At 37.3% G+C, this 72,089-nt stretch overlaps 1 protein-coding gene across 1 annotated transcript; it reads right to left on the bottom strand.

The window, feature by feature from the left end:
• Window positions 1-17,098: 17,098 nt before the first annotated feature.
• Window positions 17,099-51,499, bottom strand: LOC129657107 (alpha-S2-casein). The gene is made up of 18 exons (XM_055587415.1): window positions 51,449-51,499; window positions 49,626-49,652; window positions 48,814-48,834; window positions 48,684-48,725; window positions 48,273-48,299; window positions 47,451-47,477; window positions 46,984-47,010; window positions 45,918-45,941; window positions 45,777-45,821; window positions 45,394-45,516; window positions 44,841-44,867; window positions 43,418-43,444; window positions 41,687-41,710; window positions 41,551-41,595; window positions 40,342-40,461; window positions 23,289-23,397; window positions 22,827-22,969; window positions 17,099-17,104 (listed from the first exon to the last, which is right to left on the bottom strand). The coding sequence occupies exons 1-18, from the start codon at window positions 51,497-51,499 to the stop codon at window positions 17,099-17,101; spliced, it is 915 nt and encodes a 304-aa protein (XP_055443390.1).
• Window positions 51,500-72,089: the final 20,590 nt, after the last annotated feature.

Below are 72,089 nucleotides of genomic sequence, written 5' to 3'. Positions count from 1 at the left end.
AGCTGAGATTACAAAACGGGAAGGTCACATAATAACAGTGCTTATTGTTGTGGTCACATTTCAGTAAAGGAAGTTTGATTTTCTCTATTCCTTTTCCAAGAATATCTTCCACCTACAAAAACAATTATTTAAGGCAGCATAAGCCAAGAACAAATAAACCAGTGCCATGGACAACTTTCCTCATTGGAACTGCTTTCAGAAACATAGAAACTCTGTGCAAACACTAATATTCTGTTTTCATAAATATCTGCTTAACTGGATGTTTTAGTAATATTATTTACAAAGAACTCAATCTTCTTTTTGGAATTAAACTCATGACTGTGTTGGATACCTCATCAAATTTCTGAATGTATGTGTTATAATCTCCCAGAGCATATGCTTCATCTTATATCTCCTCTTTTTCCATATATAAAAGTGTATATCATGCAGGCAAACGTTTATTTGCAAACTTCTGTAAAGCATCACAGTCAGCCCCTATTTCTGAATGATGATGTTAATTAGAACAAAAATACTACTACTAACAGGTAAATTGTGCGGTGTTTGACTCGATGGACGTGAGTCTCAGTGAACTCTGGGAGTTGGTGATGGACAGGGAGGCCTGACGTGCTGTGATTCACGGGGTTGCAAAGAGTCAGACATGATTGAGCGACTGATCTGATCTGATCTGATCTGATACATAGTGCATATGCATATACATTATTTACATACATCAACTCAATTGGATTAATCATCCTACAATCTTGAGCTGTAGATATTGATAGTCTCATTTTAAAGTTGGATAAAATATTGATCATTGAGATTCTGAAATCTTCCCAAGGGTATGTGATTGATGAGTTCCAGGGCCAAATCTGAACTGAGATCTATACAATTCCCAAATACTCTTCTTAACAACTGTATCACACTAAAGCACATAGTTTATTAAAGACTTATTCCAGAATCTTAATGTTTACAGTTTCATATACCTACACATTTTAAAAAATCTCACTTAGTGAATTGAATAGTGTTTTGTCGTGGGTCTGATGGTTATGAATCTACATTTCCACAAATGCATTTTTCTTCTTTTGTATCCATGCATGAGTAGGAGTTGAAGAAATTTAACCTTCATTGATGGGGTCACAAAGAGTTGGACATGACTGAGCGCACGCACACACACACACACACACATAACCTTCATTGATTATTTATTTATATGTTCCTTTCTGTTGTGGAGACTTCCCTGGTGGCTCAGACGGTAATGAGTCTGCTTGCAATGCAGGAGACCTGGGTTCAATCCCACAGTTGGGAAGAGCCCCTGGAGAAGGAAATGGCAACCCATTCCAGTAATCTTGCCTGGAAAATCCCATGGGCAGAGGAGCCTGGTAGCTACAGTCCATGGGTCACAAAGAGTCAGACACAACTGAGCGACTTCACTTTCTGTGGTGATGCCTATTTTACATTATGGTGAAAAATATCAGTTTCTTAGACTGTCACTTACTAGGCAAAGATGAAAAAATAGTGTCTTTAAGACATTTTCATTAAAAATGGTTGGCATGGAGTGGGAGGTGAGGGGTAGGCTCAAGAGGGAGGGGCCATATGCACACCTATGGCTGATTCATGTTGATGTATGGCAGAAACCAACACAATATTGTAAAGCAATTATCTTCCAATTAAAAATAAATAAACTTTAAAAATGCTACAAAATAAATTTTAAACCTGAAGGTATGAAAGGGTGAAAAGGTGTTACCAAGAAACATTTATAAAAGTGTCAACTAATCTCTATAAGAAGACTAAAGCAGTCCATGAATAAACATTATGTAATAATGTGCAAAATGTCTGAGGATGGGTTACCTGTCTAAGCCTGGACTTTGAATAAGTGTTAGTCTGGGTTGAAATGACTCTCCTAAAAACCAATGTGAATGAAATGACTTGTGGAAAATAATTTTGAGGCAGCATAGCTTCTGCTTGCAAGGACAGCAAGACTAATTACCTGGACACTCCTTCTTCAGTAATTACTCATCCTGATTTCTCTGGGAGTTAATATTCACTGAGCAGTCATGTTAAGTATTTGCCCAGTGAAGTGAAGCAGGCTTATTGAAACAAGCAACTTGCATTTGTTCAGGGCCTTCACACAAAGTCTAGATCTAGGAAATCACTGAAAGCTAGAATAAACATGTGATATCTCTATTCTAAGTAGAATTTTGAAAAAAAAAATTGTCTGTCAGGAAATATAGAATTTCTTTATGTTGGATGGTAGAAAAAATTCCTAGTTCTATATATTTCATAGTTACTTCAGAGAACTGATTTAGATTTAAAGATTAGATGTGCTTTCAGATGAAAATACTTTTGGCACAGATGAATACAATTTGAGCCCAGAAATGAATGACTGGAAATCTGGAAATCTGGCCTGGAGCTAATTGTAATATTAAGAAATTCTTGCTAGGAGAAGTTCTTAGAAAACATGTGCATTGCCTTTTTCCTTTAAATGTCAGAAGCACCACAGAATTGAAGGACATAGTTTCCTCAGCAACATGTGAGGGGTGAGATAGGTAGGATGGTCACAAGATTTCCAGATGTGTAACCACCGAGCAGTGCCAAGTCCAATATAGGCCCTAGAATTTGGCAAAACCCACAGCTGTTTATGAAGTACAATTACAAAAAATTTGTGAGTCCTAAACTATCACTTATACAGTGATAAAAACTGAAGTTTATAACAATGCTGTTTGGCTAAAACATTGTGAAAGGAAGACTCTCTGATAAGGCAAAGCATAGGGTGATTTATTAGAACATCATAAATGCATGAATGAGTATGATAAATTTATTCACTTCATCTCCTCATTTATTGCACAAATGGCATGATTAATAACATGATTTCATCATCAAAAAGTCTTGTTTGAATCCCATTTCAGGCAATTACCAGCCATATAATTTTGAGCAAGTTAACTAGCTTCTTTGAACTTGTACCCTTGTCTGTAAAATGGGACACATTAACAACATATCTACAGAGAGTAAATGCTACTAGATGAGAAAATTCATTGCTCATCATAGTAATAATTCTCAACAAATTATTTTAAGGGAAACTTGAAACATCTGATTTTCTAGGAAGAAGTCTCTAAGAGATAACAAAAATGAAAAGCTTTTTTCACTTGAAAAAAAGCTTCACAAACTATTCATATATATGTGACCTTCCACTCCAATCTGAAGCCACCAGGTTGTATTAAAAAAAATTATTATTTAGAAAAATGTTAGTTTTAAAAATAAAAGATAAAAAATTACTGCCAATATGCCTATATCCTGTTGTCCTATATTTTTTCAAACCTTCCCTGATTAATTAATGATAGTTTAATTATGATATGTTCTTTATACTAAATCTTGGTATCCCCTATTAAAATGCAGATGACTTTATTTCTTCATCCAGATATCATTTATTGAGTACTAACAATGACTCCACGTCCGAGGTCAGGGGCGGCGGCCGAGAGTGCCAGGCTGCAACAGTGCAGGAGCGGCCGAGAGGAGCTACCCAATGTCTGAGGTCAGGGGTGGTGGCCGGGAGGAGCTACCCCACATCCAAGGAGCGGTGGCTGCATCGGTGCAGGAGGGCCGAGAGGAGCTACTCCATGTTCACGGTAAGGAGGGATGGCTGTGAGGAGAGACCTATCCTCATCCAAGGTAAGGAGCAGCGGCTGTGCTTTGCTGGAGCAGCCCTGAAGAGATACCCCACGTCCAAGGTAAGAGAAACCCAAGTAACACGGTAGGTGTTCCGAGAGGCATCAGAGGGCAGACACACAAACCATAATCACAGAAAACTAGTCAATCTAATCACACGGACCACAGCCTTGTCTAACTCAATGAAACTAAGCCATGCCGTGTGGGACCACCCAAGACAGGAGGGTCATGGTGGAGAGGTCTGACAGAATGTGGTCCACTGGAGAAAGGAATGGCAAACCACTTCAGTATTTTTGCCTTGAGAACCCCATGAACAGTATGAAAAGGCAAAAAGATAGTACACTGAAAGATGAACTCCCCAGGTTGGTAGGTGCCCATACTGCTAGCATATTGCTGTTCCATGAATCAAGGCAAATTGGAAGTGGTCAAATAGGAAATGGCAAGAGTGAACATCGACATTCTAGGAATCAGTGAACAAAGATGGACTGGAATAGGTGAATATAACTCAGATGACCATTATATCTACTACTGTGGGCAGGAATCCCTTAGAAGAAATGGAGTAGCCATCATAGTCAACAAAAGAGTCCAAAATGCAGTACTTGGATGCAATCTCAAAACTGACAGAAAGATCTCTGTTTGTTTCCAAGGCAAGCCATTCAATATCATGGTAGTCCAAGTCTATGCCCCAATGAGTAACGCTGAAGAAACTGAAGTTGAACAGTTCTATGAAGACCTACAAGACCTTTAGAACTAACACCCAAAAAAGATGTCCTTTTCATTATAGGGGACTAGAATGCAAAAGTAGGAAGTCAAGAAACACCTGGAGTAACAGGCAAATTTGGCCTTGGAGTACAGAATGAAGCAGGGCAAAGGCTAATAGAGTTCTGCCAAGGGAACACACTGGTCATAGCAAACACCCTCTTCCAAGAACACAAAGGAAGACTCTACACATGGACATCACCAGATGGTCAACACCGAAATCAGATTGATTATATTTTTGCAGCCAAAGATGGAGAAGCTCTATACAGTCAGCAAAAACAAGACTGGGAGCTAACTGTGGCTCAGATCATAAACTCCTTATTACCAAATTCAGACTTAAATTGAAGAAAGTAGGGAAAACCACTAGACCATTTAGGTATGACCTAAATCAAATCCCTTATGATTATACAGTGGAAGTGAGAAATAGATTTAAGGGACTAGATCTGTTAGAGTGCCTGATGAACTATAGACAGAGGTTCATGACATTGTACAGCAGACAGGAAGCAAGGCCATCCCCAAGAAAAAGAAATGCACAAAAGCAAAATGGCCTTACATATAGCTGTGAAAAGAAGAGAAGCAAAAAGCAAAGGAGAAAAGGAAAGATATACCCATTGAATGCAGAGTTCCAAAGAATAGCAAGGAGAAATAAGAAAGCCTTCCTCAGTGATCAGTGCCAAGAAATAGAGGAAAACAATAGAATGGGAAAGACTAGAGATCTCTTCAAGAAGATGAGAGATAGATACCAAGGGAACATTTCATGCAAAGATGGGCTTGATAAAGGACAGAAATGGTAGAGACCTAAAAGAAGCAGAAGATATTAAGAAGAGGTGATACAAATACACAGAAGAACTGTGCAAAAAAGATTTTCACGACCCAGATAATCACGATGTGGTGATCACTCACCTAGAGCCAGACATCCTGGAATGTGGAGTCAAGTGGGCCTTAGGAAGCATCACTACGAGCAAAGCTAGTGGAGGTGATGGAATTCCAGTGGAGCTATTTCAAATCCTAGAAGATGATGCTGTGAAAGTGCTACACTCAATATGCCAGCAAATTTGGAAAACTCAGCAGTGGCCACAGGACTGGAAAAGGTCAGTTTTCATTCCAATCCCAAAGAAAGGCAATGCCAAAGAATGCTCAAACTACTTCACGATTGCACTCATCTCACACGCTAGTAAAGTAATGCTCAAAATTCTCCAAGCCAGGCTTCAGCAATATGGGAACCTGAACTTCTAGATGTTTAAGCTGGTTTTAGAAAAGGCAGAGGAACCAGAGATCAAATTGCCAGCATCCACTGGATCATGGAAAAAGCCAGAGAGTTCCAGAAAAGCATCTATTTCTGCTTTATTGAATATGCCAAAGCCTTTGACTGTGTGGATCACAATAAACTGTGGAAAATTCTTCAAGGGATGGGAATACCAGACCACCTGACCTGCATCCTGAGAAACCTGTATGCAGGTCAGGAAGCAACAGTTAGAACTGGACATGGACCAACAGACTGGTTCCAAATAGGAAAAGGAGTATGTCAAGTCTGTATATTGTCACCCTGCTTATTTAACTTATATGCAGAGTACATCATGAGAAAGGCTGGGCTGGAGGATGCACAAGCTGGAATCAAAATTGCTGGGAGAAATATCAGTAACCTCAGATAGGCAGATGACACCACCCTTATGGCAGAAAGTGAAGAGGAACTAAAGAGCCTCTTGATGAAAGTGAAAGTGGAGAGTGAAAAAGTTGGGTTAAAGCTCAACATTCAGGAAACTAAGATCATGGCATCTGGTCCCATCACTTCATGGAAAATAGATGGGGAAACAGTGGAAACAGTGTCAGACTTTATTTTGGGGGCTCCAAAATCACTGCAGATGGTGAATGCAGCAATGAAATTAAAAGACGCTTACTCCTTGGAAGGAAAGTTATGACCAATCTAGACAGCATATTAAAAAGCAGAGCCATTACTTTGTCAACAGAGTTCCATCTAGTAAAGGCTATGGTTTTTCCAGTGGTCATGTATGGATGTGAGAGTTGGAATATAAAGAAAGCTAAACATCGAAGAGTTGATGCTTTCGAACTGTGGTGTTGGAGAAGACTCTTGAGAGTCCCTTGGACTTCAAGGATATCCAACCAGTCCATCCTAAAGGAGATCAGTCCTGGATGTTCATTGATAGGACTGATTTTGAAGCTGAAAGTACAGTACTTTGGCCACCTGATGCAAAGAGCTGACTCATTGGAAAAGATAGTGATGTTGGGAAGGGGCAGGAGGAGAAGGAGATGACAGAGGATGACATGATTGGATGGCATCACCGACTCCACGGGCGTGGGTTTGGATAGACTCTGGGAGTTGGTGATGGACATGGAGGCCTGGACTGCTGCAGTTCATGGGGTTGCAAAGAGTTGGACATGACTGTGTGACTGAACTGATAGTGTAATTCTGTTTTTCCAAATGTGTGTGTGTGTGTGTCTGCTACGTCTCTTCAGTCGTGTCTGACACTGTGCGATTCTGTGGTCTGTAGCCTGCCAGGCTCCTCTGTCCATGGAATTCTCCAGGCAAGAATACTAGAATGGGTTGCCTGTTCTCTCTTCCAGGTGATCTTCCTGACCCAGGGATCCAACGTGCTTCCCTTACATCTCCTGCATTGGTAGCCAGATTCTTTACTACTAACCACCTGGGAAACCCTCTTTTTCCTAATATAAAGTAATTAATGAAGCTACACTCTAACTTTCCCAGACATACAAGATCCATACAGTATGAAATGCACTCCAGATAACTGTAGATAATTTAAATTTAATTTTAACCAGCCTGATATGTTGATGAATCTGAAAGGCTACAGAAGCTGAGGATAAAGGCCAAACTACGCTGGATGGGTTTGTGGTTATGGAGCTCACTGGTAATCATAAACGTAGATGTATATCTGGTATTTTTCTGAGGGTAAGTATGGAGGTGTAAGTATCAGAAAAATATTCAGACTACTTCTGCCAGAAGGGCTCTGTATCTGGTGAAATTGAATATGTGAGGGAGAGGGACCATCTGCCTGACCTTCACTGTTTATTAAGTCACACCAATATAAAAGACCATTTGAAAGATAAGGCAATCTAGTGGTATACCTTGCAGTGAGAATCTGTTAAAATCTAGACATATATATATATTTTTAAAATGGGACATACTTTAGAATGTTAAATGCTAGAGGAACTTTAGATGCCAACTCAGAAGCTTACAAAATAATCCCTCCATCCCTGTGATAGCATTATGAAGTATATCTAACTTCCGTAAAAATTCTACTAAGAAGGGCATGGACTAAAGTCATTTGTGGCAACAAAGGTTGATTTTCTCAAGGCATATACCAGGGAGATTAAAGTTTAGTACAAGGAAAATAAATCTGACTACAGAACCAATAACGACATTCACAAACAGGAACAGAGACACGTTGTTTGTCAATCAGTGCAAAACCAAGGGAAACAAAGGCATGAGGACGAGTCAGGAGGGAGTCAAGAGTTCACCTTAGAAAAACTCAGCGGCTTATTCAAAGTGTCCTGTGAACAGAGCTGACATTTGGTTCACTAAAGCTTAAAAGTGCAGGCCAGGGGCCAGGCACCTGTGTACATATGAAAAGGCATAACTATAAGTTGTCTTTTTGTCACTTGTTTATGCGCTTGGGTAATTTCAAGAGCCAGAATTTTTTTTCACCTATGAGTTCTCCTTATCAGCTGCTCCCTGATGCCAGAATTTTCTCCAAGAGTGTGATTTCATTTTTATTAGAACTTGTGAACGCTGTTCAAATGCAGCCAAAGTTTTGAGCTTTTAAATGCTGCTCTTTGACAAAGAATGCTTAAACATTTACCTAAATGAGTACATGCTAAGGATTTAGATTTTCAGAAGGTTAGAGATGGAAGTGCAGGTTGCTTTCAGAGAGAAGTGGTTGGGAAAGGTCACTCATATTGTTAAGGTGTTTTTGAAAGACCAGGTTTAGATAGGAATAGAATAGGATGAGAGTGAACATATGCTAGGTTAGAAGGGAATAGGTTTATGAGCCTACAGACAGTAAAGGCATTTGACTATTTTATAATTATTCTGGAAAATGGCGCCATTAAAAATTGTCCTTTGTGTATTGTCATTTTCTTAACCCTTCAGTTCAGTTCAGTTCAGTCACTCAGTCGTGACCAACTCTTTGCGACCCCATGAACCGCAGCATGCCAGGCCTCCCTGTCCATCACAAACTTCTGGAGATTACTCAAACTCATGTCTATTGAGTCAGTGATGCCATCCAACCATCTCATCCTCTGTCGTCCCCTTCTCCTCCTGCCCTTAATCTTTCCCAGCATCATGGTCTTTCCCAATGAGTCAGTTCTTCGCATCAGGTGGCCAAAGAATTAGCGTTTCAGCTTCAACATCAGTCCTTCCAATGAGCACCCAGGACTGATCTCCTTTAGGATTGGACTGGTTGGACCTCCTTGAAGTCCAAGGGACGCTCAAGAGTCTTCTCCAACACCACAGTTCAAAAGCATCAATTCTTCGGGGGCTCAGTTTTCTTTATAGTCCAGCTCTCATATCCATACATGACTACTGGAAAAACCATAGTGTTGACTAGATAGAGCTTTGTTGGCAAAGTAATGTCTCTGCTCTTTAATATGCTATTTAGGTTGGTCATAACTTTCCTTCCAAGGAGTAAGCGTCTTTTAATTTCATGGCTGCAATCACCATCTGCAGTGATTTTGGAGCCCAAAAAAATAGTCAGCTACTATTTCCACTGTTTCCCCATCTATTTGCCATGAAGTGATGGGACTGGATGCCATGATCTTAGTTTTCTGAATGTTGAGCTCTTAACACTTAGGATTGCTAAAAAGCACCTATCCTGAGATAAGCATCATTTCATTCTAAATTAGGCAAATAAATGCCAACTATTTATATTACCGTGTCTAGATGTGTAATTTAGGTGTATGGAGGATTTAAAGGGCATCTTAGAGAAACAACTGAGACAATTGAGTGTCTGGGAAATTGATTTTTTACATAGGGCAAAGGACTTAAATCTTTTGGTTTGTGTAAAATAGGACCACATAGGATCACGGATTAACGTAAATATTAGAAATTATATTGCACAAAATTAAAGTAGTGGCATGTACCTCTTCTCCATATATATCATCCTACTTGAAGTATGAAGCTTGCTTTTGATATTTTTCTAGAGCCATCATTGTAGGCTTTATTTCCTTTCTTCAGTAAGAATTTGTAATACAACAGAGCTTATAATGAGGTGGCAGGGATTGAAATTAGACAATACAAAATACATTTCATATCTTTTAATGTGAAAATTAATTTGCATCTATGAACATTTAATAACACTATTGGATCGAAATGAAAGGATATGCAGATCATACTTGAATCCCCTTATCCTGTGCATTGTCCTGATTTTCCTTTGTATTTGTTCGAGTGAATCTACTCTTTTCCGTAATTATTTGATGACTTTAGCCACATTTACAACCAACTATTCATAACGCTGCTTCTTTACTATCAGGCATACCTCATTTCCTTGCAGAAAGACTTACTTAATTTCACTGAAGTTTTTTCCCTAGCTCTATTGAAACCATCCTAAAAATTCAAAATTTCAAATCCTAAAAGATGATGCTGTGAAAGAGCTGCACTCAATATGCCAGCAAATTTGGAAAACTCAGCAGTGGCCACAGGACTGGAAAAGGTCAGTTTTCATTCCAATCCCAAAGAAAGGCAATGCCAAAGAATGCTCAAACTACTGCACAATTGCACTCATCTCACATGCTAGTAAAGCGATGCTCAAAATTCTCCAAGCCATACTTCAGCAATACGTGAACCGTGAACTTCCAGATGTTCAAGCTGGTTTTTAAAAAGCAGAGACATTACTTTGTCAACAAAGGTCCGTCTAGTCAAAACTATGGTTTTTCCAGTAGTCATGTATGGATGTGAGAGTTGGACTATAAAGAAAGATGAGTGCTGAGGAATCGATGCTTTTGAACTGCGGTGTTGGAGAAGACTCTTGAGAGTCCCTTGGGCTTCAACCAGTCCATCCTAAAGGAGATCAGTCCTGGGTGTTCATTGAAAGGACTGATGTTGAAGCTGTAACTCCAATACTTTGGCTATCTGATGCAAAGAGTTGACTCATTTGAAAAGACCCTGATGCTGGGAAGGATTAAGGGCAGGAGGAGAAGGGGATGACAGAGGATGAGATTGTTGGATGGCATGATTGACTGATGGACATGGGTTTGGGTGGACTCCAGGAGTTAGTAATGGACAGGGAGGCCTGGCATGCTGCAATTCATGGGGTTGCAAAGAGTTGGACATGACCCAGTGACTGAACTGAACTGAACCCCTGTGTTCAGGCTTTGTTACTGGATAATTTAGAGGTCTGGCATCTGGGCTACAATAACTTAACTATATCAATTCTTTTAGATATTGTGATTTTTAGAGACAACAAATTTTTAAAGGGTTGAGATTATTATGCGGCTATTTTTTCAACAGCTGAAAGTTTGCCCTAAAGTGATTAAGTAGGTAATGTCCTAAAGCTAACAGTTGTTACAGCTGGGACCCTGACTTAGGATGCAGTGTTTCTGTCACTAGAATCTAATCTGTTAACTAGTACTCTCTAAATCATCCTTAACTATTTCCTGAAGTCAAAATTTTACTGATGTCAATGTTTGTGTTTATTTGGGCCCCAACGAATCATAATTTCAAAACTTTTTCTTAGCTTTTGAATTTTCCAGGCTATTGGTAACCTGTGTCATCACACTAGCATCCAGTCTAGTACTTCCTGCCATCACCTTTCCACAAGCCAAGGAACATGGCTCCAGGGTCCTCGGTCTTCAGTTTTCCTTCCTCTCTTTGTAAGTAGTCCCAGGTGAGTTTTTAAATATGTTAACCTATTCCTCAATTTTTTAAAAAGTGAAAGTCTTGTCTTTAGTATTTTTTGCTATGTCTCTTTTTTTTAAATTTTATTTTATTTTTTAACTTTACAATATTGTATTGGTTTTGCCATATATCAACATGAATCCGCCACAGGTATACACGTGTTCCCCATCCTGAACCCTCCTCCCTCCTCCCTCCCTGTACCATCCCTCTGGGTTGTCCCAGTGCACCAGCCCCAAGCATCCAGTATCGTGCATTGAACCTGGACTGGTGACTCGTTTCATATATGATATTATACATGTTTCAATGCCATTCTCCCAAATCATCCCACCCTCCCCCTCTCCCACAGAGTCCAAAAGACTGTTTTATACATCAGTGTCTCTTTTGCTGTCTCGTACACAGGATTATTGTTACCATATTTCTAAATTCCATATATATGCATTAGTATACTGTATAGGTGTTTTTCTTTCTGGCTTACTTCACTCTGTATAATAGGCTCCAGTTTCATCCACCTCATTAGAATCCACCTGATTCAAGTGTATTCTTTTTAATGGCTGAGTAATACTCCATTATGTATATGTACCACAGCTTTCTTATCCATTTGTCTGCTGATGGACATCTAGGTTGCTTCCATGTCCTGGCTATTATAAACAGTGCTGCGATGAACATTGGGGTACACGTGTCTCTTTCCCTTCTGGTTTCCTCAGTGTGTATGCCCAGCAGTGGGATTGCTGGGTCATAAGGCAGTTCTATTTCCAGTTTTTTAAGGAATCTCCACACTGTTCTCCATAGTGGCTGTACTAGTTTGCATTCCCACCAACAGTGTAAGAGGGTTCCCTTTTCTCCACACCCTCTCCAGCATTTATTGCTTGTAGACTTTTGGATTGCAGCCATTCTGACTGGCGTGAAATGGTACCTCATAGTGGTTTTGATTTGCATTTCTCTGATAATGAGTGATGTTGAGCATCTTTTCATGTGTTTGTTAGCCATCTGTATGCCTTCTTTGGAGAAATGTCTATTTACTTCTTTGGCCCATTTTTTGATTGGGGTGTTTATTTTTCTGGAATTGAGCTGTAGGAGTTTCTTGTATATTTTTGAGATTAGTTGTTTGTCAGTTGTTTCATTTGCTATTATTTTCTCCCACTCTGAAGGCTGCCTTTTCACCTTGCTTATAGTTTCCTTTGTTGTGCAGAAGCTTTTAATTTTAATTAGGTCCCATTTGTTTATTTTTGTTTTTATTTCCAATATTCTGGGAGGTGGGTTATAGAGGATCCTGCTGTGATGTAAGTCGGAGAGTGTTGGAAGAATCAATATAGTGAAAATGAGTATACTGCTGCTGCTAAGTCACTTCAGTCGTGTCCGACTCTGTGCGACCCCATAGACGGCAGCCCACCAGGCTCCCCCGTCCCTGGGATTCTCCAGGCAAGAACACTGGAGTGGGTTGCCATTTCCTTCTCCAATGCATGCAAGTGAAAAGTGAAAGTGAAGTCACTCAGTCATGTCCGGCTCTTAGCGATCCCATGGACTCCAGCCTACCAGGCTCCTCCATCCATGGGATTTTCCAGGCAAGAGTACTGGAGTGGGTTGCCATTGCCTTCTCCAATGAGTATACTACCCAAAACAATTTGTAGATTCAATGCAATCCCTATCAAGCTACTAACGGTATTCTTCACAGAGCTAGAACAAATAATTTCACAATTTTTATGGAAATACAAAAAACCTCGAATAGCCAAAGCAATCTTGAGAAAGAAGAATGGAACTGGAGGAATCAACCTGCCTGATTTCAGGCTCTACTGCAAAGCCACAGTCATCAAGACAGTATGGTACTGGCACAAAGACAGAAATATAGATCAATGGAACAAAATAGAAAGCGCAGAGATAAATCCACGCACCTATGGACACCTTATCTTTGACAAAGGAGGCAAGAATATACAATGGATAAAAGACAATCTCTTTAACAAGTAGTGCTGGGAAAACTGGTCAACCACTTTTAAAAGAATGAAACTGGAACACTTTCTAACACCATACACAAAAATAAACTCAAAATGGATTAAAGATCTAAACGTAAGACCAGAAACTATAAAACTCTTAGAGGAGAACATAGGCTATGTTTCTTTTAATTGAAGTATAACGGATATAAATATTATAGAAGTTACAGATGTATAGAACAGTCTTTTGGACTCTGTGGGAGAGGGAGAGGGTGGGATGATTTGGGAGAATGGCATTGAAACTTGTATAATATCATATATGAAATGAATTGCCAGTCCAGGTTCGATTCATGATACTGGATGCTTGGGGCTGGTGCACTGAGACACCCCAAGGGAGGTGGGAGGGGAGTTCAGGATGGGGAACACGTGTACACCCGTGGCGATTCATGTTGATGTATGGCAAAACAAATACAATATTGTAAAGTAATTAACCTCCAACTAAAATAAATAAATGTATATTAAAAAAAAAGAAGTTACAGGTGTATTGTGATTTACACTTTAAAAAAAATATTATATTAACTGTATTCCCTGTATTGCAAGATATAACCTTTTAGGTTATTTTATACATAAAAGTTTGTACCCCTTAATCTACTCCTTAAGTTCCTTTCTTTCTGCTTCATGTAGGGCCAATTCTGTTTGTAGGATCTCAGCCTTTATCATTTTCTTTCTCTTGATTTTCAGATTCAAACCAACTTCACTAGAATCTGACTTATAAGGATTTATATGTTTAAACATACAGTTATGAGTTTGCCAAAGGTTTCATTCATTGCTCAAATACCATCCATCTTCCTTCCCATGTCTGAGTAGGGTGATTTAACAAGGAGTTATTCTCTCATCAACTTGACATCTAACTCCAATCTGAATTCTGTCTATTGCCTCTGGGGCCTCCCCAAAAGGTTTCTTTGTTCTAATATTTGGAACCTTCAAATGTCAACTTATTTGGCAAAAAAGCATCTTTGAGAGATGTGGTTTAGAGTTCAAAAATGGAGAGATTATACTGTATTACCTGGGTTGACCCTGAATGCAATCTTTAGTTGTGTCTGACTCTTTGTGATCCCATGGACTGTTGCCTGCGAAGTGCCTCTGTCCATTGACTTTTCCAGGCAAGAATACTGGAGTGAGTTGACATTTCCTCCTCCAGGGGGACTTCCTGACCCAGGGACTGAACTTGGGTTTCCTGTGTCTCCTGCATTGGCAGGCAGATTCTTTGCCACTGAGCCACCTGGGAAGCCCCAACTGCAATCACATATACCTTTTAAAGGTAAGATTTGAAAACATACATGGCAGAAAATACTGTAAAAAATAATCAGACAGAGGCTTGATGCTTTATTCCCTGAAGGTTAGAATGATGCAGCCACAAGTTAAGAGATGCTAATAGCTACAGAAAGAAACTGGGAGGGTCACAGTTCCCCAAAAGCGTATCAAGGGACCATTGACCCTGTGACATATTAATTTCAGCCCAGTCAACTTGATTTTGGACCTCCTGAAATGTGAGGGAATGAATTATTTATTTAAGCCACCAACTTTGTAATTTGTTGCAATAACCAAAAGAAATTAGCACACTTATGCTTAACTTCATGTTAGTTTGTATTATTTTCTAATTTCCAGTAAAGCTCTAACTCCACGTTTCCTTGGTATGTTTTCTCATTCTGCCTCTGATACATTTCAGCTGTGTAATCTTGGCAAATAATTTATCTTCTCTGTTATTCAGTTGCCTAACATTTAAATGGGAATAATAATTGTATATACTTGCAGGGTTTTTATAAGGGCTTAATAAACTTATATTGTTGGGAGCTTAGAACAGTGTCTAGAACTGCAAAGTAGTATGTAAATTGATGTTAGATAAATGTTTAAAAAGTAGGTGAAACATTTTAGCAGAAGGGAAACGGGGAGATAGCCATGGAATGATGCTTGTCTCCTTTTTATGTTTTGCTGAAAGTTTTACTTTTGTTTTAAGTTCAAAGGATTTGTTAACTAAAGAAACCACTCATCACACATAATAAGCAATTTTAATATTTAATAGAGGATTATTGGACTTAATTTAAATACACAGTCATTACAAGTAAAGAAACAGATGCAATAGAGAAAAGTAACAGCACATACATCACCAAATGGAGCTGAATGACATACAGAGTTATAGCACTGGGAAGTCCCTTGCTCACAGCAATCTGGAGCCCCAATTGGGAAAGTGCCGAAGTCCAACTCCAGCAACAAGGGATTCAACCTGAAGAGATGACGGTGTCGGCCAATGAGACAGCCTCTCAGTTTTCTATGGACTACCTGTTTATTTCAAGTTTAAGATTCTCTTTTATACTTTTACAAAAACATTAGGCCAGAAGTTTGACATTTTCAGTTTCTCCTCTCCCAGATTCATTATCTCCATAAATCATTGTTGCTCTTCAAACAGAGTTCCTGCTTCAGTGATTCTCTCCGGAATCAGCCTTATCATCTATTATCTACCTCCTCTAATGTGTCCTATAGTTAACTTGTGATTACATTGTAACTCATGCTACATTCCTCAGTTTACTACTTATCTTCCTAAATCCTGTTTGCCTGTAATATCCTGAGCTCGCTATCTCTTAAAAAAGCTTCTAGCTATAGCGTCTCTAAAAATTCCTAACTTCTATAAGCTATAGTAAAATATGCTAACTTTACAACATTCCTTAAATCTTTAACTTCTAACTATTTTAATTATTTCTAAGCCCTAAGTTCAGTAAACTCGTTTGCCATAAACATTCTCCTCACAAATAGGCTTCAGATATCAATCCCTCCCATGGCCTCAAGCTATGGCCTATGTGCTCATCCTGGAACACTCTTTTGTAAAAGTCCTTGAACAAATGTCAATGCTTAACTTTATGAATAATTTTCTGAGCAATGCTGCAGAGGGCTTTGTGTCTTCTCATGCTCCTCTCAAGACCAATAAGCACCTTAATATTCCTTTTCAGTCAACTCAGCTGAGGAGAGGAAAAGACAAGTCAGAATTACAAGGCCTAACTCCTTCATCCCGGGATCCGTGCCTGTGGAATGAGGAGAGGAGGCTGGGGACCATGCCTCCATTTTGTCAGTAATGCCTAACGCAGCTCCCGACAGGAAAGGGTCCCAGGCAGTGCATCCATCCCATGGGTGAGACTTCGGATTGCAATTTCAAGAGCTCCCACTTCTTACCCCAGGCCACAAAGTGATGTCTTTACCAGATTGTGCACAAAATGCAGCTCTGGTTTTACTTTAATCTTTTTAAAATACTGTGTTTCACTCTGTAAGTCAAAGGATTTCATTAGACCTCCGGGGGATTGGCCAGACCCTCAGGGACTCAAATTTCAAGACCCATTCCCTTTCTTATCTAAAGTACCACTTGACTTGCTGTGCTTACAGACTGGTATGGAATCCAGACAGTGTCCAGACAGGTCAGAAGCAAGTCAGCTCTCCTACTTCTGAAGCCTGAACAAGACTTCCTCCATTTTAATTTCCTTAACAAAATACTTTCTGTTTACTTTCAGAAGAAACAAATTGGAAACAAAAAATAAAAAAATTCTTTTTGTGTTGTATTTTTTATATAGGGTTTATTCAAAAGAAAAGCACATATTGCCATCAGATGTTTAAATCTCTGACAATTATTATTTACATAGTTAAGAAGTAACCTTTTAAAATTGTGAATTGGAAAAAAAATAAGCCATAAATATCATTTCTATATAAATTAAATCCAATGAAAAAAAATCACAAACAAACCTGTATGGTGAGACTGATTATTTAAATGTTTTTTATTGAAATATATTTTTAATGTAACAGAATGGTAGTCTTTGAAAAGAAAATAAATTTTTTTAGCTTTCAGTGATTCTTGTTCCAATTATTCCTAAAAAAGAAAGATAACATATTAGTTTTGTATAAAAAGTATCAAATGGCTATAGAAAATTCCTCTTGGTGCATTATGATTTTAACATTAAGGGACTATATTGAATGGTTATCTATAAATCCATGCTACTATTAGAAGTCACATTTAAGAGAATCAAGTTTGTTTTCCTCTATCTTCTTATAGCTATTATGCATTCTCATAACAATTTTAAAATGCAATGTTAATTCAATGTTATGATTTATTTGCATGCATGCATATATTATATAGAGTATTTTGTGTGGGAGTGTTGGGATCAGATCACCAGTCTCCTGATACTGAATGACTTGAAGTAGAATTCCTTCTCTGTCTTAAAAAACTTTTGTAGAAAAGTAGTACTCTTTCTTTTACCTGTTATGAATTCTCATTAATATAGTAAGAAAAGAAATATAAATGTTTATTGAAAATATGAAAGTATTAAATTTGTATTAAACCAATACAATATTGTAAAGTAATTAACCTCCACTTAAAATAAATAAATTTATATTTAAAAAATAAATAAAATAAAAAAATTTGGAATATCTTGAACTAATTCACTAATAAATACTCTTTTATCTTATAGTAAAATAAAAACCTCAAAGAATATGACAGTAGAAAAGGTTTAACTCAACATTTAAGTCTTAAATTTGTTTTGTAATAGCTTCTGTTAAGAGGCATCACCAACAATAGTAAAAGCTATCAAATTAGGTCTTCAATTCTACTGTAGGCACTGATGTCATCTTAGCAGAAATCCTGATGTGGTTAACAGTCAAATAAAGCCTTGCCATTTTCCTGTCTAGCGAATATTTATAACAGTCAAATTGGAAAAGATTTATGAAAGGATAAAAGAATGAGGTCACAATAAAGGATAGAAATGGTATGGACATAACAGGAGCAGAAAATATTAAGAAGCAGTGGCAAGAATACTCAGAAGAACTATACAAAAAAGACCATAATGACCCAGATAACCATGATGGTGTACTAACTCACCAAGAGCCAGACAACGTGGAGTGTGAAGTCAAGTGGGCCTTAGGAAGCATCACTACAAACAAAGCTAGTGGAGGTGATGGGATTCCAGCTGAGCTATTTCAAGTCCTAAAAGATGATGCTGTGAAAGTGCTGCACTCAATATGCCAGCAAATTTGGACAACTCAGCAGTGGCCACAGGACTGGAAAAGGTCAGTTTTCATTCCAATCCTAAAGAAAGGCAATGCCAAAGAATGTTCAAATTACCATGTAATTGCACTCATCTGATACTCTAGCAAAGTAATACTGAAACTTCTCCAAGTTAGGCTTCAACAGTACATGAACTGGGAAGTTTCAGATGTTCAATCTGGATTTAGAAAAGGCAGAGGAATCAGAGGTCAAATTGAAAACATGTGCTGGATCATCGAAAAAGCAAGAGAGTTCCAGAAAAACATCTATTTCTGCTTTATTGAATATGCCAAAGCCTTTGACTGTGTGGATCACCACCAACTGTGGAAATTCTGAAAGAGATGGGTATACCAGACCACCTTACCTGCCTCCTGAGAAATCTGTATGCAGGTCAAGAAGCAACAGTTAGAACTGGACATGGAACAGCAGACTGGTTCCAAATTGGGAAAGGAGTATGTCAAGGCTTTATATCGTCACTCTGCTTATTTAACTTATATGCAGAGTACATCATGCAAAATGCTGGGCTGGATGAAGCACAAGCTGGAATCAAGATTTCCAGGAGAAATATCAATAACCTCAGATATGCAGATGACACCACCCGTATGGCAGAAAGTGAAGAACTAAGGAGCCTCGTGATGAAAGTGAAAAAGGAGAGTGAAAAAGCTGGCTTAAAACTCAGAATTCAAAAAACTAAGATCATGACATCCAGTCCTATCACTTGATGGCAAATAGATGGGGAAACAATGGACACAATGACAGACTTTATTTTCTTGGGCTCCAAAGTCACTGCAAATGTTGATTTCAGCCATGAAGTTAAAAGATGCTTGCTCCTTGGAAGAAAATTTATGACAAACCTAGACAGCATATTAAAAGGCAGAGACATTACTTTGCTGACAAAGGTCCATCTAGTCAAAGTTATGATTTTTCCAATAGTCATGTATGGATGTGAGAGTAAGACCATAAAAAAGCTGAGTTGCTGAAGAATTGATGCTTTTAAACTGTGGTGTTGGAGCACCTTGAGTGGAGCACACTTGAGAGTCCTTTGGACTGCAAGGAGATCCAACCAGTCCATCCTAAAGGAGATCAGTCCTGAGTGCTCATTGAAAGGACTGATGTTGAAGCTGATACTCCAATACTTTGGACTCCTGATGCGAAGAGCTGACTCATTTGAAAAGACTCTAATGCTGGGAAAGACTGAAGGTGGGAGGAGAAGGGGACGACAGAGGATGAGATGGTTGGATGGCATCACCGACTCAATGGACATGAGTTTGAGTAAACTCTGAGAGTTGGTGATGGACAGGGAGGCCTGGGGTGCTGCGGTTCATGGTATCGCAAAGAGACAGACATGACTCAACGATTGAACTGAACTGAACTGAACTAAACTGATACTGCTATCAGACTTAGCTTTTGGAAACAAAGAACTGGTCAAATTATGTAATAAAGGTAAATAAATTCCTTTGGATATAGGAAACAGTCTAAGACATTTAGCAGTGTTTTCAAGACCCACTTTTCTGAAGTCTTATTTCTTTTTACCCATACTTTCTAAAATAGCTCTTTATCTCCATGTGAGTCATGAACTGTAAGTATGTATATAGACTGATGGAAGGAGAGTGCTTTGTGTCAAAGAAACATACTAAAGGAACATGTTAATATGTAGAGCATTGGAGCATAAGGATGGCTCTTCAAACTTCTGGGGAGCAGTTCCATGCAAGCATTTAACTTGATCCTGATCTCTATCAGGAATAAGGGTACAAGAAGCAAAGCTTTACTTCCTTCTAGGAAACAACTACTAGGAGTATTCAATTAGTGGCAATACACTTTAGAAATTATTCACTGTTGAATTTAAGCACTCATTTGTCTGTAGCCTGTGCCCAGGTTTCAGAGTATCTTCCATGTACTTTGGAATTCTTCTTTTCCTTTTTTAAAATAGCCACAGCTCTAAAACTTAGGGACAAAGGGCTTCTATTTTTTTTTTTTAAATCATTGTTTTTAAGAAAATTTAGAGGACTATAATTTTGGTCAAAATAAGTAACAGAAACTGAGTATACCATCTTGTCTGAAATGAACTTAAAAAATACCAAAATATGAGAAGCAACTATTTCTCAAGATCTGAATATCAGTTATGAAGAACAGCAATCCCTAAGAGACAAGAAGCAGAGGAAATGAACCCTATGATTGTCTTAGCTTACTGCTTGCATTGTTTCGAGGCCTTAGTGAAGGGAGATGGAGCTGGGAGCCTAGGAAGACCAAGATAGCTAAAATTCACAGGGTAGAGAAACTGAAGGAAAGAGGAGGACAAAGACATAGATACAAAGATCTAAAAAGGTTATCCTATGCTTATAACAGCGTTATTTACAATAGCCAAGATATGGAAGCAAGGTACATGTCCATCAATAGATGAATAAATAAGGAAGGTGTGATAACCTGTATGTATATACACAATGGAATATTAGTCAGCCATGGACTGTAGCCCACCAGGCTCCTCTGTCCATGGGATTCTCCAGGTAAGAATACTGGAGTGGATAACCATTCCCTTCTCTAGGGGATCCTCCCATTCCAGGGAGTGAACATGGATCTCCTACATCACAGGCAGATTCTTTACCATCTGAGCCACCAGAGAAACCCCATATATATTGGTAGCTTGGTCATGTCCGACTCTTTGCGACCCCACAGACTGTAGCCTGTTGGGTTTTCTGTCTATGGGATTCTCCAGGCAAAAATACTGGAGTGGATTGCCATTCCCTCCATATATATACAAATATATACAAATATTAGTCAGCTATAACAAAGAATGAACTTTTGCCATTTGCAACAATGTGAATGGACCTAGGAGTATTATGCTTAGTGAAATAAGTCAGACAGAGAAAGACAAAGTCTCTGTGTTATCAACTTATGTGGAATCTAAAAATTAAAACAAAATACTGTATATAACAAAACAAAAAAAGACAATTATGGAGCACAAACTAGTGGTTATTGGTGGGGAGAAGGAAGGTGGGAGGGAGAAGATAGGGGTATGGGATTAGAAGATACAAACTGCTATGTATAAAATAGATAAGCAACAAGAATATACTGTACCACACAGGGCAATATAGTCAATGTTTTGTAATAACTTTACATGGAATATAATCTTTAAAAATATCAAATCACAATGATGTATACCTAAAACTAATATAATATTGTAAATCAACTATAAGTCAATATAAATAAATAAATATTTTATCCTAAGATATGATGATACCACCTCAGGTCAGGTCAAGAGCCATCTGAAAAGATGAAATGAAAAAATGTCTAGTGCTCAAAATGGCACAATATCTGGCAGGAAAAAACATTTTTATCACACATGGGTGCTAAGTCACTTCAGTTGTGTCTGACTCTTTGCAACCCTATGGATTGTAGCCTGTCAGGCTCCCCGTCCATGAGATTCTCCAGGCAAGAATACTGGAGTGGGTTGCCATGCCCTCCTCCAGGGGATCTTCCTGACCCAGGGATCGAACCTGCATCTCTTATGTCTCCTGCATTGGCAGCCAGGTTCTTTACCACTGGAACCACCTGGGAAGCCATTGATTACACAGCCAGAGTAAAAAAGCTTAGTTTTCACAGGTCATATGGCTGAGCACTCAGAATGATTTGATCTCTGCAATGGGAAAAATTATCCTTAGATCAAACTGGTTCTCCATTCCTGTTTACTAAAGGTGAAAATCATACCAACCTAACGATATCCTAGAATAAATTCTTTCCCTCAATATCAGAAGCAAGGCAAGGCTGTCCATCTAATCAGTTTTATTGAATATTGAACTAAGCAATTTAAGCCAGTACTGTATGCAATATGTAACTGGATATAAATAAATGGTATAAATGGTATTCAGCTTGGAAGTTAAAATGTTCATCAACAAATGAATGGGTAAAAATTATGATATATCCATATAATGTAACATAACTTTGCAAAAAAAGAGACTGAACTATTGATATGCATAACTACATGGATAAATCTCAGAATAATTATGCTGAGTGAAAGAAACCAGGCACAAAAGAGTATATACAGTATGATTCTGCTTATATAGCATCCCGGAAATTGCAAACCAATCTGTACCAACAGAAAATACATCAAGAACAAGAAAAAGGAGAGTGTGGGAATATTTAAAACAAACAAACAACAACAACAAAAAAATCAGTAGGACACTTCTGGCTATTGTGAATATAGTCTTATCTTGGTATTTTTTTTCATTGCTGTTCTTCACTCACTAAGTCGTATCGGACTCTTTGCAACCGCATGAACTGCAGCAAGCTAGTCTTTCCCTGTCCTTTACTATCTCTCTGAGTTTGTTCAAGCTCATGTCCATTGAGTCAGCAATGCCAACAAACCATGGGTGTGTATATACATGCCCAACCTTATCGAAGTATACGTTTTTAGTATTGGTAGTTTTTTTTATATCCTATCTCAAAAAAGCTGTTCAAAATATCTCAGTGGATATATATTTGTTTATAGAGAGACTGTTTCTTTCCTGCTACTATAAATCTCATGCATCACAGGACTAAGACTGAGGCCACTTACCTGGTCAAAAGAAATAGAGGACTGAGGTTCTGGGGCAGCGAGGGCATCTGCTGCAGGCTCGGCTTCATCAGGCTCTGTGATAGTAAGTGGTTGGACATCTGGGACAGTAGGTGGGGGTGTAGTAGGTGGGACAAGAATCTCAACTATAATGTATTTGCAGAAGGTGCAGCTTCATTAGGTGGGTATAAAGGTCCTATAGGTCTACTTGAGACAGGAACAAGGCGGAAAACCCCAGTAGGAGGAAGTTGACCGGAAAAAGGAGATATGGGAAGACCAGCAATACTGTAGAGGGGAGCGCCAAGAGCAGTGAAAACCAGGGGATTTGAGGGTACTGCTGTATCAGGATCAGGATTCCCAGGGTCGTTGGGGAGGTTAGTCTCTGTAAGATAGACAGGAGGAGTGAAATCTCTGTCTGGCATGGGATAAGGAATACTTGCGATGGGTTAACTGGGTAAGAAATACTTGCAGATGGGTTAACTGGGTAAGGAATACTTGCAGATGGGGTAACTGGGTAAGAAATACTTGCAGATGGGTTAACTGGGTAAGGACTGCCTATGTTGTCACTGTAATCCTAAAGGAGAGCAAAGTAGTCAATTAAAGATGATTACCTCCATCCTATCTCTATATTACTTATGACGGTGATGACATTTAATAAGTAAAGATTCTATTATATCATCTTTTGGGCTTATCACAAAATCCCCAGGGACTAAAGACTTTGCAATATAACTTCTCAATGAATGTAGATTGTTCCTCAATGGTTTGGGATACTTTGTCTTTCTTAATGGATTTTCAAAAACTTTTTAAAAGAATCAAATGAGTGGCTACTTTGTGCTGTCCATGTGCCACGTGTCCACGTGGATAGAACAGACAAGGTTTCTTTGCTTGTGCCAGGGTTGTTGTCTGACAGGTAGGAAGCTTCTTCATTAAAATTTAATATTGTGTATAATATTATTTCCAATTTTAGGGTCCTTTCCTAAATTACTGAGTTAATATACTTGCTCCTGGATCATGAAGGTAAGATGCATAAAACACAAGCAATAGACATCTAGAGTGTTCACAGAGACAGACACATAACAGTGATTCATATTGTGATCAGGGAGTTCTAATTCTTATGATTAAAATCTTAATTCTTGTAAGAAATTACAAGTAGTATCCCATATTGTTTTCATTTTTAAAATTATTTTCTATTCCTTTGCCATATGTCTAATGGTATTTGGTTAAAACTGTACACATCTGGATCATATGTCTTGGCTTTTCCTTGATAGATTGTTGTGTTGATCTACTGCATACTTGTGGGTAGATATTATTGTTATTTTCTTAGCACTCTCCTGTCATCAGAATTAAGGCAAAAATGACAAAGAACTAAACAAAAATTCTAATGGCAGTAAACTGATGAATGTCTTGGTGTGCTACATAGGGATACTTTGAGTATTTGCTGCACAGAAGTCACCTAACAATTTGGGACATACTCCTCCTGCTAGTAATTCCTAGATCATGCTTTCTTCCGCTATGCTTTCATATAGGCAAAAATCTTCTCAGATTCATCACTTATTTTGTTGAAGTAAACTCAGTACAATATTGTTATAAAATCTTGTCAAAGCGTGAGGAGGAAACCTGGGCCTAGCAAAACTTATATCCACTATAAAGGGCATAAACTTGCTTAATGCTTCTGTTCATTGAAAAGAAATAAAATTCTTACAGTAAATATGTCGAGCACAAATATATTTATACTTCATAAACATTTTTCTATCAAATATGAGTTTAATAGGATTGATATTTTAACAGCAATAGTAGTCACAAAATTGCATACAAAAAATCAGAGAGTTTTAAAATGTAAAATATACTTCAAGGTAGAAACAAATACATTTCTGTGCTTGTTAGTCACTCAGTCATGTACAACTCTTTGCAATTCCATGGACTGTAGCCCGCCAGGCTCCTCTGTCCATGGATTTCTCTAGGCAAGAATACTGGAGTGGGTTTCCATTTCCTACGAAATACATTTATACATAGATGAAAAAAAGAAGTTTTACCTCATCAATAAAGTGGAAGCATTTCTAAAACAAAGGAAAAAGTTAATTCACTATGGTTATTCATTATGGAGTTCCAGAGAGATAAGAAAGGAGAGATAATAAGACTTTTTAAGTGAAAAATTCAAATAAATACAGGAAAACAGCAGAATGGGAAAGACTAGAGATCTCTTCAAGAAAGTTGGAGATATCAAGGGAACATTTCATGCAAATACGGGCACAATAAAGGACAGAAGCAGCAAGGACCTAAGAGAAGCTGAATAGATTAAGAAGAGGTGGCAAGAATACACAGAAAACTATACAAAAAAGGTCTTCATGACCTTGATAACCATGATGGTGTGATCAGTTACCTAAAGCCAGACATGCCAAAGTGTGAAGTCAAGGGGGCCTTAGGAAGAATTAGTAAGAACAAAGTTAGAGGAGGTGATGGAATTCCAGCTGAGCTATTTCAAGTCCAAAAGATGATGCTGTGAAAGTGCTGCACTCAATATGCCAGCAAATTTGAAAGGCTCAGCAGTGGCCACAGGATTGGAAAAGGTGTTTTAATTCCAATACCAAAGAAAGGCAGAATGTTCAAACTACTATACAATTGTGCTTATTTCACATGCTAGCAAGATAATGCTCAAAATCCTTCAAGCTAAGCTTCAACAGTATGTGAACTAAGAACTTTTAGATGTACAAGCTGGATTTAGAAAAAGCACAAGAACTGGAGATCAAATTGCCAGCATCTTCTAGATCATAGAAAAAGCAAGGCAATTCCAAAATAATGTCTGCTTTTGCTTCATTGACTATGCTAAAGCTTTTGACTGTGTGGAGCAGAGCAAACTGTGGAAAATTCCTAAAGAGAGGGCAATACCAGACCACCTTACCTGTCTCCTGAGAAACTTTTATGCAGCTCAAGAAGCAACAGTTAGAACTAGGCATGGAACAGTGGACTGATTCAAAATTGGAAAAGGAGTATATCAAGGCTGTATATTGTCACCCTGCTTATTTACCTTTATGCAGATTGGAGTTGCTCTGTCGTGTCCGACTCTGCGACCCCATGGACTGTAGCCTACCAGGCTCCTCTCTCCATGGGATTTTCCAGGCAATAGTACTGGAGTGGGTTTCCTTCTCCAGGGGATCTTCCGGACCCAGGGATTGAATCCGGGTCTCCCGCATTGTAGACAGATGCTTTACCGTCTGAGCCACCAGGGAAGACATATGAAATGCCAGGATGGATGAAGCACAAGCTGGAATCAAGATTGCTGGGAGAAATATCAACAACTTCAGATGTGCATATGATGCCACTATGACAGCAGAAAGCAAAGAGGAACTAAAGAGCCTCTTGATTAATATAAAAGAGGAGAGAGAAAAAGTTGGCTTAAAGCGCAACATTGAAAAAACTAAGATCATGGCATCTGGTGATGTCTGTTCATGGCAGATAGGCAGGGAAACAATAGAGACCATGACAGACTTTATTTTCTTGGGCTACAAAATCACTGGACGGTGACTGTAGTCACAAAATTAATAGATGCTTGCTTCTTGGAAGAAAAGCTATGACCAACCTAGATAGCATTTTGGAAAGCAGAGACATCACTTTGCTGACAAAGATCCATATAGTTAAAAACTATGGTTTTTCCAGTATTCATGTATGGATGGGAGAGTTGGACCATAAAGAAGGGTGAGAGTTGAAGAACTGATACTTTTGAATTGTGGTGTTGGAGAAGACTCTTGAGAGTCTCTTGGACTGCAAGTCGATCCAACCAGTTAATCCTGAAGAAATTAACCCTGAATATTTACTGGAAGAACTGATGCTGAAACTGAAGCTCCAACTCTTTGGCCGCCTAATGCAAAGAACCAACTCATTGAAAAAGACCCTGATGCTGGAAAAGATTGAAGGCAGGAGGAGAAGGGGCTAACATAGGATGAGATGGTTGGATGCCATCACCAACTCAATGGACATGAGTTTGAGCAAACTCTGGGAGATAGTGAAAGAGAAGCCTGGAGTGCTGCAGTCCATGGGGTCATAGAGTCAGACATAGTGACTGAAAAATAACAACTACATCAGACCTCCAGCAATGGGACTTCACTTCCAGAGGAAGCCTAATCCAGTTTTGTATAATTTGAAGATGTAAACTATTAAGATCATCTGCCTGGAATTCTGGTTCCCTATAATTTTATTCTCCTCCAACCCACTGCCTTTCTGAATTTACTTCTTTTCCTTACTGCTTATTCATTTTCAGATTACACAACTTTTATTATTTTGGCATTTGAAAATATTTTTTGAAAAGTTTGGCACAATAAACTGCATACTCATTAACATGTCTCTGCATCATTATCAACGCTATAACTACAATATACAATTGTAGAATCGCTGTCTACAATTATTTGATGATTATACTATTGCTGCAATTTTAAAAGTCCATTTACTTACCCATGCAAAAGAAACATACATGAGGCAGGCCCAAAGGAGAAACTTCATGTTGGTTGACCCTACTAACATTAATGTTATAAACTGATTGTTTCAGAAAACATACAATATATTTCATATTTTTCTTCTTTAGAATAATAAAAGTATCTATGGCTTTATTAGTCTGACAGAATGGGAAAGACTAGAGATCTCTTCAAGAAAATTAGAGATACCAAGGGAACACTTCATGCAAAGATGGGCTCGATAAAGGACAGAAATGTTATGGACCTAACAGAAGCAGAAGATATTAAGAAGAGGTGGCAAGAATACACAGGAGAACTGTATAAAAAATCTCTTCATGACCCAGATAATCACGATGGTGTGATCACTCATCTAGAGCCAGACATCGTGGAATGTGAAGTCAGGTGGGTGTTAGAAAGCATCACTACGAACAAAACTAGTGGAGGTGATGGAATTACAGTTGAGCTCTTTCAAATCCTGAAAGATGATGTTGTGAAAGTGCTGCACTCAATATGCCAGCAAATTTGGAAAACTCAGCAGTGTCCATAGGACTGGAAAAGGTCAGTTTTCATTCCAATCCCAAAGAAAGGCAATGCCAAAGAATGCTCAAACTACCGCACAATCGCACTCATCTCACATGCTAGTAAAGTAATGCTCAAAATTCGCCAAGCCAGGCTTCAGCAATATGTGAAGCATGAACTTCCAGATGTTCAAGCTGGTTTTAGAAAAGGCAGAGGAACCAGAGATAAAATTGCCAACATCTGCTGGATCATGGAAAAAGCCAGAGAGTTCCAGAAAAACATCTATTTCTGCTTTATTGACTATGGCAAAGCCTTTGACTGTGTGGATCACAATAAACTGTGGAAAATTCTGAAAGAGGTGGGAATAACAGACCACCTGACCTGCCTCTTGAGAAACCTATATGCAAGTCAGGAAGCAACAGTTAGAACTGGACATGGAACAACAGAATGATTCCAAATAGAAAAGGAGTACATCGAGGCTGTATATTGTCACCCTGCTTATTTAACTTCTATGCAGAGTACATCATGAGAAACACGGGGTTGGAAGAAGCACAAGCTGGAATCAAGATTGCTGGAGAAATATCAATAACCTCAGATATGCAGATGGTGATTGCAGCCATGAAATTAAAAGACGCTTACTCCTTGGAAGGAAAATTATGACCAACCTAGATGGCATATTCAAAAGCAGAGACATTTCTTTGCCAACAAAGGTCCGTCTAGTCAAGGCTGTGGTTTTTCCAGTGGTTATGTATGGATGTGAGAGTTGGACTGTGAAGAAAGCTGAGCGCTGAAGAATTGATGCTTTTGAACTGTGGTGTTGGAGAAGACTCCCGAGAGTCCATTGGAGTGCAAGGAGATCCAACCAGTCCATCTTAAAGGAGATCAGTCCTGGGTGTTCTTTGGAAGGACTGATGCTAAAGCTGAGACTCCAATACTTTGGCCACCTCATGCGAAGAGTTGAGTCATTGGAAAAGACTCTGATGCTGGGAAAGATTGGAGGCAGGAGGAGAAGTGGATGGCAGAGAATGAGATGGCTGGATGGCACCACTGACTCCAAGGGCATGGCTTTTGGTGAAATCCGGGAGTTCGTGATGGACAGGGAGGCCTGGCGTGCTGCAATTCCTGGGGTCACAAAGAGTTGGACACGACTGAGCGACTGAACTGAACTTAAAACTAAAAAAAAAAAACCTATCAATTCTCTGATTTGATTTTAAGTTACTTGCTTATTTCGGAACCATAAAAATAGCGAAGTTTAAATGTAATTCCAAAATGCACTTTGCAAATATGCATTAGGTGTGTGTGTATTAAATCACAGCAGTCAAGTCTGACTCTGTTAGACCCTATGGACCTTAGCCAGTCAGGATCCTCTGTCCATGGGATTCTCTAGGCAAGAATACTGGAGTGGGTTGTCATGCCCTCCTCCAGGGGATCTTCCCAACCCAGGACCCAGGGATCGAATCTGCATTGGCAGTTGGGTTTTTTACCAGTGCAGCCACCTGGGAAGACCAAATATACACTACTTATCTGATTTTTTTGCATCAATTGGTAATTGCAGTGAAGGAATCTTATGCTTTATTTCATTTTAAGTATAGAATACAATTGAAAAGCAAATCATTTAAAAATTAACAGTATAGTCTCTCTTCTTATGTTCAGTTCAGTTGCTCAGTTGTGTCCGACTCTGCCACCCCATGAACCGCTGCAAGCCAGGCCTCCCTGTGCATTACCAACTCCTGGAGTCCACCCAAACCCATGTCCATTGAGTTGGTGATGCCATCCAACCATTTCATCCTCTGTTGTCCCCTTCTCTTCCTGTCCTCAATTTTTCCCAGCATCAGGGTCTTTTCAAATGAGTCAGCTCTTCTCATCAGGTGGCCAAAGTGCTGGAGTTTCAGCTTCAGCATCAGTCCTTCCAATGAACACCCAGGACTGGTCTCCTTTAGGATGGACTGGTTGGATCTCCTTGCAGTCCAAGGGACTCTCAAGAGTCTTCTCCAACACCACAGTTCAAAAGCATCAATTCTTCTGCACTCAGCTTTCTTTATAGTCCAACTTTCAATCCATAATGACTACTGGAAAAACCATAGCCTTGACTAGACGGACCTTTATTGGCAAAGTAATGTCTCTGCTTTTTAATATGCTGTGTAGGTTGGTCATAACTTTCCTTCCAAGGAGTAAGCGTCTTTTAATTTCATGGCCGCAATCACCATCTGCAGTGATTTTGAAGCCCTAAAAAATAAAGTCAGCCACTGTTTCCACTTTTCCCCCATATATTTGCCATGAAGGGATGGGACTGGATGCCATGATCTTAATTTTGTGAATGTTGAGCTTTAAGCCAACTTTTTCACTCTCCTCTTTCACTTTCATCAAGAGGCTCCTTAGTTCTTCTTCACTTTCTGCCAGAAGGGTGGTGTCATCTGCATATCTGAGGTTATTGATATTTCTCCCAGCAATGTTGATTCCAGCTTGTGCTTCCTCCAGCCTGGCGTTTCTCATGATGTACTCTGCATATAAGTTAATTAAGCAGGGTGACAATATACAGCCTTGACGAACTCCTTTCCCAATTTGGAACCAGTCTGTTGTTCCATGTCCTGTTCTAACTGTTGCTTCCTGATCTGCATACAGGTTTCTCAAGAGGCAGGTCAGGTGGTCTGGTATTCCCATTTCTTTCAGAATTTTCCACAGTTTATTGTGAGTGTTACAAATATTAATTACCTACCAAAATAATTATAATCATTAAAACTTAGAAGAGCCCCTCCATCCTGTGAATTTATTATTGACCACAGTATCTCCAGTTATACATAGTACTGAATAAGAAACGGCAATATGATATTGTTAGGTAGATAGAATAGGGAAAAGGAGTCCAAAATGGTGGTGACTAAAAGACAAGAAAGGTCAAAGGAAGGCCTGAGGACCAGAGTGAAAACTTCAGGCAGAACAAACAGCACTCCTGGCTAAGCCCAATTTGCATAGGGCAGGACCAGGTGGAGAAAAAAATCATATAAAAGGAGGAGCCAAAGCGCTTTCTCACGGACTCTCTCCCGCGTGCGTGCCCTCTCTCTCTCTCTCTCTCCCTCCCTCTCCACGCACTCCTCCACCCTCTTCTTTTCGAGTCTTGGATTCTCCTGCTATCTTCTAAATAAAATGGAGCCGTAACACTGATTTGCCTAAGAGCTGTAGCATGGTTTGTCCAAGACCCGAGAGCTGTGACGCGCTGAGGGCTTTAATGTCCGTTGCTCCAAATCTTTGTTGTGACGAGACAAAGAACCGAGGAACATACACTCGCGTGACAATATCATACTGGTTGGCAGTGCTCAAGTAATCATCGGAGAAACATGAAATTATTTAGCTTGATACACTCTTGAATCATAATATTGGCTGCAGTGTTTATTCAGAGCAAGAGAATCCTTTCTTCAAGTGCATAATATTCTCTCTGTGGAGTCAATTAATACAAATCCCACTACTAAAGTCCTCAAAGAAGGAACAAAAAGTGCTCATATACAAGCATAAAATATTTTCCTCATCTTATTCTGAGCGATAACATATGTCTGACATTCAGTAAAGAGAGTTACAAGATACACTGAAAGTCAAGAAAAAATTATGAAGATAAAAAGAAGCCATCAGACCACAGTGAGTTATATAGATGTTGGAATTCTCCTTCAGGGGATTTTCCCAACCCAGGGATCAAACCCAGGTCTCCCACATTGCATGTGGATTCTTTACCATCTGAGCCACCAGGGAAGCCCACATGTAAACTTCATTGACCCTCTATTTCTGACTGTTACACTGAAAATTAGTATTATTAAGTCCATTAATTTGTGAGTCAACAAGTTAGGAAATCTGCAGATTATGTTTGACAGGTGGAAAGAATAGACATGAATAAACATGAGAGTACTCTTCTGTTATGTACAAGCTAATATCCACAAATGCTAGGTGACTTCAGAATACAGATAGAGCAGAACATATCTTGCTATTTTGTAATAATGGAAATAGGATACTTTATTCGTTGTTATTGACTGCTATGCTCTTGGAAATGTCAAGATGTTTAATTTACAAGAGAAATACTTCACAAAGATATGCCACTAACTATTGTTACCTTAAGTATGCAATCCATCTCCAAAGTTTTGTAATGTGTTTTCCTGCTTTCATATGTTTTAAGTCTTTTTCAATTATAGGAGACTCTTTAGGTATCTATCTGTACCCATAATATAAACTTGCATCTAGATAGTGTTTGACAAATCCTTGAAGATTATTTGTTGATTGAAAAAAGCAGCTACAATGAATACTGTGTTCCAGTTTAATCTGTGGTAATAAAATATTACCATCAGTCTTCCTTAATGACTCAGTGGTAAAGAATCCGCCTGCCCATGCAGGGGACTCCGGTTGGGTTCCTGATCCCGGAAGATGCCTTGGAGAAGGAAATGGGAACCCTCTCCAGTATTCTTGCCTGGGAAATCCCATGATTAGAGAAGTCTGGCAGGCTACAGTCCATGAGGTCAGAAAGAGTCAGACACGACTTAGCGACTAAAACAACAAAACAAATAAAGTATTAGGTGTGGAGTATATGGAATATATGGAATTCATTCGTGTCAGATAATGTTTTGATTACTGAGGACTTGATGTCTGCTTACACAGTGCCACTGATATTGCTTATATTTTAATTTGGAAAGCCAACAAATATAGACAGGGTTTTAGAAGTCAACTGCGTATATGTCTAAATTTGGGGAACAGTAATTTAGAGCTGAATTTATCTAAATAATTAGGAGCTGATTTTAATCAGCCAATTGTATGTGGCAATTAAAATGTTTAAAGTGGACAATATGATTTAGGAAAAAATATGTTGAAATTGAAAAGAAGTGGCTGAGGCCAGAGGCCTAGAGAGCATTTATATTTGTGTAGGAGAAAGAAATGGAGTATTTCCAGTAAGAAATAGCTAAATAAAGACAATTGTAAGAATCACCAGGACATAAATATCAATAGATCCAAATAGAATGTTGCCCCTGAAGACAAACATATTTTTTGTTTGCTAAAATTTCCTCATCCATAAGGTATAATAATATTAAGAGTTATTAGTAATATAAGAGTATTGTTAATAGTTATAAAGATAATTGAAAATGAAAGTGAAAGTGAAGTCGCTCAGTTGTGTCCGACTCTTCGCGACCCCATGGACTGTAGCCTATCAGGCTCCTCTGTCCATGGGATTTTCCAGGCAATAGTACTGGAGTGGATTGCCATTTCCTTCTCTAGGGGATCTTCCCAACCCAGGGATTGAACCCAGGTCTCCCACATTGTAGACAGACGCTTTACCGTCTGAGCCACCAGGGAAGTCTGCACATAAGCTGTTCAGATGTTATAATAAGTTTCAGATGTTATAATCATTTTTATTACTTTGCCCAGTGAATAACACTGAACAGAATAGAGTACAGGGAAAATTTAAAAAAACACCAGAGGAGCTATTAGTTTTGAATGAGAGAAAGATCACCACAGCCCTTGAGATTTGAAGGAGACAGTTAAAGTTATGTTCAGATTGAGATCAAGTTAGTGAAGTGTAATGCTAGTGAGGTGGATAGTGTTTAGGATTGATAAACTCAATATTTGTCAATACATTAGAAAGGTAATTTTTTTTCAGTAAGATAAGTAGGAGTTTAGAGAGAGTTGAAGAAGGCAGCTAACTCTAATGCCAAGACAACAAAGATTGATAAGCAGTCTTTCATGACTAACATGTTTGCTGCTGCTGCTAAGTTGCTTCAATCGTGTCTGACTCTGTGTGACTAACATGTTTAGAAATGTTTAAAAAACAAACTTACTTTAGTATTCAGCTGCTTTGCATGAAGTAGCAGTAGAAATTTAGTTCATGGTTGCATGCTTTCCAATAGCACTAAGTGCAGAGGGACAGAAGAGTTACATGAGTTATCAAAATGATACTTAAAATCAAGGGTGAAGTCTGGGCTGTGTAAGAAAGGAAGTGAGGCGAATAAGAAATAGAATGGAATATATTCAGAGTGTTAAGGGATGGAGTGTTCTATGAAGACAAAGTAAAATTCTCTTAGCTTCTACCCCTTCCACTCTTTCAAAATATATGGCATGTGTACCCTTCTTCTGAGAAACCCTTCAGTGTTCAGCCTGAATAGGAAAAAAAAGTGAGGTTAAGAGGGCTTGGAAAGAATGGAGTACAATGAGAAGGTTAAAGGACTGGAGTAGTCTACTGAATCAAAGAAGAAGTCTCCAATTTTCAAATCTTTTCATCAAAGATACATATCATATAATGTCACTTGCCTATGAAAACTCCTCCAATGTCTTCCCATCACAGGCAAATATTTCACAGAAATTTCTAAGCTCAAATAGCTTTCATCTTTATTCTTTCCTCTTTAATTCACTTTCCTTTAAGTTTCCTATCTCTCTGTCTTCTTTGGATATGTCACCCTTCTAGAGTTTTCTTATGTTCCATGCATGAACTCATTTGTTTTTGCTATTTCTCCAGTTGTTAATACCATTAATAGGGGGCTTTGGAAGATTTATGTTTCCAATGCCTGACTCCCTTCTTTAGTGTGATAAGGTGACCAGAGACAGGAGGACTGAAGCCGCTGGTGAACATTTGGGGTTAATGCTATGGCAGATAATGAGCACAAAGTAAAAAAAAAAAAAAAAGGTAGACTGATGATTTAATAATACTGTAAACCTAGCTGTGGTTGGAGAATATAATATTTATGAGAAATAAGATTGAATTACTCAGAAAGTGTATGGTTCTTTTGATGGTAGTCAAGCTGGTTCAGAGTTACTGCTAGGACTCTTTTATATTATAAGACTCTTTATATTATAATCCATGAAGCCTTCCCCGGTGGCTCAGCAGAAAAGAATTTACCTGCAATTCAGGAGACCAGGGTTTAATCCCTGGGTCAGAAAGATCCCCTGGAGAAGGAAATGGTTACCCACTCCGGTATTCTTGCCTGGGAAATCCCATGGACAGAGGAGCCTGGTGGGTCATGGGGTTGCAAAGAGTTGAACATGACTTAGCAACTAAACAACAAACAATATTATAATCCACAGCCTCATGGGCCAGTATGACGATGGAAATGATGATTACACACCAAAGAATGCACTTGAAATTTTATTTTCAGAGGGAAAGAAAAATATTTCTATAACTCAGAAAGAGTAGGGAAAGGATTTTAAATAATCATCAGCTAAGTTTGTATGAAACCACCATATAAACCCAGTATATTCAATATAAACTAACAGGGAGAGTATAAATAATTCAGGAAATACTCTGCGATTTGTCTTATTGATGTGCCACTCCAAACATTCTGGTTGTATGAGGAAAAGTGGTAGATGTGAAACTGTAGAAGATCGATTTTCCAGTCCAACCTGAAAAGGAAAACAGAATACTACATTACCTATCAATCTATATTCAAGAAATAATGTATGTCTGTATACAGAACCCACACATACTCATCCATACTAGTTTAGCAGAATGTTATTATTTTTTTTTCAAACTTTAAAATTTATTTTGTATTGGGATATATTTGATTAACATTGTTGTGGTAGTTTTAAGTGAACAACAAAGGGATTCAGCCATGCATATACATGTATCCAAAATGCTATTATTTGTAACTATTATTAATATTTTCTAGTGTTCAACATGATAACCTAGCACATGGTAGGATTTTAATAACTATTTGTGAAATAATTTAATGTATGAGTGAAAACTGATAGCCAGTTTCTTTAATCCAAAAAATAAAAGTAGTATTAATATTTATATTTATTTATAAAGTGGAAATATTTACACTTCAGCAACTTTGAAGGAACATTTAATTATTCTTATTTTCTAAATAATTTATTAAACATAAAATGTTATTGCTTCCTGCACCTAAAACCTTTTAACCTAATTGAAATCTAGATTTTAATAAAACAAAATCATTATGCAAAATGACAATGGGCTGATACGTTAAGAAATTGCTAAAATCATTAAATTCTTTAAAACTGACTTGCAATTTTGGTTTCTGTTTCTTTTGTCATTTTTCTATCAGTTTGATACCTTTTTTTTTTCCTTTGCCATTGCTTTGCTTAGCCTATTTCTAATTATCTGAAAGGACTTACTTTAGGACTTACGTTTGGTGCATCACTGGATCTTTTTGTACTACCACATATTTCTGATGTCTCTAACTTACATCTGGCACCTTGCATTGCATTTCTGTGACTTTGTCTAGAATAGAGCTTAATGAGGATAAGTTTGGTACCTTATTTTTATCTCCTTCATGTCTCTCACATTATGGAACACATGATCATTTTTTTTAAATGCAGAATAAGTATATAAATAATGATAGCAAAGTGAAAAAGGCTATTTATTAAACACAACTGAATATTCAGCTCATATTCATAATAGTTATTCTTTTTCTTCACAGAAAATTATTTTGCGAAGTAGTCTGATCCTTTTCATCATATGGAGGGAAAAAATGATATGACAAAGCAAATCAAGTTTGTGACAACATAACCTAAAGCCAAAAAAGTGTTCTAAAAAAATCCCCTAGTTGGACTTGGGTTGTAGCTTGACATCAATAGTGGAGTGTTTGAATACTAGAATTGGAAATCTGTGTTGGATTCTTGGCTTTTCCACTTTTACATGGTGATCATGAACAAGTTATTTAATTTCCATGGGGCTCAGTTTCCTTTGGAGAAGGCAATGGCACCCCACTCCAGTACTCTAACCTGGAAAATCCCATGGACGGAGGAGCCTGGTAGGCTGCAGTCCATGGGGTTGCGAAGAGTCGGACATGACTGAGCGACTTCACTTTCACTTTTCCTTTCATTCATTGGAGAAGGAAATGGCAACCCACTCCAGTGTTCTTGCCTGGAGAATCCCAGGGATGGGGGAGCCTGGTGGGCTGCCGTTTATGGGGTCGCACAGAGTCGGACACGACTGAAGCAACTTGGCAGCAGCAGCAGCAGTTTCCTTATCTCAACGTGGCTAATAATATTGGCTATGTAGGTTTTTGTGAACATGAAATTTAATATTTCTTCAGTGATCAATGCAAAGAAATAGAGGAAAACAACAGAATGGGAAAGACTAGGGATCTCTTCAAGAAAATCAGAGATACCAAAGGAACATTTCATGCAAAGATGAGCTCAATAAAGGACAGAAATGGTATGGACCTAATAGAAGCAGAAGATATTAAGAAGAGATGGCAAGATACACAGAACAACTGAACAAAAAAGATCTTCATGACCCAGATAATCATGATGGTGTGATCACTGACCTAGAGCCAGACATCCTGGAATGTGAAGTCAAGTGGGCCTTAGGAAGCATCACTAAGAACAAAGCTAGGGGAGGTGATGCAATTCCAGTTGAGCTATTCCAAATCCTGAAAGATGATGCTGTGAAAGTGCTGCACTCAATATGCCAGCAAATTTGGAAAACTCAGCAGTGGCCACAGGACCGGAAAAGGTCAGTTTTCATTCCAATCCCAAAGAAAGGCAATGCCAAAGAATGCTCAAACTACCACATAATCGCACTCATCTCACACGCTAGTAAAGTAATGCTCAAAATTCTCCAAGCCAGGCTTCAGCAATATGTGAACCGTGAACTTCCTGATGTTCAAGCTGGTTTTAGAAAAGGCAGAGGAACCAGAGATCAAATTGCCAACATCTGCTGGATCATGGAAAAACCAAGAGAGTTCCAGAAAAACATCTGTTTCTGCTTTATTGACTATGGCAAAGCCTTTGACTGTGTGGATCACAATAAACTGTGGAAAATTCTGAAAGAGATGGGACTACCAGACCACCTGGTCTGCCTCTTGAGAAATTTGTATGCAGGTCAGGAAGCAACATTTAGAACTGGACATGGAACAACAGCCTGGTTCCAAATAGGAAAAGGAGTTCGTCAAGGCTGTATATTGTCACCCTGTTTATTTAACTTCTATGCAGAGTACATCATGAGAAACGCTGGACTGGAAGAGACACAAACTGGAATCAAGATTGCCGGGAGAAATATCAATAACCTCAGATATGCAGATGACACCACCCTGATGGCAGAAAGTGAAGAGGAACTCAAAAGCCTCTTGATGAAAGTGAAAGTGGAGAATGAAAAAGTTGGCTTAAAGCTCAACATTCAGAAAACAAAGATCATGGCATCCGGTCCTATCACTTCATGGGAAATAGATGGGGAAACAGTGGAAACAGTGTCAGACTTTATTTTTCTGGGTTCCAAAATCACTACAGATGGTGACTGCCGCCATGAAATTAAAAGACGCTTACTCCTTGGAAGGAAAGTTATGACCAACCTAGATAGCATATTCAAAAGTAGAGACATTACTTTTCCACCAAAGGTTCATCTAGTCAAGGCAATGGTTTTTCCTGTGGTCATGTATGGATGTGAGAGCTGGACTGTGAAGAAGGCTGAGCGCCGAAGAATTGATACTTTTGAACTGTGGTGTTGGAGAAGACTCTTGAGAGTCCCTTGGACTGCAAGGAGATCCAACCAGTCCATTCTGAAGGAGATCAGCCCTGGGATTTCTTTGGAGGGAATGATGCTCAAGCTGAAACTCCAGTACTTTGGCCACCTCATGGGAAGAGTTGACTCATTGGAAAAGACTCTGATGCTGGGAGGGATTGGGGGCAGGAGGAGAAGGGGACGCCAGAGGATGAGATGGCTGGATGGCATCACTGACTCGATGGACGTGAGTCTGGGTGAACTCCGGGAGTTGGTGATGGACAGGGAGGCCTGGTGTGATGCAATTCATGGGGTCACAAAGAGTCGGACATGACTGAGCGACTGATCTGATCTGATGTAGGTTTTTGTGAACATGAAATTTAATATAGGCAAAGGGCTTAGGATTGTGACAAGCATTGCAAGGCCAATAAGTTACTACCACTGTTACTACTGATTTCTCTGAAACCTACTTTGTCCTATTGCAGAACATATACAAAGAACAAGAAATCTTGAGTGAGACAGAATGCTGAGATTGGAGATGACTTATATACTGCAAGGACAATATCAAAGAGAAAGTTACTACACAAAAAAGCAACATTGATGTATACTTGTTTCCTTGACTGTTCATCATGGTTTTCAGGCAATGTTTAAAATGTCAAAGAGAATCACTAGGAGAAGTAGGTTTTATGTGTTTAAAAAAATAATGATTTTTTCCAGAGAAAATAATGCTTGTTTTAAACTAACTTGTGTACGAAAACTGTATTGCATATCTTTCACCAAACTGAAATTCTGGGTCTGAGCTCTAAGGTGACAGGTTAACATCCCTGTGACCATTATGCTTGTGACAATTTCCACCCAGAGCTCTTGCTTCTGACTGAATTTATCATCAGCTATAGAGAACCTTCTCTATAATTTATTTTCAAAATATTTATAAAATGCATGCAAATATACAGATCACTTACATTTGTGAATCCAGAAGGTATAAGCAAAATTTAAAATATTTCATAAACCAAGTATGACTTAAAGTTGAAGCTATATACTTCCCATGCGGCGTTAGTGGTAAGAACCTGCCTGCCAATGCAGGAGATGTAAGAGACATGGGTTCGATCCCTAGATCAGGAAGATCCCTTGGAAGAGGGCATGGCAACCCACTCTAGTATTCTTGCCTGGAGAATACCATGGAAGAGGAGCCTGGTGGGCTATAGTCGATAGGATCACACAGAGTCAGGCATGACTGAAGCAATTTAACACGTATGTATATTACTTAATATTAGTCATCCTTCACACAAAAATCCCAGTTATTGTTTAAATTATAAGGCTAAAGCTACTTACCATAACCAGGTAGAAGCAGTTAATTCAAGAATCTTAAAGGTACCTCTTTAAAAGAGAAAGAAATAACATGTTTTAGCTAATTGCTTATAATAACAAACAAAATGAATATTTACAACTCTGTGGAAATATTTAGAAAAAATTTTGGCACATTATATTCAAACTACAGATACTAAATTCTTATTTTCTCTAATCATGGGGAAGATATCTTTAAATGCTATATGTATATCCAATGAAGTAAATCATATTAAAAAAATCCATATAAATGAAGTGACTTGCCCCAAATCAAAAGTTCATTTATGTCAGGTCTTCTGGATTCCAATCTTATATTTTTATATTAAATTTTTGGTTCTCTAGGTTCAATTTCCTGCTCTCTCCCTTATTCCTTATGTTAAAATACATTTCCTCAGTCACATTTTTTAAAAAATGAAACAAAGGAGAAATGTTAATTAGAGTTTGGTCGGGCTACTTTTTGGAATTTCAGATACTTTTGTGAAATGGAAGTAATATTTTCTATGCTGACCCACCTTCAGGAAATGCTATAGAATCAACTGAAATAAGCAAATACTTATGAAATTTAAATCCAATGCAAGCACAATGTATCATGCTAATTATTTCTGCTTATTGTAGCTCTATTCATCCTATATGATTTATAATTCAATTTCCAGCCTAGAACATTCATTTAATTTTGTTTTAGCTTTTACTTTAGAACTTAGAATTTTATTTCCATATTTCATTTCCCTGTCTTATTTTTATTACAAAAGACAACTCAGTTTTAAAATTAAAAATAAAAGGGAGAACTCACCACATAGGGAATAACGTTTGTCTTAGGTTGAGTCCATGGCTTCATAGCTTTCTGATACTGATAAACAGTCTTGAGATACTGGGGCCAGGCGAATTTCTGGTAATGCTGGCTGATTTTTTTCTAGGAAAATTATAATTATTCCATTTTCCCATGTGTCAGAACACCTGGACCTAACCAAATAAAGTTTTACTTGGATAAATTCTAAATGATACCAAACAGACTTAAGCAAAGTAAAGTTTATTCATATAAAATTATGTTTACTTTTATAAAATAAATGGTAGGTTTAAAAATATTCTTTGGTTATTTCAATCTCTAGTGCCAAAATGCTTAAGTGGGAAAAAAAGAAAAAAATATTTGTGTAAGAAGGAAAGGGGATAATTTCTTAACAGTGTCTTAGATTGCAGCTTCTTTTCCATACCTCGTGGAAATACCTTAGTCCTTAGAGTCATATAGAATGTGTGATTTAACTCAGTAGAATCTGCGACACTGAGCCAATTGTTAATCTCTGAGTGTCATTTATTTTATAGAAGTAAATGATAATATATTGCCTGTCACCTATTCTGTAATTCGGAGAAGGCAATGGCACCCCACTCCAGTACTTTTGCCTAGAAAATCCCATGGACGGAGGAGCCTGGTAGGCTGCAGTCCATGGGATCGCTAGAGTAGGACACGACTGAGCGACTTCACTTTCACTTTTCACTTTCATGCATTGGAGAAGGAAATGGCAACCCACTCCAGTGTTCTTGCCTGGAGAATCCCAGGGACGGGGGAGCCTGGTGGGCTGCTGTCTATGGGGTCACATAGAGTTGGACTTGACTGAAGCGACTTAGCAGCAGCAGCAGCATTCTGTAATTAAATATCCCTCTCCTCTGTGTTCTATTTTGAACCATTTATGTGGGTATAACTATAGATTATTATAGAGATTAAACACAGTGGTATCTGTCTTTAGGATAATTTCCTATTTTTACAAAATGAAAAGTCAGTGAGTTTTTAGAATGACTGGTGGATACGTGGCAATAGTACAGCTGGTACAATGGGAGAATGTTTTTGCAATAGTTTTCATAAAGTATAAGGAAGACTTATAGAAATTAGAATTTGTTTAAAAAAATGTGAGTTTTTTTGTTTTGCTTTGTTGTTGTTGAGAGGATTGTGGTTCAGTGGTGTCCAAGCTGAATCTTAGTGTGCTCAAATGTTTGTGTAAAAATTTACCAGAAAATTTAGGCGATTCTTATCTTCTTCAGTCAGTTTAGTTTTCTGTTAATAATAAAAATAAACTGCAATAAATACAAAAGCAAATATTATAGGATAGCATGTAATTAATTTTGTTTGAAGAGAAATTACTTACCTTAGTGAATACTTCTGTTGATTCCTTATGGAAAAAAAAAAAAAGAAAATCAGCTTTACTTGAATAGCCCACCAGTAATTTTGTCTGCATCATTACAGTAGAGAACTAGAGCTAATTATTTTTAACAATTCAAGGCTAAATCACTGCTATCAAGTAACAAAGTGCTATTTTATAGAAATTTATTATGAATTTAATGAGTTTGAATATGCATTATCAGAGCATTCTCTGTGTCCATATGACAACTGACTGACTGAAAGTATGTTTTGAGTTTCCATTTACGTATATTTTTCATATAATGTCAAATTCTCATCGAGTATAGCAGATGCAAAGCAAGGGAGTAGAGGAGAGAGGGAGAAAAAGAGGGAAAACTAAAACAAAGCAGGCTCTTGAGGTATGTAGCAGAGCTTGCATATCCTTTCTGGGAAGACCATTGTTTTTTTAATGGCTGTGCCTCCCTGCGTGCTAAGTCACTTCAGTCCTATGTGACTCTTTGCAACTCTATGGACTATAGCCTGCCAGACTCCTCTGTCCATGGGATACTCCAGGCAAGAATACTGGAATGGGTTGCCATGCCCTTCTTCAGTCAATCTTCTCAACCCAGTGATCAAATCTGTGTTTCTTGTCTCCTGCATTGGCAGGCTGGTTCTTTAGCACTAGCGCCATCTGGGAAGCCCTTTTTAATGAGTATGGACCCCCAAATTGAAAGAAAAGATAAGGCATGCTCCTAAAGCTCTCAATGAGGTTGATGTTGGACTGTGCCTCAGGCCATAAGACTGTGGGCCACAATCCATGTTTCATCCTCTCCTGGGATGTCTTCCCATTGCGTTTTTCCACTAGACTCATTCTAACACAGCAAGTGTTTTTGTAACTGTGATTTACACAACCCATAACCCAATCCAGTATTCAACCCCCTAAACAACCAGAGAGATTCAGGGTAGAACTATGGTGAAGGCAGTTGACAGGATGTTTATTTGGCATTGGCTTATTTGAAAAATGCCTGTTATCAATGAATCAGGGTCCAGCTGAACATTGTCAATAGCATGGCTAGAACAGCTACTCAACCCTTTGGATATACTGCCTTTCAGATCTCTAAAATGACTCTGAATCTGTGTATTTTTCTTACATGTGTTTTTCTTTATTTTATTAGCTATTTTGATGTGGTTCTGTTAAAAAATTAAGCATTAGCAAATACCTAATGTGCTTAAAATAATTAACAGCAGAAAAGTGCAATAAACTAGTTGGTTGTTTATTTTAAAAGTATATATTTTCTCACTGGATGAACTATTAGAAGATTTTGGGAGAAATAAAAAAATAGTCAAAATTTGGGGACCAAGAAATTGAATTTTTAGCAGTATAATTTTAACATTTGTGGAGTTTTAGTTCTTTCTCATTTTACAAAAAGAATAATAGTATAATAGGTAAAAAAGAATTGAAGTAAAATATCTAGTTCAAAAATAGTAAAAATTTGATTAAAAAAAGAAAGAAGCAGTGGAAATAATATAAAACTTTTGTGATATAGAAAAGTCTTGTTCACATGGAAGGCCTTAATTGAAAGAATTCAAGACAATTGAGAGGAACAGAGTTAAGTGCTGGAGAAAAATAATATTTTTAAATAACTTACAAATATAACTCTATTTTATTAAAAGCAGAATGTTTCAGATAAGCCTAATTATTGATATTAGATTTTGAAAATATTAATTAAAATAGCTTCATATAGAAATAATATCTTACCATGTCAACGGTCTTCTTTGAATTTTCCTTAAAAAATAAAAGAATTAGACATTTAATTCCCACTGTATTGTCTATACATAATTTCCTTTTGACTATATTTAGAAAAACTCCTCTTTTATAAAGAATAATTCAATTTATTTTTATTGCTTTGTAAATCACTGTTGTATCCCAAGAGTCTAACATAATGTAAAGGGCATAATGCTGGCTAAATGCATATTTCTTAAGTGAATGATGAAAAACATACCTCATCAATGAATCAATAAATATGTAAATACATTTTATCTGACTGGTATGCATAACCACATTGTCTCCTGATTATATTTATGCAAATAAATAATATTTTATAACTAACAACATAAAAAGTAATTTCTTAACTGTATTTAATGTAAGTGGTTTTGACTTGCTTCCTGAGAGGAGTTGGCAGATACCTTAAGAAAAAATTGAAATGATACATTTTAGTCTTACTTATGAAATTTCGGAAAAGGCAATGGCACCCCACTCCAGTGCTCTTGCCTGGAAAATCCCATGGACGGAGGGGCCTGGTGGGCTACAGTCCATGGGGTCACTAGGAGTCGGACACGACTGAGCGACTTCACTTTCACTTTTCACTTTCATGCATTGGAGAAGGCAATGGCACCCCACTCCAGCACTCTTGCCTGGAAAATCCCATGGACGGTTGAGCCTGGTGGGCTACAGTCCATGGCGTCGCTAGGAGTCAGACACAACTGAGCGACTTCACTTTCACTTTTCACTTTCATGCATTGGAGAAGGAAATGGCAACCCACTCCAGTGTTCTTGCCTGGAGAATCCCGGGGACAGGGGAGCCTGGTGGGCTGCTGTCTCTGGGGTCGCACAGAGTCAGACATGACTGAAGTGACTTAGCAGCATGAAATTTTTATTTCTCTTTTCTCAAATATTTTATTCATTATGAAGTAGGAATAAAACTAGGCAATTTCTTGTGTGATGTGAAAATGTGTTTAATTATGTGTGATGTGCAGGAAGACACTTGGATAACAGCAATTTATATGGATCTGAATTAATTTGAGTTCTTATTTCAGAATAATACATTGGATTTCTCCCACTCTGTTTCTAAAATTTAAGATCTATACCAGGTCTCATGGTGTGATAGCAATATTAAAAGTGAGTTATAAAAAGAGAAGTAGTAACAGCATTTTGACAAAGTATACTAGCACAGATCCAATCTTTGTATCCTTCAATGTGTACATTTTTGTTCTGCTTTCCCCAGATTTTTCTTAGGGATCTAAAGTTCCAGTTTTTCAATTGGAAAGATTTTTTCAATTTTTATGTAAATCCAGATTTATTGCTTAAGCAACTACATCAAAGACTGTCTAGTACAGTGTATAATAAGTCAATAATATCATACTAGTTATCAGATTATTGCCTTTGTAGGTAAATGCCTTACCTCACTGGTGGAGAGCTGTTCTCTGTTCTATAACCAAAAAAAAAAAAAAAAAAGGACCATGAAAACTTTCATTATTTATTCCTCATATGAGAAAACATTCCTTAAGACAGACTGTTTTATGAAAGAAAATGGTAGAGAGAACCTGGAACCTAGGTAAATTACTTCACTTCTTTATATTTTCTTAACAAAGCAATCTTTTTGTTACATGAAATTAATGATTACTATCTCCTCTTAGAGAATTGTTTGAGAAGCCAAGCAAAATGATATAGAAGCATACTCTTAAGACAGGTATGTTCAATTTAAATTAAATTACTTATTTGTCACTATGGTTGCTATTGTTATTTGTTACTATACTTGAGCTATATTTTGTTTGTGATTTAATTTCTGGACTACAAGATTTTTACAGTTGTTCTACTTTCTAAGTTAAAACTTGTCTCTTTGGGACATTTTATCTTTAGACATTTTACAAATCTTTATCCTGAACTCATCCCTCACCAAAAACAAAAAAAAATACAAATAAACAAGAAACAACATATAAAAAAGCAGCACTCACCAGAGTGGGAGTAATGGGAACAGTATTTCTCTTAACCTGATCCCATGGGTTCAAAACAATTGGACCTTGATACAGATACTGGAGATACTGGGGGAACTTCTGATAAAACTGATTGATTTCATTCTAAAGAGAAAGAAAATTATCAATATTTACTCCAGTATTGAATCTTCTCTATGTGTCAAAAGTAGATTATAGAAGAACCAAGTTTCTTAGAACTTTATTTAATTAGATAATTTATACAACATGGCAAATTTACCTAACAAGGGTTGTTTAGTAACATAAAATTTTCTGTAAGTGGGATGAATAGTTATGTGAACACTGGAGAAGAAGCAGTGGTTACGATGACTGTTTACTTGAAGTTATAATTTGTATGAGAAATTTACCAGTGCTTTCTGGTAGTGCTTATCGTCCACAGTAATCTTAACTTCCTGTTAAGAAAACAAAACACTTGTTATAAAAATTTATAAAATGAAAACAAAGCTGGGCGATATGAATTTCATTTTATTTGAATGAAAATTAGTTACCTCTGTGGCAACTTCAGCAGATTCCTTCGGGGGAAGAAAGGAGGATTAACTTAACTTGCATGATTTAGTCTTAGTATTGTTCTAGAGTAGAAAGGTCAATTCAATAAGTATATTTAGAATCCAAGCTACTACTACTGAGAAATTACAGTATTTATTCAGTTCAGTTCAGTTCAGTAGCTCAGTCGGGTCCGACTCTTTGCGACCCCATGAATCGCAGCACGCCAGGCCTCCCTGTCTATCACCAACTCCCTGAGTTTACCCAAACTCATGTCCATCGAATCGGTGATGCCATCCAGCCATCTCATCCTCTGTCGTCCCCTTCTCCTCCTGCCCCCAGTACCTCCCAGTATCAGGGTCTTTCCCAATGAGTCAAGTCTTCGCATGAGGTGGCCAAAATATTGGAGTTACAGTGTTTATTAGAGATTCAATAAATTGAAAATTCAGAGTCCTCAGTTTCAAAGTAATAACATGTGACTGAAAACATGTTTAATTTTAAAGTTTTCATCAATTCTACATTATTCATTCAATATCAAATGCTTAAGGAGTGTAGACAGGTGACAAACAAGGTTACAAAGTTGGCCTAGTGAGATGTTGCAAACTGAATCCAGCATACCCTTTCTAGATGACACATTGGTATATGTAGGAGGCCATTGGCTCTCCATTCCAGACAGACCCGTGGCCTAGAGAAACAGTAAAGCAGGCTTCCTAGATGTTAAGTAGGAAGTCTTCAGGCTGTGCCTCAAGGCTCTGAGCCAAGGCTATGGTTCTCCCTTTCCCAGACACCTTTCCCCATTGTGCTCATTGCTTGGCTATTTCTATCAATACCAGAGCATGTCTTTACTTCTTTCCTCTGGCATCAGATATTTGATATCTCTGTGAAAGAACACCCATGTACACCAGGGTGTAGACAGTCACTTCCCAGTCTCCCCACTATGACATTAAGTTTGGGTAAATGATTTCTCCATTGCTCACCCTATTTGTGATGTTAACAACAAATTACTACACACTACTGAAAATCTATTTTGGATGAACTTGCTATTCAATGTTAAAAGAAAAGGTCTCTTACCTCACTAGATGAGCCGATAGAATATTCCTTGAAAAAAATAATATATACAATATAAATCTGGTTACCAGAAGAAATGCAAACATTATTCTTTGCATGTTAATGTTTACTTGGGATATGTCTCTTATTACAAACATGATCATCAGTATGATAAGTTAAAAGGATTGAAATAAAAGCAACGCAACCAGGCTTCTTGGCCGCTTGTTTTTAATCACCTTTAGCAAATAAGTGGAAGAGATAAAAATGATCATATATTTAAATGTAAGTGGCTCAAGAGAATACACAGTGATTTAGGTGGACATTACTCAAGTGGACAGGGAAAAACTGTCATTTTGAAGCAACTTATAAATCATTTTCCAGTTTACTAAAAAAGGAAATTTAAACATGTTCCCATATGCCATTACTAATTTTAGAATATTACATATTGGTAATATGAACAAAAAATGTTCAAATGTATAAAAATTTCTCACCTCTTCATTTGCATTCCTTATAACTTCCTTAAAGAGAGAAGAAAAATAATTAGATGTATTTCCCCACAGCATTGCTATGCTATTTTCTCCTGAATATAAAAGGAAAAATGTCTCTCTCATTAAGAGATGCATTAGACTGGATTCGGTTTCATTGTATGAGTTTTGTATAAGTTATAAAAGAATTTCCTATTTGATGACAGTGGTATTTATTTTTGTTTACTGTGTTTATTGTTGTATCCCCAGCGAGTCTCATAATTATTATTGTATTCCTACAGACTAAGATAATATTGGGGACATAGTTCTGGTTGAATAAAAGATTTGTCAAGTGAATGAATGAATATACAAGATAACTTTAGGCAAGGCATGGATAGGTTTTTCTTTCTCATTTTAATAGTCATTTCTTATTGTGTATTAGGAAAAATACATCACTAGGCCAACTGACATGCTTTAGGAAGCAAATATATATTGTTTCTATAATAAATTGATTGAGTCTGTTTTAAGAAAATATTGCAACAGAAAAAGAATTTTAAAAAAGGATAAAATAAGTTTGATACTGAAAAACACTAAAAGATAAGTTCTTTATTCTTCATAGATTCTGGGAATCAAAAGTGTTAGTTGATTCATGCAAAGATATATTTTCTTCATTTAATTTAGTCATAGAATTGAGAAGACTAATTTTGGTCTCATTGTTTAAAGATAATCTTGGTTTTCAAGTTTGATTGATTTGAAATATATTTTCCAAATAGAGGTTAATTTCAGTGTAGTTAAAATACTATAATATTTTACTTCACATTATGCTACAGATGTGAAATCAGTGTATACCTTGCAGAATGTGGAGCAAAGGTTCTCCTAAAAGAAAACAAAGCCAAAAGGATATAACATTTATTGAAATGTAGTGTAATATTCTTGAGCATACAGTTATAGCAAAGAAAATATGATTTTGTGAACAAAAGAGTACAGAATTAAGGAAGAAAAGTAAAGATGATGAATCTTTAACAAGAAATTCTTTCAAAGATATTCTGCTTTAACATTGTGGCTCAAAAATGGCTCTCAAATCTTTTCCCAGAACTCCTTTCATTAGTAGATAGCATTTAAACAAAACAATGAAAACATCACCATTTTCACAATCACAATCATAATTCTCTTTTTGACTGAATGAGAAAGAGATCGATGTTTGATAGAAAAGCTGTTTCATCAGTGAAAGATTAATAGTCTAAAGTAATCAAACTTTACCTTGCTGGGATGAATGGCCATATTCTTTTCCTGCTTATATGTCTACAAAATAAATAAATTTATTTTATAACTTTGATTAAATAAAGAAAGTTAAAATATATTATATTTGACTTGAGAATTTGGTACTTACTTCCTGGGAGATGATAGATTCCTTAGAAAAAGAAAGACAACATGACTCATTTACCTAAATTGAATTCATATTAGCTTAATAATATATCGATCTACACCCATTATCTATGGAGGAGATAACATATTAGTCTTTTCCTGAATTACCGAACAAAATTAACTGATGTTTCACTCCCTCTACATAACTATTATATTTCATATACCTAACTCATTTTGCATTGTGCTTTGGGTTATGAATATCTGAATCAAAAACTTTACCAAGTATCTTCTACAGGGAAGAAAGAATAGGTTTTCTATTTCCTCTGTACAATTTTCAGTGTTTTTTTCATATTATTATTATCACATTTTTTTTTCTGTCTTTTTAAGAGAGATTAAACACATCACCGGAAAACAAGAAAATGCTTAGGTAACACTGGAGGTGACGGTGGGAACCTGTTATGTACCCGTAGCTGGGAAGTCATTTAGGAAGTAGCATGGAATATGGCTCTGGAAGAGCTTTAGTCCTTTTTGCAGAAACATAGAATGGATCCCTGTCACTGTACTCCCAAAATATTCATCATGACTTGTGAGCATACCTCATTAATACTGAGACAACTTCAGAAAAAAATGTACTAATCTAATCTTGGTGATTTGAATGTGAAGATTTTTGGGTTTTATTCCTCTCTATATACCTTTTCGTTATGGTTGCACTTCCAATTTTCTCTAATTCTACAGTTCTAGATTCACTGGAGAAAAATTATTTTAAAGACAACAGTTTAGGTCATATTCTGTTTTTACTAACTGATAAGATTTTCCATTGATACTAAAGTATCTTACCTCACTGGAGGAGACATGTTCCATCGTCTATAAACAAAAGCAAATACAGTTCTCAGTTTTATGGTAGATTTAAAATGCCAAGGTATCTCACTATTTTGTTTTATCATTATTCCTGTTTGTTTTGATGGCAAGAGACTTTTAGGAATTTGTTTCTGGAAATGCATGATGTTTAGTTGAATTTTTTCATTATTATTATAATATTATATCCTATAATATTACCAGCAAATCATTTTGTATGTCAAACAAATCCTTTTTATAGCTTAATGTAGTTCTTGCTTTTAGGAAGTGTTGGGTTCTTAGTTTACCCTATCACAGTTTAAAATATAATTTATGTGCACATGAGCTACAGAATCTTAAAATATTTATAATACCATGATATTTTGTTTTATTTAGCTTTTGTTAATTGCTAGATTTAGTTACTCTTAAGGGAAAGATTGAGGACAATTACTGATTTACAGAGAAGAGTAATTAAGACTAGGAGATTATAAATAAGAAACAATGAAACTTGGTGTAAAATTGACCACTGAAGGTTATTTTATCTTATATTCATCTAACAGGAATTCTTACTGTAGCTAAGCTCTTGGCTTGGCTTTAGAGACTAACAGAAACTTTTCAAGATTGATGTGTGAGGTGTGGAAATGGAAAGAAAGCAAAGAACTCTGGTCACCCTGATGATACGGTACATCTGAAAAGTGAAAGTGAATGAAAGCATCTGACTCTGCGACCCTCTGGACTGTGTAGTCCATGGAATTCTCCAGGTCAGAATACTGGAGTGATTAGTCTTGGGAATCTTCCCAACCCTGGTATTGAACCCAGGTCTCCAGCATTGCAGGCAGATTCTTTAGCAACTGAGCCACAAGAAAAGCCCAGTCTGAACTGAGTGAGAACTGGGCATGGGAGAGGTGTTGGCAGCACAGGCTGCAGGGTAAGGGAAGAAGCCCAGTTGCTCCTGAGGGAGCTAACAGATTACAAGCCTGTATCTTCAAAGTGCTTCATGTGAAGCATCTAGTCCTTCTTTATCATTGTATGATATGAATATTTCTGTAACATTCTCACTAGAAGATGTTGCTTTGAGAAATGAAGGGTTGACTTTGCATTAGGTTATCTGGCAAGTCAAAGTTGTTGCTATTTAGTCTCTCAGTTGTGTTTGACTCTTTGCAACTCACGGCCTGTAGCCTGCCAAGCTCTTCTGTTCAAGGATTTCTCCAGGCAAGAATACTGGAGTTGGTTGCCATTTCCTTCTCCATGGGATCTTCCTGACCCAGGGATGGAACTGGAGTCTCCTGCATTGCAGGTGGATTCTTTACCACTGAGCCACCTGGGAAGCCCAACTCCTAAAGTTAGCACTATTCAACACATCCCTGTTTCCTATCAAAGGATCATTGTTGCTGAGCTACTGGAGTCAAGAATGATGAAATTCTGACATATGCTTGAGATGGTTTGGGAATCTACATTTTCTCTGTGACTCTCCTGAACTTTAAAAGAAGTCCTTGTTATGGTTTCATGTTTCTTACTTTTAAGAAGTGATTCTTGAAGTGAAAATATTTCCCCAATAAATTCAAATGTTTACAGAAGAAAGTGTACTTTTTAACTTCGAACTAAAAATCTTTCCAATCCTAGAAGGAGAACACTTTAGAAGTGGTATTTTTGTCCATCTTCATAACTTACATAAGGCAGGGCCAAGGCCATCTTTGATTATAGGTTTCAAAGTTTATACACTTCCTCTATAGTCCCTGCTGTCTACCCCTGACATTATCCTCATAAACAATTTAATATTCTTATATTTACATAATATATTCTCATCTGTATCTTATTATACTTACATGCTTTGCAAGGGCAACAGCCAAAAGGCAGGTAAAAATGAAGAACTTCATGTTTACTTGGTCCTGTGAGATAGACAATAAGCTAATTAATAACAGTTTTACTCTCCTTATAATCACACATTTCCTCATTAATTATGTATTAAATTATCTTCAGATAATTAGAAAAGGGCAATGAAGACTGATAAAAGTAGATTCATTGAGAAACACATGGATTTGAATATGATGAGTTCTTTACAAGAAGAAATTAACACAACAAAATGTAAAACCTGGAGAAGGAAATGTAAAATCTTAATTTCTAAATTGTGGAGGCTCATTTGGGCATACCAAATTAGTGGCATAATTGACCCTATGTATAAATAGCTAAATTATTTATTAATTTACCCACTTATTCAATGACTACTTGCTATGTCAGGTACTATTCCAGCCATAAAGATACAGTGATGAAAAATAATGATGTTTATACTAACATGCCATATTTTTTTTACAATTCTTCTTAAATCTTATGGAGAATCATATCAGAAATGCAAAAAAAAAATCCAGAAATCTTTTTAAAATCAGATTTCAGGTGAGCCAAAACATGGAGCCTGCCTCCCTCATAAGGGGAAGAATTGGCAGGTGAAAATAACACTGTGCTGGGGACAAGAAGCCTGCTGATCCCAGCTTAGCCTGGGACAGGCTTCTGAACCTTGAGCAAGTCACTGAACATCACTGAACCTGACGGAATAACCACCAAACAAGACTTTTAACTAAGAAGTTTTGATTTCTAAGATCCCCTCCAGCTCAATCTCTAATACTATGACCACATATAAGTCCCCAAGGTTTGCTGACTACATATCAATGCAACTTTTCCAGTGCATAAACAAAGAACTGAAAAGTGAAATAAAGTTATTCTAGTGACTTTTTGACATATAATAGTGTTTTACTCTGTAGATCTACAAATTTGAAATCAATTATTTTTAAACGGCAAGATTTTATTTGACTCAAAATTGTTAAATTTGCTGATGATCTTTGCCTGTGCAAATTTAGAGAATGCGTATGCATGGGAATTATTCTCTGTCTTAAGAGATGCACGATACTGGATGCTTGGGGCTGGTGCACTGGGAAGACCCAGAGGGAGGGTATGGGGAGGGAGGAGGGAGGAGGGTTCAGGATGGGGAGCACGGGTATACCTGTGGCGGATTCATTTCCATGTTTGGCAAAACTAATACAATATTGTAAAGTTTAAAAATAAAATAAAATTAAATTAAAAAAAGATTAGCATTGCCTGCTTTTGTTATTAATTTATCATTCCTACTAAAGAATCCCAGATATTCTTGTTTTCTTTTACAGGATAATGCACATGACATTCACTTTATAAGCATTTCATAATGACAATGTATTAAAATATAATAAATGTATTAAATTTTATAATTTAAATGTTTGAAATAAGTTCATTATATATAGCCACTTACCTCAATTTTACTTAAGATATTTTATTTTCCATGGATGAAAGAAACTGGAGCATGGACAAATATTAACTAAGAATTAAAGAAATGCCTTTATCGTGTCGATAAATGAGAACCATAGAAATAGTGGTAGTTGTGAAGCATCCGCTATTGCCAGACATTGTGCTAGGTATGTTGTAAATTCTTTCTCTAGTCTGTGGAACAATTTTGTTAGGTACACGTGTCTGATTAACAGATGAAGAAAGTGATCCAGGAGGTCACACATCTAATGTGCAGCACCCTGGATTTTCAAAAACCTCATTATGATTAGCTCATCCTTAAAATAAGATTGTGGCATTTCATCATAAGATAGAGCAGTATAACAATTTCTAGCATCTGGATGTTAATTTTTTTAAGAAGCACTTAAAAGGAGATAAATCAGTAGCTATGTTAGCTATCAAACAATTTCTCAAAGAATCTTAAGGTACACTGACATTAGGGAGGAGGGAGGAGGGTTCAGGATGGGGAACACATGTATACCTGTGGCAGATTCATTTTGATATTTGGCAAAACTAATACAGTTATGTAAAGTTTAAAAATAAAATAAAAAACTTTAAAATTTGAATATAAAAAAAAATAAAATAAAGGAAGGAAACCTTAAGCCAAATAAATTGAAAATAAATATTATTTTTCTCTAAAAAAAAAAAATACTTTTTGGAACAATGCTAATAGGTTTTACAATATTACAAGGTACATAGAATAACAAAAAGATAAATGAAAATATTACCTCGTTTCCTAAAAGGAAGACAAGTAGTCCAGGCAATGGAATATCTCTGATGGATTGGCACAACACTATTTATACCTTGTTCCTCCATAATATGGTAATTCTGTGGTTTGAAATACCTGAACAGAATTTGAATTCTAAGAAGTCATGATGATTAGAATTGCTTTTCTATCGAATTTTTGTACCCCATATTCCTTGGAATGCTTCTACTCAGTTTGATTTAGAACATGATACCAGGTAATGTGGGGTTTATAATATGTCATGATTATCTATATTTCATGTTTGTGTAGCTCAGCTCTTCCACATTTTAATACTAGTTATGAGGCTCAGCATAAGGCTTTTTTTGTTTATTTTTTGCCTAGACGTACCACAGAACCTCTTCTAGTCACGACCATTTTAAATAAGCATCTAAAATTGTATTTTGGATATGTTAATTAAAATTTCATTAATAAGTGAAAAATACATTCTTCCTATTCACTGCTTATCATTTGCCAACTCTAAAAATAGGGTTAGCCAAATGCAAGTCTATGTAATACACTGGGAAACTCAGCTCTCCTACTAGCTAGCAGTAACTTTTATAAGTATTTACTTTTTTAACCTTTCTCATTAGTTTCAGAATCTGTCAAATAATAATATCTATATTTAATCCAATTTATAATATTGTCTTAAGTCTTAAGTTAAAGTCGTTCAGTCATGTCCGACTCTTGACTATACAGTCCATGAATTCTCCAGGCTAGAATACTGGAATGGGTAACCTTTCCCTTCAGGGTTTCTTCCCAACCCAGGGATCAAATCCAGGTCTCCCGCATTGCAGGCAGATTCTTTACCAGCTGAGCCACCAGGAAAGCCAATATTAAAATAATTAGAAATAATTTATATAAAGTGAGTTGGTAACTACATGCTACCTACATTTTTTCTGTGCCAGTTTATCTTCCATTGCTTAGATAATTATCAACAGCTTTCTAATACATCTTGTAACCTCTCATCTTTTCTCTCCAAAATGCATTTTCCATTAACTTCCTCAAAAATATTTTCTTTCTAAAATCAATGGAACAATCAATTTTCCTGAATCAAGATATTTCTGAGGTTTTGTATTCTGTCCAGGGTAATGTTCAAGATATTTACCATAGAATTCAAGGTCATTCAAAATCTTTTCAGGAATTTTTTCTGCCCTCATTTCTCGACATGTCATATTCCACAATCTTTCCAGGGCACCATGAAATGTCCATGATCATTCTGACTGGAAATGCCTTTCTATCACATTGTCTACTTTGTAAATGCCAATCTGTTCCTAAATATTTGGTTGAGATTTGAACCATCTGTGAAAAGGTCTCCCAAATCTTCAACATACTTTAACTTTTTAATAAATGTGACAAATGAGATAGTTGAACAGATACTGAAGTTGGAAATGTAGTTAAGATTGTTTTCTTTATTTTGTGAGTAATTCTTGAGTACATGCCAGGAATTTTCTAAGCATCTAGGAGAAAGCCATAAACAAATGAAAAATCTCTGCTTTCAAGGAGCTTATATTTCAACTGGCTGAGAGAGATGATTCCATGACAAATAACACATCATTGGTTTTATCATCATGCATGGTAAGGGGAAAATTGGAGAAAGAGTACAGGAAGTATTAATAGGGATGAGGTGGTCACTCTTAGATAGTGTGACCAAGGAATGTCTCCATGAGCAAAACAGCAAAAACTTGAAGGAAGTAAACATTTTACTGTAGATCGTTCAGGAAGAACACATCTGCAAAGGCCCTGATTTGAGTCAGCTTGGCAAATTTCGAAAATATTGGATAAAGCAACATGGCTGAAAAATAGTAAATTTAGTTGAAACAAAATCAGAGGGGAAAATGGGACCCAAAATGCAAGGTTCTTCAATATTGAAAGGATTTTAAGAAAACTGTTACACTGATTGGAAGATGTTGTCAAGTAGAAGACAATTTGGGATTATCTACTAAAAGTAGACTGAAGGGGCAAGAGAAGAAATATGATCACTTTGGAGCCTACTGTAATAATATAGGCATGTGATTATGTCAGCAGATGGAATAGTGAGAAATGGTAGCATTCTAGATATACTTTGAAACTTAGAGAATGTAGAATTTAATAGATTAAAGGTGAGGTGTGAGAGAAAGGAAAAGGTTAATAATTACTCCAGATTTTTGGCTTGATCATCTAGAATAATGTAGTTACTACTTACTGCTATGGCAGATGTTGAGGGAGGATCTGGTTTGTGGGAAAACCATTAGAAGCTTAGTGTTTGTTTTTTTTTTTTTCTCCCTTAATTAATTAATTTTTTTTATTTAAAAAATTTTCCTTTATATTGGAGTTACAATGAGGAGCCTGGTAGGCTACAGTTCATGGGGTCGCGAAGAGTCAGACACGACTGAGCAACTTCACTTTCACTTTTCACTTTCATGCACTGGAGAAGGAAATGGCAACCCACTCCAGTATTCTTGCCTGGAGAATCCCCAGGATGGGAGCCTGGTGGGCCGCCGTCTATGGGGTCGCACAGAGTTGGACACGACTGACGTGACTTAGCAGCAGCATACTTTTAGAAGCTTAGTTTTAGAAATGTTAAATTTGAAGTTCCAACTAGAAATTTAGGTTGAACTATAAACAGTATACAACAATACAAAATTATCTAGTGGGATTGATTTCTTTAATCATTGAAGAATGATTAAAGAACAGACAACAAAGATCTTACTATCATGATTTCAGTATTTTCTAATGCTACTGATTACATTACTTTGTCAACAAAGGTCTGTCTAGTCATGGCTATGGTTTTTCCACTAGTCATGTATGGATGTGAGAGTTGGACTATAAAGAAAGCTGAGCACTGAAGAATTGATGCTTTTGAACTGTGGTGTTGGAGAAGACTCTTGAGAGTCCCTTGGACTGCAAGGAGATCCAACCAGTGCATCCTAAAGGAGATCAGTCCTGGGTGTTCATTGGAAGGACTGGTGTTGAAGCTGAAACTCCAATACTTTGGCCACCTGATGTGAGGAGCTGACTCATTTGAAAAGACCCTGATGCTGGGAAAGATTGAGGGCAGGAGGAGAAGGGGACGACAGAGGATGAGATGGTTGGATGGCATCACTGACTCGATGGACATGAGTTTGGGTAAACTCCGGGAGTTGGTGATGGACAGGGAGGCCTGGCATGCTGCAGTCCATGGAGTCTCAAAGAGTCGGACACGACTGAGTAACTGAACTGAACTGATGTACAGCTAAAATGAGAACATAAAGAAAAGGAAGCTCTTACCACACTTAGAAATAAAAGACCTGGAGTAGATGAGTTTTGTAGGATATAAATAAACAGAAAGAAAGAAAGGAAATTCTAAAATACTGGAAGTCCTATATTATTTCAGTGGGCATATATGTGCTGTCATATGTTCAATACATTGCAATGATTATATCAGTAGTTCATCAAGACACTTATATACAGAAATGTCCTTAAATATAAGAACCAGGCAGTCCAGAAAGAAGATAATGTATAGAGGGAGTTTGTGCAAAGTTGAAGGAACAGAGAGTTAGGTCATAAGTAATCAAAAAGGTCAACAACCCTGAGGATGGAAACAGAACTTGAATGTAGGTTAATAAGAGATAAAGATAATTTAAGATATGTTATCTTATAAATGTTACTAGTTGATTAGTGAATACTGGCTCATTGGAAATAACGTGGAAAATTTCAGTAATTTCTGTCTAAAACAAAGTGGTCTCTGGCAGAAAAAAACAACACTAACAATGTGAGCTATGAGGAATGACATGAGAAATGTATCTAATCTTTATTTCTAAAAAGAAGTTTAATTCAATGTATTTTTGATATGCTTTGAGAAACCTATGAATGAAATCTTCAGTTCAGTTCAGTTCAGTTCAGCCGCTCAGTTGTGTCCGACTTTTTGCGACCCCATGAATCGCAGCACGCCAGGCCTCTCTGTCCATCACCAACTCCCGGAGTTCACTCAGACTCATGTCAATCGAGTCAGTGATGCCATCCAGCCATCTCATCCTCTGTCATCCCCTTCTCCTCCTGCCCCCAGTCCCTCCCAGCGTCAGAGTCTTTTCCAATGAGTCAACTCTTCACATGAGGTGGCCAAAGTACTGGAGTTTCAGCTTTAGCATCATTCCTTCCAAAGAAAGCCCAGGGCTGATCTCCTTCAGAATGGACTGGTTGGATCTCCTTGCAGTCCAAGGGACTTGCAAGAGTCTTCTCCAACACCACAGTTCAAAAGCATCAATTCTTCGGCTCAGCTTTCTTCGTAGTCCAACTCTCACATCCATACATGACCACAGGAAAAACCATAGCCTTGACTAGACAGACCTTTGTTGGCAAAGTAATGTCTCTTATGGAAACTCAAATCATATTTTAATGCTGGGAGCCATCTCCCGGCATACTGCATATTGAGTGCAGCACTTTCACAGCATAATCTTTCAGGATCTGGAATAGCTCAAGTGGAAGTCTATCACTGCCAGGAGCCAGCGTGAGGAACTCCGCCCATGACAAAGGTCATGAGGAAGGAGGCTCGGCATACGCAAAGGCGGGATCGAGCCTCAGGATTCCCCCTGGAAATTCTTGAGCATCTACCCCCAAACCAGAGTCTGCCTACTTTCTGCTTTGTGCTCTCACCTACACCTCTGACTTTACGGGGGGCTGTCCCCCACTACCTCTCTCTGAAAAAAGAGTTAACTTACAGCTCCAGTTAATAATTCCTGGGTGTGACAGTGTTTCAACCTACAAACTCCTTTGGAAGTCCTCTAGCCTGCCTGAATAGGTTTTTCCGGCCACATGTGATTGCTCAGAGCCTCCCAACTGTGAGAGGCATGAGATGTTCTAAACGGTCTAAATAGAGAGTCCTTTGAGTAGTTAAAAGTTTGATTAGAAATTGTATTGGTGAAGGGTTTTTCACTTGTTGGGCCAATGTTTGCTGCTAAGTCTCCATATCCCTTACCTACTGTGTCCCTGGCAGTGTATTGATTGATATAATTGGTGTAAATAGTAGCTTTAATGTTTGTAACCTTGGACCCTTGAGTTAATTCTTTTTCTAGTTATAGCCCACCACACCTTTGCCCTATAGGAGTGCAACTTTAATGCTTTTGGAGGGTGGCACCTGACTAATCACCTTTAGAGAAAAATAAGTTTTCTGAAGAAAAGATCTTAAAATGTTAACAGGCCTCCGGGCCAGAAGATGATGCAAATCACCTAAACTTTTGCATATGATAAGTTTGCAGGAAGAAAGCCCGGCTTACTGCATGACTCTACCCCTTACCCCATTATCCTTTATGCATAACTTAAGGTATAAAAACTGCTTTGAAAAATAAAGTGCGGGCCTTGTTCACCAAAACTTGGTCTCCCCATGTCGTTCTTTCTCTCACCTTCTGACTGAATTATTCAGCCTCTTTTCTCCACTGAATTTCCTCACTGAGCTATCCTCATTCTATTACTCTTTATATCTTTGATGAATATTTAAATAAATAGGTCGCCGATGCTGTCTCTCCTTCGAATACCCTGGATCAGCTGGGGCTGGACCCCGGCATTTTAATATATTAATCTCTATTTTTAGTGTCAAAATATCACTTTATTATGCAGAAAAATCACTTTTAAACTAAATGTCTGCTATATATTGGAAGAACTGTATGCATGTATAGCACAGGCATAATATAATGCCTGGAGGCCTACATCAAATTTAAAAATCCTGTTACCTCTGAGGAGCTATGGATGGGAACGAAATTGAGTAGCAACAATGAAGCTTCAGTTGCAGTGATAATTTTCTTTTTTCTATTCATGAACTAAAGTATTTTAATAAATTAAAGTATTATTTATGTGTGATGAAATGCACGTTTTAACTGTACAGGTGGATCATTTACCAGGGTCGAAGTGTGTTACTTTTCTTTCACCCCATGAAGTTTCCTCCTGCCCTGTCCCACTTGACCACCTCTCTCAGAAAATGTCACTTATCTGAAATGATCAATAATTCATTTTTTTTCTGTTTTCATTTGTATGTAACCATAGAGCATATACTGTATGACATCTAGCTTCTGTCTCATGGCATAATGTTTTTGAGATTTATCCATGTTGTTGCAATTATTGCTGAGTCATCTATTATAAAAATGCTGTTGAACGACACCCTGGCTGTTTCTAGTTTGGGACTATTATGAATAAAGATACTATAATATTATTTGTACAAGAATCTTTGAAGACAATTTTTTTTTTTTGTCTCGGGTAAGACAGAGGAATGGTATAACCTTATCATATGGTAGATGCACACTGAATATTTTCATAGCATATCAGACAGTTACTTGCAATTTTAAACTCAGAATAGAGCATATGTTAGCATTTGGAGTACAGCCACTAATCTTGTATGACTTTCCTAGTAACTAGATACACAGTATACTCAAGGTGGAATGTTCTCTAATTTTACCAGAAAAGGAATAGAGATTCAAGGAAGTCGTGCGATGGGCATAAAGACACAGTTGGACTCAAGTCAGGAAGCATTGACTTTTATTCCAGTGATTTTTATATTCAAGAGTACTCTGTTCTCTTACCCCACTTCTTTATTGAGCAATCTTTTTCGATTTTGATTTTGAGCCAAATACATCTCAGTATGTGTGTATGAAAGTATATTTTTTCACCAGAAAATTTTGTGATCTAACTTGAGCAAAATATTTGTGTGAAAAAATTTAATAGACAACATAGGGGTTACTAAAAAGTAGCTTAGAACACAAATATATTAGATATTTTATTGTAATTAATAAGAATTAGATCCCATCAGTGTAGTTAATAAGAATTTATCTTTTCAATTTTGTCATATACTTATATGAGGACCACCTTGTCAACCACCAGAACAAAAATAAAGATAGTGAATAAAAACCTGACTTTATTTGAATCCTAATAAAGTAGATATAATAAAGTAATAATTCATTCATTCCTTGTCAAACTTGTATGGATCATACTATGTGCTAAAGAATTGTGATACTAGTGATATACAAAAAATTAAGATTATATTCCCTGATTTCAGGAACATATTTTCTAATAAACTCATACTAGATAAGTTAAATAAAATATTGTAGTGGTAGTATACTCAAAATGTTATGAGAATATGGAAAATGTTCGTATCAACCAAATCAGATAAGCAGGGACATCTAGGAAAGAATCAGAGTAAATGTAGTGCTATGTCCCACAAAATGAGGGGAGTCACAGAGGAAGGAGGTGAGGAAAAGGAAGGTGTCAGAAGCCTGAACAGACAGGAAAATGAGAGGGTAGCCAAATGAGGAGCAAAAATTTTGAGTTCAAGAGAAAGAGAGGCAAGAATTGAGGGTAGAGTTTTCTGGGAGGCAAAACATTTTATGTCTCCTCTTGGGGGCTGAGAGTGGCATGGAAGACTCTTCATCAGCATGTGAGGTGGAAGCACTGAATTTTGTATTAATTACTGAAAAATTATTACAAAGAAAGATTTAAAGTGGAGTAAAATAGCAGACAGCATTGCCATGTATGGGGGTGTGCAAAAGAAAGTACAATTATAAGGGCTGATTTGTTGAAATCACTGATGATGTTGATTAAGGAACAGATTGAAGAAATGTTTAAAAGAATAAACGACAGACTATTAAACAACCAATCAAAAATGCAGGCTGTTTTGTGTGTCTACTATGAGAAATGGAATTGGAGTAAACAATTAAATTGTCCTAAAATTCTATTAAAAAGAAAATAAGAGTTTAATCTGGCTCTATTTGCTATAATCCCCTAGCTCAATTGTATGCCAGTGAATTCAGAGCCAGCAAGTTAAATATGAACTACATTTGAATTATACACATAAAAATTAAAATATATTGTGAGGAATATTTAATAATTAAAGAATTTATAAAATTCATATTTAACAATTGAAAAATGTAAAAGAAACAATAGATTTCTCTTGAACTTTTTCTCTCAAGAATGATACAATATTGCAGAACCATATTGCATCTGAAAAGTAAATAGTACATTTCTGCTAAAAATTTAATAAAGACATGAAGAAGTAATATAGTGACTTCTATGCTGTTTTTTGCTGCTATTTAGTACTCTTGCCTGGAAAATCCCATGGACGGAGGAGCCTGGTAGGCTGCAGTCCATGGGGTCGCTAAGAGTCGGACACGACTGAGCGACTTCACTTTCTCTTTTCACTCTCATGCATTGGAGAAGGAAATGGCAACCCACTCCAGTGTTCTTGCCTGGAGAATCCCAGGGACGGGGGAGCCTGGTGGGCTGCCATCTATGGAGTCACACAGAGTTGGACACGACTGAAGTGACTTAGCATAGCATAGCATAGCATAGTCACTAAGTCATGTCCGACTCTTTTGAGACCCACTGAGCCACCAGGGAAGCCCAGTATGTTGTTTTACTTGCTTTTTATCTGTCAGTTTCTCTTATTTATTCACATAAAGAACACTGGATGTTATTCAGAATGCGAAGTATTTAGAAGAGCTAGTGGAGGTGATGGCATTCCAGTTGAACTATTTAAAATCCTGGAAGATGATGCTGTGAAAGTGCTGCACTCAATATGTCAGCAAATTTGGAAAACTCAGCAGTGGCCACAGGACTGGAAAAGGTCAGTTTTCATTCCAATGCCAAAGAAAGGCAATGCCAGAGAATGCTCAAACTACCACACAATCGCACTCATCTCACATGCTAGTAAAGGAATGCTCAAAATTCTCCAAGCCAGGCTTCAGCAGTATGTGAACCGTGAACTTCCAGATGTTCAAGCTAGTTTTAGAAAAGACAGAGGAACCAGAGATCAAATTGCCAACATCTGCTGGATCATAGAAAAAGCAAGAGAGTTCCAGAAAAACATCTATTTCTGCTTTACTGACTATGCCAAAGTCTTTGACTGTGTGGATCACAATAAACTGTGGGCAATTCTGAAAGAGATGAGAATACCAGACCACATGACCTGCCTCTTGAGAAACCTATATCAGGTCAGGAAGTAAGAGATAGAACTGGACATGGAACAACAGACTGGTTCCAAACAAAAAAAGGAGTATGTCAAGGCTGTATATTGTCACCCTGCTTATTTAACTTCTATGCAGAGTACATCATGAGAAACGCTGGACTGGAAGAAGCACAAGCTGCAGTCAAGATTGCCAGAAGAAATATCAATAACCTCAGATATGCAGATGACACCACCCTTATGGCAGAAATTAAAGAGGAACTAAAAAGCCTCTTGATGAGAGTGAAAGAGGAGAGTGAAAAAGTTGGCTTTAAGCTCAACATTCAGAAGACCAAGATCATTGCATTTGGTCTCATCACTTCATGGGAAATAGATGGGGAAACAGTGGAAACAGTGTTAGACTTTATTTTTGGGGGCTCCAAAATCACTGCAGATGGTGATTGCAGCCATGAAATTAAAAGACACTTACTCCTTGGAAGGAAAGTTATGACCAAGCTAGATAGCATATTGAAAAGCAGAGACATTACTTTTCCAACCAAGGTCTGTCTAGCCAAGGCTATGGTTTTTCCAATGGTCATGTACTGATGTGAGAATTGGACTGTGAAGAAAACTGAGAACTGAAGAATTGATGTTTTTGAATTGTGGTGTTGGAGAAGACTCTTGCAAGTCCCTTGGACTGCAAGGAGATCCAACCAGTGCATCCTAAAGGAGACCAGTCCTGGGTGTTCATTGGAAGGACTGATACTGAGGCTGAAACTTCAATACCTCATGGCCACCTCATGTGAAGAGTTGACTCATTGGAAAAGACCCTGATGCTGGGAGGGACTGGAGGCAGGAGGAGAAGGGGATGATAGAGGATGAGATGGCTGGATGGCATCACTGACTCGATGGATGTGAGTCTGAGTGAACTCCGGGAGTTGGTGATGGACAGGGAGGCCTGGTGTGCTGCAATTCATGGGGTCGCAAAGAGTCGGACATGACTGAGCGACTGAACTGAACTGAATGAAATTTTCCAAGATGCAGGCACTGTTCAGATCTTTAAACCATGTCATGACATAGGAAAAGATGCAATCACATTTATTTTACTTTAGTATTGTGTTAAAATTAGAATAGAAAAGAGGTCTAGAGAAAGTGATCTTTTTCTGCCAAAATATACTATTTGCCAACTATGGTTTTTCCAGTGGTCATATATGGATGTGAGAGTTGGACTATAAAGAAAGAACGTCTAAGAATTGATGCTTTTGAACTGTGGTGTTGGAGAAGACTCTTGAGAGTCCCTTGACCTGCAGGGAGATCCAACCAGTCCATCCTAAAGGAGATCAGTCCTAGGTGTTCATTGGAAGGATTGATGCTGAGCTGAAACTCCAATATTTGGTCACCTGATGCAAAGAGCTGGCTCATTTGAAAAGACCCTGATGCTGGGAAAGATTGAGGGCAGGAGGAGAAGGGGATGACAGAGGATGAGATGGTTGGATGGCATCACCGACTTGATGGACATGGGTTTGTGTGGACTCTGCAAGATGGTGATGGATAGGGAGGCCTGGAGTGTTGCGGTTCTTGGGGTTGCAAAGAGTTGGACACGACTGGGTGACTGAATTGAACTGAACTGAACTTTGGAAAATCAAATTTAAAGAATACATTTAAAATCTTTTGAAAATTAAAATTTCCTTCTTTTTCAGCAATTGAGATAGTAGAAAAAATGATTGAATAAATAGGAATGAATAACTGATGTGAGCATTATTTATGTAAAATAACGTTTTTAATGATGGAAATAAAAATGTAAAGAGTTGGCAAAGGTAGATATGAGAATAAAATAACATAAGAAAGTTCATGTCAACCTTAAAGACAAAGTAATTTTGCAAAACCACCATGTTAGAAATAACACATAAATTCTGAATTTATCTTGAGGTTAAAATACAATTAATTTTAATGAGTATATATTAGACTTTCAGACAATAAATAAGGTTCTAGGTACTCAAACAATAAGCTAGTAACATCGTCTTTTTTAAGATTGTATTTTTTCTTTGGATCATAGAGAAATAAGTATGTTTGAGACAGCTAGATAATTCAAGTGATTTTGGCATTTTGATTTCTAAGTATCATAGCTATGGAGACTCTTTCTAAATAACTGTTGGAATAATTCTGGCTTTTAAAAATTACTTTGCTAAATCACATGAAAGGTTTATTCAAACATGTTTGATTGCATTTTTCTTTCTTCCTTCCTTTAGTATCTCCCTTTTTCCTTCCTCCCATCTTTTCTCCTATCCTACCTCCCCTTCTTTTCTTCTTACTTTTATTTTTTCCTTATTCTTTGAAACATAGAAACTTTATAGATATTGGTCATATTACAGAATGGATTTAAAGCAATAATATGGCTCAAGTGAATACAAGAGATTTTGAATAAAAATTTAAATGATCCTACTTGAGTGTAATGTAAATGGAAACGTAAACCACACTGAAATTTAACATATCCTATATTTTAGGTTGAAATAGTACATTAAAGTGTTATATTATTATATTCAATAAGATATATTAAAATTGTACTCAACAAGATAGAAAGTTGTGAAATATGTATGACATTCAAAATAAAAACTGCTGACTATATTCATAAGAGTGGCATTCTTATTTTGTCTATAATCTTAAACTTCATGACAGGGAAATGGCTTTATAAAATTAATAGACCAGAGCTTCTTTTTCTATCCTTATATAAAGAAAGAATGATAGAATGTTCTCCAAAGCCAAATATCAGGCTCTTGAAAATGTCAAGATGTTTCCTTTACAACATAGCACAACAAAGAGATATTGCTATCTCATGAGCATGGTGCCATAAGGATACAATCCAGAGCCAGCTTTAATATGCACTTTGCTGTTTTCAGTCTCCTCCAAAGACAAGATGATCTTTAACTATCAATTTATACTAATGAGAGAAACCCAAAGCTGAATCCCTGAAGGATTCTTGAAGTAAATTTTTTAAGCCATCAAGGAATTTAGGTGTATGCTATGTTACAGTTTCACTTTAATGTAATTTAGAAATATGAGATGACAATTTTGAAAAAAGCTTTTAGTGCAATTAGATTGGAGATTTGGTTTTGACTTCAGAGGATTCAAAGAAAATTATATTAATGCTATACTAAGGTGCTTATACATTATCTGGGAAACAAATGAATATATAGAGATGTCTATGAAATTGATGTGGCTTCTGTGATGGCTTGGATGGCAAAGAATCTGTCTGCAATGCAGGAGATCTGGGTCCAATCCCTAGGTTGGGAAGATCCCCTGGAGAAGGGAATGGCAACCCACTTCAGTATTCTTGCCTGGAAAATTCCATGGGCAGAGGAGCCTGGCAGGCTACAGTCCATGGGGTTGCAAAGAATCAGACACAACTGAGTGACTAACACTTTCTTTCAAGAGATTGTTGTTCAGTCTCTATGTTGTGTTTGATTCTTTGCAATCCCATGGAATGCAGCATGCAAGGCTTCCCTGTCCTTCACTATCTCCCAGAGTTTGCTCAAACTCATGTCCATTGAATTGATGATGCCAATCAACCATCTCATCCTCTGTCATCCCCTTCTCCTCCTGCCCTCAATCTTTCCCAGCATCAGGATCTTTTCCAATGAGTCTGCTCTTCACAATCAGGTGGCCAGAGTACTGGAGCTTCAGCTTTAGCATCAGTGCTTCCAATGAATATTCAGGGTTGAATTGACTGGTTGATCTCCTTGCTGTCCAAAGGACTCTCAAGTCTTCTCCAGTACCACAGTTTGACAGCATCAATTCTTCAGCACTCAGCCTTCTTTATGGTACAAGCTCTCAAATCTGTACATGACTACTGGGATATAGTCGAGTGTCTTAGGGCATCATAGTATATAGATGATAATGAACACGATTAAGATAAATAGGGTGTAGGGAAAGAGCAGGAAGAAGGCAATGACGCCCCACTCCAGTACTGTTGCCTGGAAAATTCCATGGGCAGAGGAGCCTGGTAGGCTGCAGTCCATGGGGTCGCGAAGAGTTGGACATGACTGAGCAACTTCACTTTCACTTTTCACTTTCATGCATTGGAGAAGGAAATGGCAATGCACTCCAGTGTTCTTGCCTGGAGAATCCCAGGGACGGGGGAGCCTGGTAGGCTGCCGTCTATGGGGTCGCACAGAGTCGGACATGACTGAAGCGACTTAGCAGCAGCAGCAGCAGGGAAAGAGCAAATTAGCCAATATAGCATGGTCAGGTTCTCTTGCTCCTTGGCCTCTCACTCTTTGTCCGTGTTTTGTAAATAATGATTATGTAACAGCTGAGATCACCTACAGCACTGCACATGCATGTCTTGAGGTATGCTTGGCCATGGACTGCTGTGTGTATGTCTGTATGAGTTTCACCAGGAAAGCCCTAGCTACTGCTGCATTGGGACTACATTGGAGTGACATCATGGTTATGTTATATGAGGTTATGTTATGGCTCTCTTATGACTCCTTTATGGTTCTGTTGTGGCTGCTGCTACAATTGCTGCATCAGTCAGGACAGAGGCTGTGTTGTGGCTGCCATGCCAGCCAGGAGAGAATAAACGTGTCTGCAGTTGCTATGGCTTCCCGTTTTCTTCCAGCCTCTTAGCTTTCACCTTGCCTTCCCTGGGTTCAGCGAACAATATGCACAGTGTGATACAGGAAGACAATTGGCATCACGAACAGGATTGGCGATACATAGGGAAAGTGCAGTCAGATAATAATTAAAGTAATAACTGTAGAATATTAATGCTATATTTGGGTGAAAACATTCCATAAAAATAATTAGAAGAAATAACCAAATGAACAGATTTATAAATGAACTTAACAGGATGATTTTTACAATAGAATATTGTTTAGTAGAGTGACCAAATAACAAATGAGTTATCAAAAGTTAATCCCAGCATTAGCCTAGACATGTGTGAATAAGACAAAGGGAAAACTATGCTTGAGTTATCCAAGTTAGAAAATAAATGGAATAGTAAAAAATGTTTCTGTAGAACACTATCTATCCTACTTCATAAAATGCATGCCCAAGGTGGAATAAGTCTATGCCAAAAATATAACAGCTAATAAAAATGTTACCATTGTCTAATAAATGATGATAAATGGCATAGTAACTTAGAATCATCATTGATTATAAACATATCCAAATTATTAAATTGCACTTTTATTAAAATAATGTTATAATATTTTAAGTCTTAATGTATAGTCAAATTTTCAGGAAAATTTGGCAATCTTTTAGGATTGTACTTAAAAAATTCCTATTTCAAAGTCAAATGACCATGGAGCTCAGTACTATATATTTCATATAGTAACTGGATGTATTTTTTTTGGAATTGAATTTGCTTTCTTTAAGTCTTTAGGGTTTTGTGTTCCTCAAGGGAAGCCATGTGACAATATGATTATACAGGATAGTAGAAAAAAATAGGTATTACTAAGTATCTAAGGAAATTGTATAAAAATGTACCTTTTTGATAGTAGTTGAATAATGAAGTGTACTAAAATCTGAATATCATGGTATTATCTATAAAATTTAAACAAATTATATTTTCTAATCCATTTTCACTCAGTGTGGTATATAAGTCTGTCAGAATGAGTATCACTGAGAGCTTGTTGGAACTGCAAATTCATAGATCATACTAAAAGTTGTAAAAATATCAAGCTGTTTCAACATGACTTTCTGATTTTGCATTTTTATCTAAATATCTAACACAATAGTTCCTTAAGTTCTCAGTTTAAAGAATTTAACAAATGATAAGTGAAAATATGAACTCAAGGCTTATAAATGTCTCTTAAAAAGCAAAGAAAGAAATATTTAAATTAAAATGAATGGTCCCACCAGGATTTAATAATTTTTAAGGTATTAATATTTAAACCCACAGTCTGAAATGCTTGGTTTTCCTTGTTGCTTTTTCTGTTGCTTCTCTATTACCTCAGAATTTTATCTATATAAAAAGCATACGGTGCCCGGAAAAGTCAAGTACAAGTTGTTTGTGGCAGAACAGACCCTTCTGACTCTAAAACTTAACTTGTTTAAAATAAATTGCCAGCTTCCTGGATTCATGTTTCTGCTGTGTGTTTTTTTTTTTTTTTTTTTGCTATTTAGCTGTTTATGAGAAGTTTTATCTTCAATACATGCACTAGTGTAAGATTTATAGCACACAAACCGTTGCTTTCAAACAATAAGGAACAATTAGAGCATATGGAATTTTGAAGCCACTGACCAAGTAATTTCTCCTAAAGTCAGATATTTTGTGTTTCTCAAAGTAATACAGATAAGAATCATATATTGGAGGTACATGAAAGAGTAGCAAACATTCAATTTGTGAATCACTTAGCTTATTACACACTATTAGCAAACAACACAGAATTGTCAAAGTAGAGACAATGAAGTAAGAACCACACCAAGGAGGATTCCAGAAAGAGGCATCTCAGCAGGAGCAGTGGCCTCTGGTCAGGCAATGGGTTTGGAAGAAGTATGAGTGGGAGGTCACACTCTGTTCTCCCAGGGCTTCCAGGGCAGGGTCTCTGCAACAACTCTCAACAGCATAAAGTTGGGTTTTCCTGGGAAGAGCTCTCAAGTCACTCAGCTTGGTGGGCTGTTTTTAAGGAGCAATGGTTATCCCTGGGGAGAGCTCTTGATTTTGGTTATTCTTTCTGTTCCAGTGTGGTACATTGGCCATCAAACTTCCCATCTAAAGAGATGACTTAGTTTATCTCCCCAACACACTCCCAGTCCTACACAGTTATTTCAGAATGACTAATGTGGAAGTCCACATTGGCCACTGGGACTCAATTTTAAACTATCTAACATATCTTACTCCTAGGAAGGAAAATTATGACCAACCTAGATAGCATATTGAAGAGCAGAGACATTACTTTACCAACAAATGTCCATTTGGTCGAGGCTATGGTTTTTCCAGTAGTCATGTATGGATGTGAGATTTGGACTAGAAAGAAAGCTGAGTGCTGAAGAATTGATGATTTTGAACTGTGGTGTTGGAGAAGACTCTCGAAAGTCCCTTGGACTGCAAGGAGATCCAACCAGTCAATTCTAAAGGAAATCAGTCCTGAATATTCATTAGAAGGACTGATATTGTGAAGCTGAAACTCCAATACTTTGGCCATCTGAAGCAAAGAACTGACTCATTGGAAAAGACCCTGATGCTGGGAAAGATTGAAGACGGGAGGAGAAGGGGATGACAGAGTATGAGATGGTTGGATGGCATTACCGACTCAGTGATATGAGTTTGAATAAACTCTGGGAGTTGGTGATGGACAGGGAGGTGTGCTGCAGTCCATGGGGTCGCAAAGAGTTGGACACGACTGAGCAACTGAACTGAACATGTCTTAACATAGCTTCATCCTATAAGTTTCACACAAGAGGAGTAGAAATCATAACCAAAATGAAATCACATTTTAACAACATGCATTTTTAAAAATAATGTCTGACTTTATCTGTTCTTAATTGTTGCCAGCAAATTATTTTCACCTATGGAGCTACTTCATCAAATCATTTTTTCTTCCACAGTGGAGGTGACCTGACTTAAACCAACTTTGTCATTCCAACAACTACCCTTAATATCTGGAGTGGCATGGAGTTCAGCAAATCCTTAATTTTGCAGACAGAATTCATTGCATTCAGCAGCCACCCTTTGAGTCTTAGTTGTTACTGCTAATTTCAAAGAGACTGGAAATCATATAACTGTGCTTTTTAATATTTTTGAATTCTACAAAAGCTTTTATGAGTGGCCAGTTACTACTACGTGTACCATCTTCTTCCCTCTCCTTTTCTAAGACTTTATTTTTGTGGTTGTTTCTTTCTCTTAAATATCTTAACTTGTTTTGTTTGCACTTGTTTATTCTCTGGATCTACAATGATCTTTGTGTGTGTGTGTGTGTGTGTCAGTCGTGTCTGACTCTGCGACCCCATGGACTGTAGCTCACCAGGCTCCTCTGTCCAAGATATTCTCTAGGCAAGAGTACTGGAGTGGGTTGCCATTTCCTTCTCCAACTATTATCTTTAGTTATCACTTATTTTTCAGATACCATCTCTTCATTCTCTGCTACCAATAAATCACATTGCTTCTTCACAATGATGGCTAAGCTTTTGGAAAGATGTCCTACTTATGACTTCTTCTTCCAAATGTCTTTAATGCGCTGGCTTTGTAAGTCAGTTCATCCTCTCTTGCATGGATAAAGATATGCAGTGTATCTTTAATTTCATAAATTAAAATCTAATGTTTATCTTTCAGTTCCAAAAAACATTTTCCACAACAGTTTTACATTTGAAAAAAATAATAGATGTATCAGGCAATTTAACTGCCTCAATAGTTTTCTCTGGCTTCTCATCCTGAGTAAGGTAATATTGACAATCTATAGCATATAATTCAAGGGTATTCAAATTTCACACAACAGACATTTGTCATTCCATTTTTTACTACTCTTTGTCTCATTTGCAACTTTCCTGAAAGCACCATGAAGTTTCATGTGTTTTTGATTTCCATTTTTCCTCTGCTCAAGAATGTTCCTCCCTCAGATTTTCACAGACAGTGCATTTAATATTCCTTATGTTTATTTTTAGATCATGTTCAAATTTGACTAAAGCTAAAAAATTGCCTGTAAATATTATAAAATACATCCCTTAGAGAGTTTATGTAAATATATTTTCCCTTTAAAAATATAAGTATAGTATATTTAACAAGCAATTATTGATTGCCTAATGTGTGTCAGGAACTCTTTTATCCAAATAGAATTGGGCCATGAAGAAAAAGAAACCTCAGTCTTCATGGAAGATATACTATATGTTAACTGGAAGGTAAGATAAGACATGATAATCAAATCATAAATCATTGGTCTGATAGTGATCTATACTACGAAGAAAATAGAATTAGAGGAAAGGGATAGGAAATTTTTCTAGAAACGGAATATTCAATATTAATGTGCTAGGAAAGGTCTTCCTGAGCAAGAAAGTGAAAACTTGAAGGCAGTAAAGAAGTCAATGTTATCGACAGCTGTGAGAAGAGTAATCTAGACCATGAGATGGAAGCAGCCTGCAATACTAAAATAATAATACTCTTAATAATGATATTCAAGCAAATAGGACAGTGTTGTTTAAATTGAGATTTTTCTTGGAACTGAGATCAGAGAAATCAAAAGAGTCCAATTATACAGGATTTTAAGGGCATTTTGAGAAGTTTAAAGGACTTCTGCTCTGGAATTCAGCTTCTGGGGCTGACTGCGTATCAGGGACTGGGTTTATCCTGCTGGTTAAATAACTCAGGAAAAAAATGGCATTTATAGGAATTAAAGTATATCTACTACTCTCTAAAAGGAAAAAGAACAATGTCTGACACCAAATCAAAATTAGCAAGCATGGGCCAAAAAAGGAAGAAATAACTCACAATGAAGAGAAAAATCAATGAATAGAAACAAACTCAGATATGAAAGAAAGAATTAGAAAAAAATTATATAAATGCTTAGTGAAACTGTATTTTATAGCATTCAAGTGG

The sequence above is a fragment of the Bubalus kerabau genome, chromosome 7 (genome assembly GCF_029407905.1).
Source record: "Bubalus kerabau isolate K-KA32 ecotype Philippines breed swamp buffalo chromosome 7, PCC_UOA_SB_1v2, whole genome shotgun sequence".
NCBI lineage: Eukaryota > Metazoa > Chordata > Mammalia > Artiodactyla > Bovidae > Bubalus > Bubalus kerabau.
This window is presented reverse-complemented; position numbering and strand designations above follow the sequence as displayed.

Bases quoted from the DNA above. Each gene is read 5' to 3' on its own strand.
- LOC129657107 (XM_055587415.1), bottom strand. From the start codon at position 51,499: ATGAAGTTCTTCATTTTTACCTGCCTTTTGGCTGTTGCCCTTGCAAAG. The intron at 48,835-49,625 runs GTAAGATACTTT...TCTTTTTCTAAG, and splicing joins AACATGTCTCCTCCAGTGAG to GAATCTATCATCTCCCAGGA. The intron at 43,445-44,840 runs GTAAGGCATTTA...TTATTTTTTAAG, and splicing joins AACAGCTCTCCACCAGTGAG to GAAAATTCAAAGAAGACCGT.